Source organism: Lissotriton helveticus, chromosome 9 (genome assembly GCF_964261635.1).
Source record: "Lissotriton helveticus chromosome 9, aLisHel1.1, whole genome shotgun sequence".
Classification (NCBI taxonomy): domain Eukaryota; kingdom Metazoa; phylum Chordata; class Amphibia; order Caudata; family Salamandridae; genus Lissotriton; species Lissotriton helveticus.
Genome location: NC_136070.1, coordinates 801049784 through 801121872, shown reverse-complemented (window position 1 = coordinate 801121872; position 72089 = coordinate 801049784). Strand labels below are relative to the sequence as shown.

Sequence of the window (72089 nt, the reverse complement as noted above, 5' to 3'; positions counted from 1 at the left end):
TGACAAATATATAAGATTTCATATAGTGGCATCCTTCCAATACTTCATTCAGCAACCCAACTCAGTGAGGCCATGGCTATGAGATTAGCCTCTTACCTTCTGGATAAAACATGCCATTACCTCATATAGTAATCACATGCTATGATGTCAAGCCATGCTGAGACATAATTTGCTGATATTATTCAGGCGAAGTCAATCTTTTTTTTTCATGAGTCATAAAAGCAGTTTAACAATAATTCTGTGTACAATGATCGTAAAGAGAATTAGCATACAAAATTACAATAGCAGTGATAAGAAGATTAAAACTAATTATATTCGACATTCACAAAACGTAAAATATAAGTGCAGAAAATCGTAGAAAACATGCGCTTTACCACAACATTTCATATTCCCTGAGGGTTTAAGCCATACATAACAAACGTGTTAGTATTAAGTATATTACATAATTTGCATACAGTGCTATCATTGTGGGTATAAAAGTTCTTAACATTTCCTAACAATGGGGCCCAATTCACAGAACTAATTTAAGACAAAATCCTAAACTTACTACCATTTTGGTATTCACAGAAGGCACTTACTCCTTTATTTTGTTTATCACAGAAGGCACTTAGTCATCGATGAGTAAGTGCCTTCTGTGATAAACAAAATGGTAGTAAGTTTAGGATTTTGTCTTAAGTTAGTTTTGTGAATGAAAAATTGTCTAGCAGTCGCGACAAAGAATTTTCAATTCTATTAAGGACACGGAGGCGAGGATTATGCTTCTCTTATCTTTACTGACAAAACAGCAGCCAATAAACTTTAAACTGGCATGACCCCGGAAGGACAACCCCCTCCATCAGTCTGCACCAATCACTGTCCAGTGCAACACATAACAATCCTTGTAAAACCGGAACCTTCCTCTTTCTTTGCGATGTCCTCCGCAGTCCAACCAAGACCGGAAACCAACGTGGCAACTATCGCATCTTCTTGTCCGAAGGGGAACACTTCTCCTCCTCCGCTGAAACCAACTAAGCCCGCAGAAATCTTTTCTCAGGTCTGCTTGTGCTGATCACCTGCAATGAAAATACATGTCGTAATGGCTATTCCAACAATAAGGAATACAATAAGCCATAAACATCATTCGGGTGGGTAAAATACATCACATCTTCAAATCTCCATACAAAGTACATCCTGTCAACCCGGGTGGGATAATCCTCGCATCCGTGTCCTTAATAGAATTGAAAATTCTTTGTCGTGACTGCTAGACAATTTTTCATTCTATGTCAGTCCACGGAGGCTCCGATTATGCTAGTTTAAAGTTTCTCCACCACCACCGAGGCCACATCCACAATAGGTTTATGATAAAACATTTTAAAAGTAGATTCAGATGACCAATCAGCCGCAGTCATGATGTCTTGAAGCCGAGAACCGGCACCAAAGGATTTTGAGGCCATAGAGCCTCTAACAGAAGGTGCTCCAAATTTGGAGGAATCAATACCCGCCAGACTCAACAACCAGGAAACCCACCTGGCCAGAGTAGCATTGGCGGCTGGGCGGAAAGGTCTCTGTAGGGAAATCAACAATTGACCAAAATCGTTCCTAAACTCTCTAGTACAATCCTCATATACCTTTAAACACTTTACTACACACAATTTACTGTGGTGAGGAAAAGCAGGATAGGAAATACATTTTGAGTGTGTCTTAGTTCGCTTCGAAATTGTAAAGGAAACCCCCGTGGGAGTAAATACTCTACCTGACAAATCCAGTGCTCGAATGTCCGATACTCTTCTGCAGGAAATCAAACATAGCAAAATCGTAAGCTTCGCTGAGAGCTGCTTCCTAGACAAACCCTCATTAGCCGGCCAAGCCGATAAAAAACGCAAGATAACAGAAACGTCCCAAAGTTCAGTATACTTGGGTTGAGGAGGGTTCACCAGCCAGATCCCCCTGACAACCTTACACACCAGTGGATGTTCCCCAACAGGTTTACCATCCACATGCGGATGTCCCTCCGAAATAGCCGATCGGAAAGTATTCACCGATCTGTATGCCAAGCCCGACTGTGCCAAATCTGCCAAGAAATTCACAATCATATAGATATCTGATCCCACTGGATCTCCCTGCCGTTCGTTACACCAACCAACCCAACTTCTCCAAGCTGACTCATACCGCTTGTGGGTGGAAGGTGCCCAAGCCTGTGACAAGAAAAAGAGAGTGTCCTGAGAAACTCCCGGCACTTGCCAGCGTCTCCGGAAAGTCTCCACTCAATGAGAGACAACTGATCCTGAAGGACCAGCGGATGTTGAAGGCCTACTGGGTCCGTAAGAAGGTCTGGAAACGACGAGATTCGCACTGGTGATGCGCATGCAAGACTCATCGCGACCGGAAACCACGCCTGAGTCTTCCAACACGGGGAGATCAAAATCACCTCCGCCTTCTGCCTCCGAATCTGAGCTAGAACCCTCGGGATCATGATGAACGGAGGAAATGCATAAAGAATGCCCGTCGTCCATGATTGAAGAAAGGCGTCCGAGCTGATCGCCAATGGATCCGGATGCCAACTGTAGAATAGGGGCAACTGTCTGTTGAGCCGTGAGGCAAACAGATCTATTGCACACGGACCCCATAAGTGGTCCAAAGCCTTGAAAATCCTGGGATGCAACCTCCAATCGCTGGCATCCCTCAAATATCGAGAGTTCCAATCCGCTGTCACGTTGACAGATCCCGGAATGTACTCTGCCGTCACCGAGATTTGATGGTCCAGGCAATAATGCCAAAAGTCCTTGGCTATCTCCGCCAGGAGACGAGACCTGGTGCCCCCGAGGCGATTTATATACCGTACCGCGGACACATTGTCCATGCATAGGAGAATGCAACAAGAGATCCTTTGAGGGGATAGAGTGCGCACCGCAAAGGAACCCGCCAGGAGTTCCAGGCAATTGATGTGGAGATTCAATTCTTCGCGGGACCAGCGGCCCCCGGTCTCCACAGAGCCGCAACGGGCTCCCCAGCCCCACCGGCTCGCATCCGACTCTATCACCACTTCTGGGGTGACAGCAAAGATGGCTCTGCCGTTCCAGGCCTCCATATGCTCCAACCACCAGTTCATCTCTGTGCGAGCGTCCGTCCACAGGGAAACCTGTTGAGCGTAAGTCACACCCTTGCGTAGATGCAATGCCTTCAATCGTTGCATAGCTCTGCAATGCAAGGGACCCGGAAAGATCGCCTGGATGGACGATGCCAACAGCCCCACCAGACGTGCTAAGGTCCTCAAGGAAATTGTCGGAGAGACAAGCGCTTTCCTCAATTCCTTCTTGATCTCCACCCTCTTCTTGAGCGGTAAGAGCAATTGAGCTTTCACTGAGTCGACCTGGAACCCCAGGAATTCCATAACCTGGGAAGGTGTCAGAATGGACTTCTGCAAATTCAAAAGGAAGCCAAGTCCCTGAAGGAGGTGAATCGTCCATGACAGATGGAGGGAAACAACCTCCGGCGAGCATCCCAAGATCAGGATGTCGTCTAGATAAATGATCAGCCTTACGCCCCTCTCCTTTAAATACTGAACTATTGGTTTCATCAGTTTGGTGAAACACCAGGGAGCGGACGAGAGGCCAAAGGGCATGGCGGCAAACTCGAACCACTTGTTGCGCCACTGAAACTGAAGAAAGCGTCGATGCGGTGGAGAAATGGGCACTGTCAGGTGTGCATCTTTCAAATCCAGACGTACCATCCAATCCTGTTCTAACAGAATGTCGCGCAGTAGGTGTATGCCTTCCATTTTGAAGTGCCGATACACAACCCATGCGTTGAAATCTCTGATATTTAAAACCAGTCGAAAGCCCTGGTCTTTCTTGGGAACCACGAAGACGGTGCTCGCAAAGCCCTGAACGTGTGGCAAAGTCTCCACTACTGCTCCCTTTCTGAGCAAAGCCAGCACCTCTGCGTCTATGAAACTCTGTTCTAGTAGGGAAAAATGCAGTGGCGCGGGCGCTTGACGCTGCGCGGGGGAGGCATAAAACTCTATGTGGTACCCTTGGACGGTTTGTAACACCCAGGGATCGGTTGTTAGCTCCCGCCACTTGTGAACAAACAAGGCCAGTCTGCCTCCCACCATGTGTTCTGTTGCACAAAGAACTCGTACCTGAATAGGAGTTGTCTCCTGAATTATTCTGTTGTCCTCGGTAGTTTCCTTTCTGTCCTCTGCCACGACCTCCTCGATTACGGGAGGGATAGAAGTTGGGGCGCTGGTAACCTCTGCCTCGTTGCTCACCTCCACGTGAGGTCTGATTAAAACCTCGCCGTTGACGTCCGGCCCTGTCAAAAACACCGGTGTGAAGCACCTTTTTTATCGTAGTCTGCGCCTTGTCAAGCGCGGAGAAAGTGGCGACGTACTTGCCCGTTTCCTTAACGAACTTGTCTCCGAAGAGCATGCCGTTACCTAAAGAACCTGGTTCATTGGTGGCCATCTCAGCCAATTGGGAATCAATCCGCATCAGAAAAGAGCGTCTCCGCTCTGTGGACAGGACCACATTCGCATTTCCCAAAAAGCACATGGCGCGCTGGGCCCATTCCATGATATCAGACGTATTTATAGGCACGTCCTGTTCCTTGTCCTTGACCGCGGCCTCCAAAATTTTAGTAAGGGGTCCAGAGACGTCCAACAACTTGTCCTGGCACCCCCGCCATGCTCTATCCAGCCCCTTTTTAGGGTCCTTAGCGAACTTCCTCATGAACGCTGTCATGGTAGGATCAAGGTCTGGAGTGTCCGTCACTTTCCCTGTCACTGAAGGTCTGGGGCATTCCGATCTCAACGTGGCTCGCACCCCACTCTCAAAACCTTGACGCAAGTTATTGGTGACATAATGCGCAACTTCAGCACAGGGCACCCATTCCGTGGATCTAGGGCGAACTATACTATTAGGGTCAAACAGAAGGTTCTTAGGGACCTGACTATCATCTGCCTTGTATGCGGTGTGCTTAGTCTTCCTAGTCTTCTTTTTAGAAGCAATTGAATCCTCCTCCGAGTCCGAAGTACCAGGTGGTGACGAGGAGGAATCCCCCGATGTTTGATAAGCCATAGAGCCATGGTCCCTCATCACTGACTTGGCCATCTGCGCTAACTTGTGGTCCTGGGACTGAGCAGAGGTATCCTTGCGTGAGGATTTAAACTTTCTCTTGCCCGAGGTATGATGGGACTTAGTAAAAGGCTTTAACGCCTTAATCAGGGCTTTACTAACCGAGCTCTGGTCGTGGGTAGCCAGGGCTTCACCTAAGTTCTCCTCCAATTGTTCTTCCTCAGGCTCATACTGCTCATATTCATTAAATTCGACCCACTGGTCGCCCTCCTCGGCGTAAGACGCCATATCCAAGTGAAAGGAGGTGAGGAGGAGATTAACAGGGGGGAGCAACCCAGGGGTGCCTCTACACACACTCTGCAACCCCAGTTGCCAACACACCACAGAGGCAGGTAATTATATATATGGTGGAAGGAGACCCCTAATAGCATACAAGCTCCCCTAGAGCAAAGCTCTTAATCCGGACACGCTCCGGTCAGCGTTCTTATGAGGCCAAGGATTGATGCAGCTTAGAAACGCGCAGGTCCCGAGGAGCCGGTAATGCAAAATCGGAACTCGGCTCCTCGCGCATGCGCGTCGTACTGGGGCACACACTCGACTGCTCTCTGCGCGCGGACAAGCCGCGTCTGCCTCCTCCTGCTCCACCACCCCCTAACGCGCTCACACGCGCATGGCACACTGCAGGACGGCGGACTGGATAACAAAGACCCGACGTCGGATAAATTCGCGCACTAGCGCTATACCAAGTCGCGCATCGCGCAATATTAAACAATACACAAAATCACACACCATAAACCCCCAAACGCCGAAGCAAATAAGGGAAAGGCACTTAACTCGCTGCTGCAGCAGCAAAGAAAGAGGAAGGTTCCGGTTTTACAAGGATTGTTATGCGTTGGATTGGACAGTGATTGGTGCAGACTGATGGAGGGAGTTGTCCTTCCGGGGTCATGCCAGTTTAAAGTTTATTGGCTGCTGTTTTGTCAGTAAAGATAAGAGAAGCATAATCGGAGCCTCCGTGGACTGACATAGAATCAGGCCCAACAAGTACACACTTGATCAGATTTAGAAATGCGATTCAGATGGGGTGTGGCTTGCACGACGATGCGAGATGGCGGATCGTGCTTGAACTCTGGGACACTTGAGGCTGTCAGGACGATTTTTATATCCCCAGAGGCGGCATTTCCTGTCTGAAACCAGCATTTTCGATTTGGGATTATGCCGTGACCAGTTTGACAGGCATTTCACCACTCTTTGCCATTCGGACCTTATACTTTTCGTCTTCGGAGGTGCAGCTCACGGGACTTCACGGGCGTCCGCCATTTTGAGCTTGGTGGCGTCGTTCGCGTTTTCTCCTCAGGACCTGTTTCTATTCACCGGTGATTACGACTGGTGATAATTATCTTTTTCTTCATCTTTGGATACTACTTATCAGTGGCCAGTCCGACTGCACGAGGTGTGTTTCTTCAAGGTTTACGGAGGTTTCTTTGCGATTTCTCGCTACCTCTCCATATGGCTGACAACATGGGTCCTTCTCCCACCACAAAAGATTCTAAGAGTGCTTTGAAGAGGCTTAAGCAAATGTCTCCTACTCCAGAGTCCTCACAGAAAGACTCCACTTCCACCTTGGACACTATCTTATCTCGCTTGAATGCGGTCCATGATATTGCGCAATCTACAAAAACCAATACGGACTTATTACAAGTTGAAGTGGTGGCTATTCGTAATGATTTCAAAGCGTTGTCTCTTCGAGTTACCAATGCTAAGACATGAATTAGTGGTGTGGAGGACACTGCGCAACGACAATCTAAGTCGCTTCATCAAATGGAACGCTCTATGGCGGCATTACGAAGAGATATCACTGCTCAAGAGAATCGGAATCGGAGGAGCAATCTGCGCATTTTCGGTCTGCCTGAGGAAGCAGAGAAGTCAGCATCCTCTATGATAGACTTTTTGTACCAGTGGATCCCATCGACCTTTCAAATTTCCTTTCAGAAGGATTTTGAAATTGAGAGGGCTCACCGTGTGCCGACTTTCCGTCCCAAGTCATCTGCTCAGCCAAGGGCGGTCTTTTTTAAACCGGTGCGTCATCAGCAATCTGAGCAGATTCTGGCTCATATGAGGAAGGTTAAGGCGGTAACCTGGGAAGGTCATCGAATTGCTATCTCACAAGACTTTGCCAGAGACACTGTTATTCGACGGAAAGGATTTCTCAATTTACGCAAACGCCTCCTAGATATGACTATTCCTTTCTCCTTCGTTGGCCCTTCGAAGTTTCGTATTACCTTCAAGGGTCGCTCGAGGATTTTTGAGGAACCTTCTGAGCTCTCCTCCTTTCTGGATAACCAACTTGAATTCCAGATGGATTCCTCTTCTGCTTCTGGCTCTGCTGGCACTTGACTTTAATATGCTTGTTCAATAGAGTACTTCTTATGCTCCTGTCAGGATGTTATCTTCTGTTCCTGTCAGGATGTTCCCTTTCCATTGCTACTCTGATACTTTTACTAATTGTTATTTAATATTTCGACCTCTCAACTTATACTGCTTTGTGACTTTTTATCTTATGTGGTACCTGTGTCTTTTTCTCTTCAGTTGTTCTCTTGTTCTATTGTACCCTCTGCCTATTTCGTAATCCTACTTTCGTCTAGTCTTACTGTTTTTTCATGTTAGTCCTCCTTCCTACGTGTCTATTTTTTCTTACTCCGTTTTTCTTTTTCTTTTTTTATTTGGTTGTACGACGGGCTTCCCTCTTTCTCTTTCTTCATGTTCCTTCTTACTCTATCCTATAGTTATATAAATTGCTTTTATTATATGACTTGTTGTTGATGCTTTTCTATACTGTATAAGCGGTTTGATTGTTCCACAGTTTTACCTTCACAGATTTCATTGCTTTAGATATATTCTTTTTCGATCTCTTGGTTTTATGCATTCATATGTATTGCTGTATGCATTGTTTTATGATTTCATGTGTATTGCTGTACGCACTCATGAATAGGCGATGTATTACTTACATTTCTCTTTTTACCCTCTCCTATCTGCTATCGTACCTCTATAGTTCATACTGTTTGCTTAGTAATATAGTTTTCTCTTAACTAATTACATAGGATTGATTATGTTCTTTCTGCCTTTTGGCTATACACAGTTAATCTGGTTATCTTCACGTATCCATGCTTCTTGTTCCTTTAGTTGCTCTTCATTGCTGAATTTATCTTTTTCACTATCCAGTTCCTATTCCTCGAGATTTTGCTGCATTTTCTTGCTACCCTAGTCCTCTTACCTTGTACTTTTTCTTATTCTTCAGATTTCATTTGCTTGCTCCTACTCTACGTGGGTTCCTATATTTTTTGATCTTTTGTGCCTTTCTGCTTATCTTTATCTCTATTAGGGGATTTTTCTTATCCATTCTCTGTCTCTCCTGGCTGCCCCTCTTGCTTGTCCCTCCATGTCCCCTCGTGTATGACTTTGGCCCTTCAGGGTCCTCCCCCTGCTGCTTTTGCTTTCCTTCTCTTCCTCTCTTTCTTTTCTCTCTCCTTTTTATCGATTCTTTTTTCTCTTCTCTCTTTCTCCTCTTCTCTTTTCTCCTGGATCTTCTGCTGGTGCTACTACCTTATGGTGTCTGTATTGTCTCTGTCTCGCTATAATTTAATTTATGGATTGTCACCTCTTTCATCAATGTCTTCCGGATTTTAGATTTTTGTGGAATTATGCCTGGTTTGAACATTTTGTCCCTTAACGTTAGAGGGTTGAACCATCCGGTAAAACGTGCCAAAATTTTGGATTACTGTAAATCTTTTTCCTCGGACTTGGTGCTACTTCAAGAAACGAAAGGAAGGATTGGGTCCTGGATGTGGTGTGTTCTGATGCTTTGGGCAAGAAAAACGGTATGATTACGTTGATTTCTAAAACTTCTGGTTTATCAGTGATTTCAGCGGAACATGATTCGGAAGGTCGTTGGTTGCTGTCTAGACTATCTAATGGCCAAACTGATCTCTATGTTTTGAATATATATGCTCCAAACAATGATGATTCTTTCTTCTGGCGTGGGATTACCAAGAAACTAGCTGATACTCCACATCAAGGCAATTTAATTGTTGGAGGTGACTTTAATTTGCCACTAGACCCTTTACTAGACAGAAGCTCAGCTTTCTCATTCCGCCCTCCTAGAGCTCACAAACAGTTATTAAATATGTGCTCTGTACATACACTCCAGGATATCTGGCGCCTTCATAATCCTACTGGCAATGATTTTTCTTTCTTCTCCTCTCCCCATTCTAGTTTCTCTCGTATTGATTATCTCTTAGTTCATTCCTCTCTCGTGCCAATCTCGTCTCCTCCACATATTCATCCTATTCTTGTTTCTGACCATGCCGCTGTCTCCATTTCTCTCTTACATCTGACCCCTTCGCAACGACCTCGCTCTTGGAGGATGAATACTGAGATTCTTCATGATGTACCTCAAGTCTCCACTTTACAGGAAGAGATTGCCAATTTCTTCTCTGATAATGAAGGCTCGGTCGGCTCCTCCATTGTGTTGCGGGATGCTTTTAAATGCACACTCCGAGGTCATCTTATCAAATGTATGGCGAAGAGGAATGCGGACATCAAAAAAGAACTGCAGGATTTGGCGGACTCCATTAAACAGAACTAACTTCTTTTTCATAGTTCGAAAGATCCCCAACTTCTGCAAACCATTAAGCATTTAAAATACTCCTATAATTCTATAGTCACCAAGAGAGCTCATATTGGAGTTCAAGCCCAAAATCTAACCGCTTATTGTTGAAAAACCGGGCTGGTAAAATTCTAGCTGCTACATTGAAATACCAGGAATCCAATTTTAAATCTGCTCAAATATCTTCCATCACTGATAAAACCGGTACTCCAAAATTTCAAACGACTGAAATTCTTGAAGTTTTTCGGGAATTTTATGGTATTTTATACACCCCTACTAATCAAGCTTCCTTTGACCAATGTCAGGAATTCTTGCGAACTATTCCTATCCAGTCGGTTACCTCAGCAGATGAAGCTAAATTAGGTTGTCCTATTTCGTTGGAGGAAATATCTTCTGCTATTCTTGCTACACGCTCTGGTAAGGCCCCTGGACCAGACGGTTATCCTATTATGTTTTATAAAACTTTTCTACCCTCTGTGGTCCCTCACCTTAAATCCCTTTTTGATACTTTTATCAATGATGGCTCTGTTTCAGGTTCCGCAGCTGATGCTACAATTGTAGTCATACCTAAAGACGGTAAAGATCACTCGGATCCCAAAAATTATTGCCCCATTTCCCTTCTTAACACGGAAGCTAAGATTTTTGCCAAGATTCTTGCCAAGCGTCTGGAATCCTTTATCCCCAAGCTCGTTCATCCTTCTCAGACAGGCTTTGTTAAATCTAGGTTAGCTAGGGATAACATCCGTACCTTCTGTCATATTTTGGGTGCTGCAAAGCGCTCTACCTTGCCAGCAGTCGCTCTGGCCCTTGATGCCGAGAAGGCTTTTGATAAAGTATCCTGGCCTTTCTTACATGCCGTCCTTCGTGCCCATAATCTTGGTGACTCCTTTATTAATATGGTTATGTCTCTCTACTCCCAACCTCGAGCGAATATTAGAGTTAATGGGACTACCTCTGCTTTTTTTTATCTTCGTCAGGGCAGGAGACAAGGCTGTCCCCTATCCCCACTTTTATTTCTGTTATCCATTGATCCGCTCCTTAGGCTTATTGATCTGCATCCGAATGTCAAAGGTTTTACTTTTGGTTCCTCCTGCATTAAGACAGCTGCATATGCAGGTGATGTCCTCATTTTCTCGGACGACATTGAATTGGCTATTCCCGCTATTACGGACACTATTGATCTCTTTTCTAAAGTATCTGGGTATACCCTTAACAAAGACAAAACAGAATTGTTCCCCTTAAATGCGTATTGTTTCCCAGCTCATATGGGTACAGCTGGCTTTAAATGGCAATCCAAATGCCTTAAATACTTAGGGATCTGGTTTTGTAGTACTCTGCATGACACAGTACTTTATAATGAGGTGCAAACTCTCATTAAAGTCCGTCATCTTTTGGAAACCTGGTCACCTAAACATATCTCTTGGTGGGGGCGCCTGCAAACCTTGAAGATGATGATCACACATATTATAAATGTTGTGTCCTCTATGCTCCCGGTTAAACTCTCTCCTTCCTTTTTTCATGACATGGACTCACTCACTTCTAAGTTCCTATGGAACGACAAAAGATCTAGACTTGCGTATAGGTATTTGCGCAAACCTTATGATGAAGGTGGGTGTAACTTTCCTGATTGGGAGAAATATCAAATTGCTTTTTTAGCCTCGCAAGGGGCTCTCTGGTTCTCTTCTAACCCTGGACATACACCCTCCTGGATGTTGATTGAGCAAAGTCTTTCCTCTCCCTTACCACCTTCGTCCTTTATGACTTCTTCTACTTTATTTATTCCTTTCTCTCGTACTATCATTCTGGACACCATTGCGGCGGTCCATTTCATTGATAAGAAAGTTGCTACTCCCATCCATAAATTGTGGTGGTCTTCTTTATGGCGTAACCCTCGCATCAAAATTCCTATTGATGCCGCTCCAATGACTTATTGGGCTTCTAAGGGGATTACCTTAGTCAAACATCTTTATCATTCTAATAATGATCCTTTGCCCTTTTCGTCTTTGGCCCAACACTTTTCCCTTTCTAATCTGGATTTCTATACTTTCTTAAAAATTAAAGTGGCTATTTCTAAACTACGTTTGATCCCAGACTCTCCTACTATTAATTTACTTCATGTGTGGCTTAAATCTGGCCATGTGGCTTCTAATATCTATACATTTTTATCTTCAACTCCATCCACTTCATACACTGTCATGCAGAAGAAGTGGTCGCGTCACTTTAATCAGGATCTCATTGCTCACATCTCTCCTGACACTTGGCACTTGCTTGGCAAGCTTTCCTTACGTAACAAAATTGCCCCTTCCTTAATCCAATCTAAACTCTTCTCTATCAATCTTCTCCATTGGACTCCAGTCCGCCTGCACGCTCTACACCTGAAGGAGGATAATCTTTGTTGGAGCTGTGGGTTGTCTCCTGGGGATTTTATTCATATGTTTTTTGAATGCTCCCTCTTACAAAATTATTGGGATTTGATACATAAACATCTTATGTTGATTTTTAACACTAAGTTCCAACTCTCCTTTCCCATGATTCTGTTGGGTCCTTTGGCCTCCCGTGACCCGATACATTTAGAGTCTTTAGATTTGAAACTACTAGATCTTCTACTGACTGTAGCGGTTAAAGTGGTTCTTATGGAATGGAAATCCTTCTCCTCTATCTCCTATCACACTTGGTGGGCATGGGTGTCCTTTCTACGGAGCGCGCATTCCTCCGTGGCAGAGGCTCATCTCTCCCCAGCTATTTCTAGTGGGGTTCGGAGAGCCTTGGATACATATATGGAGCTTGCTAAAAACGGATTGGTAGATCAATATCCCTTTGTGGAGTCTGTCTGATGTGTTTTTCTTTCTTCTTATGTAGCACTACAGTGGATCCTTTCTCTCTCTCTTTTCGTTCCTTTCTCCTTCACTACCTTTTTTCCTTTCCTTTTCTCTACTCCTCCTTTCTCTGTCTTCTCTTCCCCTCCTTTCTCTTTCTTCTCTTCCTTTCTCTATCTTTTTCTTTCCTTTCCTTTTCTTTCATTTTTGCATTTTCTATTACAGTGATACTCTGGATGGCTCTTAGTGCCTCTTTGTTTTGTTCTTCCTTCATCTAGATCAATTACAATATTTTTCATTTCTACCATGTTTTTAATGGACTACTTGTCATTTGGTGTGTTGCTTTATTGCATTATCCTTGATTTCCCTTCTTTGTATCATTTGGCATTATACTTATTTCTTCATATGCTTTTTTAATGCCAATAAACCTTTTGAACAAAAAAAAAAAAGAAATGCGATTCAGATAACTGGAGAAGACAATTTTTGTAAAATGTCCAGGCCTTACCTAAAATGTCTAATATTTGCCTTACGCAGCACACGTTTGAAAAAGGAGCATTTAGGGGCTGAATATAGAGGGCAAAGCAGGATAAGTGACAAGTGCTCTGTTTCTCTGTATTACTACAGTGACATAGGCACAAATCATGCAGCCAGACACATTGGGATGGAAAAGCGACAGTGTTGTGGTGGTTCTGTGGTACATAAAATATGGACGCAGTAGTAATACACAAACAACTTCTTTATTCATAACTCAATCACAGAAAACAGGTCCATCTTGTTCCACAGTGCCAACCGCAATAACTTGGAATGTTTACTGTGGAACCAGACTGGGTCAGACCTACAACCACTCTATGTAAGTTATAGAGTTCCAAAAGATACAAACCATAACGAACAGGTTTAATCTGAACAATGTAAAATATGACCCATAAGTAGGGTTTTCGACCCACAATAAATAAGATTCAATATTTCTGGCAGATGATACCTGTACATAATTCATAAGAGTTTGCATGTTTTGTGCTCTCAGCAATTTGTCATTGAAAGGTGAATTGGCAAAAGGTTGTTTTATGATCTCCTTACTGTTAGCACCAAGATTTGGCGGGGTTTAAAAACATTTCCCTTAAGCCTAACTTATAAAAAGTACTTTTTAAATATGCAAGCCAGGGTATCCGAATAGCATTGTTTAAGGAAAAGCAGTGGATGATACATGACCTTGCTAATGCCGCCTCTGGGTTCTGCCAACATTTTATCCACCAACGAAGTGGGGCTTTGCCAATCTGATCCTCAGTGTAGGGTAGTCCCAATTCCTCATGGCCCACCCAATTTGCAGAGTTTTTGGGAATGACTAGCAATCTGTGAGTGAAACCATTTCCCAAACATTGGAGTGCGTCGACTTTGGAACACCCCCAAATTGCTGCACCATACATAGCTGCCGAGATACAGTTTGTTTTGCAAAGGATTATCATCTTGGCTATCGGTTTATGCTTTAGTTTCTGGGCAAAATGAAAGATTGCCCTAATATTCCTGCCAAATTGTGTTTTCACCAAGTGAAGGGATTTCCACTAGAGGGATGAGCTGAAAGTTATCCCTAGATAATGAAAATGTGTTATCTTCGCTGGCGCTATACCCTCCATTATGAAACTCTTTGTTTTGGTGTTAATGGGCCACTCATGGTGCGAGAGATCTGAGCCGAGTTTGCGGCTGGTGATGTGCTGCTTGAGGGGTGAGCGCAGCGCTGGATGCATGGGGTCTCCACTGTCTGCTGTCAAGCACTGCAGGATGGTAGACGGTGAGCGGGGGCACTGCTAATCACCCTGGTGTACCCCCAGATGTTCTGGTATTGACGGTGGGGGCTCCGATGACCTGTCCCCCACCGGCCTTGAACTCTCCGGGTCAGATGCGCGCTTGCTGAACACAAGATGGCAGAGTGCTCCTCGGCACCGCTTGCTGTGTAACGGTGGCTCCGTCTTCCCTCCTCGTTCATGGATTTTGGCCTGAATTCGCCACTGTTCCCAGCGGGGCAGGCAACGTGTGGGACACTCTTCTATTTCGGTCTCTGTTGTCCCTACCTATTCTGAGGCTCGCTCCAGTTCTCGGCTCTCTTTGTTGCACGGGTCATCAGCCTGATGCCCTTGTGGGGCTGTGCCAGTGCACGCAAACAGCAGACATTCTACTGCCCTCCCTTGGTGCTGTGACTGCGTCCCCCCTCCGACCCCACTTAATGGAACTCTGCTCTTATGGTTTTTGGGTCCTGGCCGGGGCGCATCGTGCCACTTTGAGATGGTTTCCATCGATGCCCACGACCCGAGTCCACCATTTTGTGGATTCTTGTCCTTTCCTTTGGTCCATTGGATTCCATCCTGCCGAACTTCAGTCATTTCTTTTTTGCTGGACTGCCTTATCTCTTTCTCCCCCTCAGGTCCCCCTCTCTCCTCTCACCAATCTCAGCCTCCGTCTCATCTCCACCATCTACCGCTTTCTACCCCTTTTGATTTTTTTTATTTCCCCATTAACTCTGTAAATATGTGATATATACTTGTCCAGCCTAATCGCTAGCAAAATGTAATCCTGAGCAAATCTACTATTTCTATATATATGTATATAGAGATAACTCTAACCACTAGTATATGTAGTAGACCCTTGTACTCACTACCATCACTATGTGATTCTGAGAATAACCTTTTGTATCTCTTCCTTGAGTGACTTTACAACTTGTACATTTGCAATTTTCTCTGTTTGTACCTCTTCCTTGTGTGACTTTACAACTTGTACATTTGCAATTTTTTCTGTTTGTATCTTTTATGTAACTCATGTAATCCTAAGTCCTTATGTATCGCAACTGGTTCTTTTGTAAAGCACTCTGACACCTTCGGGTAATGTTCGCGCTATATAAAATCGCATTAAAAAAATCATTAAACTCTCAAAGAGATCCAATAAAACTTGCAGACCATTAGCCACGTGAGCAATCAATACTGCATCATATGTGTAAAGGGGATGGATGTTGACTGGGTTCCTATTTTCGGGAGATCCCTTCCTACCCTAATTAAATGGCTACTTATTCTATTTATATAGAATAGGAACAGGAAAGGGGCTAAGACGCAGCCCGGTCTCACTCCTCTTAATGAGCCTTTTTAAAAAGTGCATTCACCTTGTAGCCCAAAACGACCTGTTACCTTCACATTTTGATGAAATCATCGTATAAAGATTAGGAGATCTGCATCAACATCCAGGTCCTCCCTTATTCTTAAATTTCTTTCAAGCTTTACTAAATCAAATTCACTCGTTAAATCAATAATATCCAAATGCACGGGCATCGCATGTTTACTCACAAGAAGGTGGAGGTTTGGTGCTTGCTCTACGGTTCCTATTCCAGTCCAAAGTCAAATTGGACTTCGGACAAAGTATTGTTTTCTTCTGCCCCTACTTCAAGGCGGGTCAGAAGTACACACCCTAAATTCTTTACAGTTTAATGAATAAGAGAGAATGATCTGTAGCATTCAGGTGAAAGTGTGTCTCCCTTTTTGAAAAGGGGGACTATAATAGCCATCTTCCAGGACTCCGGGGTAGAACGAGTCACAACGCACCGGATAACATCATTCTGTTACCTCTTGTTGTAAACAAATGCAACGATGTGCTATGGTAAACAAAGGCAGTGCTCTAGATTCCATTACATATGGCATGACTTCTACCTTGCACAGTGAGAGGATAGTGTTCTCAATCGTAAAAAAAAAAGATTAAACACTGGTTCTGTAAATAAATGTAACTACATTTTTTAATAAACAAACATGTCTTCTACATATCGCAGCCTCAAAGACCTAACCAACACCACAAAAACGACAGCTTAAAGAAAAGTATGAAAATACAGGTCAAATATCTAACTGGTAGGATAGGTTTGCAGCACTGTCTGTGTACAGCATTTGGGATGTGACAAGCTAAATGTTATTTTGGGCTTTGTCAATTACCTTAAACCAGGAGAGCCATAATGCTATCTGTAAGTCCTCAAAGAAATTATCTCATAAATATTCATGAGGACAAATGCAATCTGGTAATCCTTCAGCTTGACTGCAAGTGCAAAGATGGAGGTCTGCAAAGAGAAGTAGACCTCCACCCTCAGGGCTTTAAGTGGGTTGCAAAAACTGGGTGGGAGGTCTCTCAAAGGGGCGTGGCCAATGTAATTGAGGGCATGGCTTAAAAACACGTAAGCTAAAAATCTTTGCTTAGCATAGTGTGCCGCCTGACTTGTATTTTGCTGCTTCTGTCATTGCATCGAGATATATGATACAACAAGTAACATCATACCTGCTACACGTCAGGACTATTGGCTTTGTCAATGGTTGTTTGTTGCATTAGATAAATAGGCAGCAACTATGGCTTGCAAATAATAACCAAAAAGCTTCCACTTAAAGCCCTGGTGACACAATGACAATGTTGCTGCTCCTGAGTTTAAAAAATGAGAAGGGAAATCTAGTGAGAAAATGACTCTTTAAAGGATTTCCCTTTCCTTACAATGCTCACAGTGCATGACGTCATGCCATAACTTCTCCACTAGTGAGAAGTGAGCAGTGTGAGCAGCATACATCGATGTGCCTGCTGTCACTGCAGTCCAGAAAAAAACGGACCGCCTGTGCCAAGGCGCAAAACAGAGTCCGATAGAGACCCGTTTCGAGGCCCCCATTAAAAAACTGCCGGTGCTCAACACCGGTGAGACCCGGTCCACTTAAAGCCCTGTGCACCCCCACAATCATGATAACAAGGTGCTAAGACTGGAACCCTTATATGGGACAGGAGCAGCAATGTAAAAAACAGCGCACATCATAAAAGGGAATGTGGGGGGAGCATGCAGAAGTCCCTGTCATCCTGTACGACCTCACTGTGAATACATTATTATTTACCATGTGTGAATTGAGGCTACCAACATCATGGTTTTCCAAGCCAACTGTCATTATTGCTCACAATCACGATTTCATGCACACAAGATGCCTCTTCTGAATCTTGCAGTAGTACTGTGCTGACTATGCCACGTACAGCTTACATGAGAAATGTGCTGTCCCAGCTACCTTGTCGATGTTACAGTAAACTTGTGCTGACTCTGCCATAATTTGTGTAGCAATGACTAGGAGCTTTGATGCGTCCTCGCGGACGTAACATAACCTATATTAATTTCCGGCTTCCCACCCGGCACTGGCTTTTCAAACCTGAGCTACGGCCGACATTTTAAGGTAAGCGAGCTGTATGCTCGGTTCCCCTCTACTTCTTTAGACACAGCGCGCAACGCCAGTCTAATCGGTTCATTACCGATTCTTTTTGCTGCACGCTCCCTCGTTTTCAGGTTGAGGGATGACCGCCCCGACCTTTTTTTTAAATCAGGAGCCCCCCCCCCCCCCCCCCAAATTGCATCGCAACAGTTTTTACCACAATTTGTCACCAGTAATGAGGAAACGCCAGCGCCTCTCGCTAGTGCCCTGTTGTTTATAATCACGACGCCCCTCCCTAGATATTTGAATGTCTACCATGTCTACTACTGTTAGTCACCAGTAGTATGTGTGAGAAGGCACACGTATAGCAGGCCACCCTTAGACTTCGTTGCTTAGCTCCTACCGGCACTCCATGACTAGCGAATACGGGGCCCTGGCCAATTCCCACCTGTAGTCACTTTAATAGGTAATAGGCCTTTCACATGATAACTCTGTATCCATGTTAATTTATGAGCCCTCACACGCTAGTGGATTGTTTGGGAACCTCTCTCCCCCCCCCCATGAAAGTGACCCTTGGTTTTCTTTTCTAGGTGATACAGGATTTTTCCCCTAACATCTGCAAGCGGACACTGCTGCAGATTGTTCTACCTTACAACCAAGACTCTGGGGAAACGCTTGAATGTTCCCCACCGGTTGCAAGCTGAGCCAGCTGCAGACCCTTACTAAGTCACCAGAAGTAAGTTAGAACCCTTCATCTCATAGTCACAAGTTTTTCACCTGAAGTCATTCGGGTTAAATCATCCACCAACCCGTGATTTTGTCCTGTTTTCCCTCTCTCCCTACTCCAGGAGCTTACGCTACCCCACTTTCTTCAAAATCACGGCGGATCCCCTCCCCCGTCTTTTTATCAAGTAGGTATTATTGATACCAAACACATTAGTAGCACACACACCGATTTCTGCCAGCCCTTTAACACTGTTTAAATTGCCTGCAGGTGCTCTTCCCAGTCCTGATGAAGACCCCACCGCAAGGACAACAATCTGTCCTGCCCGGAGGGGTTGAAACGTCGACAACACTTGAACACAAACTCATGTGACACTGTATACAATTAATCTCTGGTCCAATTGAGTCATGCGTAACACTGGGAACATTTGATCATTCACAGGCGGAAACGTCTAAACCAAACCATGTTGATGTACATATGTCACTTATACCTTTCCTTGTCCCCTACCCACACGTAAACACTTAATACCCATTCCCTTCCCTCTTCCCTACCACACCAAGAGCCCTGTATGATATTGCACAAGTTACCGCAATGAGTAACTCCATTGCTTCTATCTGTAAATGCTTTGAATACAGTCGTATCAGATACTCTTTGTTGCTATAAAACAACTTAATGTGGATACATGCCACACCAAATTTGTGTTGTGTTCTTGCTACTATTATTTATTTTGCACAAAATTGTTTACTGCCGCAACCACACTGTATTGATACTGTACTTATTGACCCAGGTCAGGTAGTATATACGGGTTACCCCCTTTATATACAATACTCCTGAAGTCGAAGCTGCAATGTGTGCAGTGGAGTTGCCCTGTGCATTCTGCAATCTCCCAGTGCTTTTCAACCACCAGCACAGCTGCAAGCCATTTATGTGCGATCACAAGAAAGAGTGACATGCATCTTTTGTATTTCTTTTTCATGTGATTCTTGTGAGTCTACAGTGTCTGCATTTAGAATTCCAAATTGTTTGAAAAACATTCATGCGAGACAGAGACGGGGAGAGTGCTACAATAGAGTAACCCTGGGCGGTAAAATCCCCTCTGCTTGCGGAATTTGTGGAATTTCGGCAATTCCGTAGATAATGCGGAATTACCGGAAATTCCGTGATCCGCGGCGTAGCGGAATAATTTCCAGGCTCGCGCTATAAAAATACGGTAGCGACTTAACGGGATCCCGGCGTTCACTGACGAGTTTTCCTATCCGTTTGTGTGCGCCACAAGATTTTGGTAGCCGGCCGCGTGATCCAGGGAGAGTGTGCAATCGCGAACACGTCATTGGCCACTCCAAAGGACACCGCAAGAGTGTGCGATCGCAAACACGTCATTCGGACGCACCATCGGACATCTGGTGGAAGTTCGGTGAAGCTTGCGATGCCAAACAAGCAAAATTTACAATCTGGAGAAGAAGAATATCTCGAGCAACCTTCTCTAAAATGATGATTTGGATGAAAAAAACTCCTCAGATTGACATTTGGCTGTACTTTTTTGTGCAAGGAGTACTTTTTTGGGAAAGGAAGGAAGTGCCACAGATTCTCCAACTATCCTGTTCCTGTCCAGCAGGCTCCTCCCAGTACTTTGTCCATCTCCTGTTCATTTTTCATTTGGATTTGGGGCTGGAAAGATCAGTCTTTGTGTCTGCTCTCTGCTGTATCATATATAATTGGATTTAAGGACTTTTGGATTTGAGATTTTACAAGTAAGTTGGTGTTGTTGTTCGTTTGATTGGGTCATTGCAGTTGCTGCAACTACAATTTTGGTACTTTTCATCATCTATACTAATATAATAAAGAGAGTGCCCAAACCTTTGAGGCGGGTAATCTCAGGAACCACAGCACCAATCACAACACCCAATACAGCATTGGAAAGGGCAGTTGCAGCAGAAGGACATAGGCTATGCAGACGCCCACCACATACTTTTAAAAGGTAAAAGAACCGTGCCAGCAAAGTAGTCCCTTGGGGGCGTGTCTGCATTGTGCTGTGGGCGTGTGCTGGGGGCGTGACAAACGCTGGGCGCGTGTGGTACATTCCTCCCTTCATGCCATGTCTCATATCGTGTGTTGTGGGCGTGTGCTGGGGGCGTGGGCGTGTGCGGGGCGCGGGATTATGGAAAAAAAAGCGAGCGTTGTCCCCAATATTTCATTGTTTTTTCTTCCCAGGTTCTGTACATTCCAGCTCAGGGTGTCCACCCTGCTCCCTTTAAATACCCCTGCACCCCATAATCATAACCCACCCTTACTCCTTAAAATACCCCAACACCCTTAAACACTAACCCATCTTAACCCTATAAATATACCCTGTACCCCAAAACCCAAACCTATCCCTAAACCCTAAAAATACCCCTGTACCCCAAAACCCAAACCTAGCCCTGAACCCTAAAAATACCCCTGTACCCCAAAACCCAAACCTACCCCTGAACCCTAAAATACCCCTGTACCCCAAAACCCAAACCTAGCCCTGAACCCTTAAAATACCCCTGTACCCCAAAACCCAAACCTACCCCTGAACCCTAAATATACCCCTGTACCCCAAAACCCAAACCTAGACCTGAACCATAAAAATAACCCTGTACCCCAAAACCCAATCCTACCCCTGAACCCTAAAATACCCCTGTACACCAAAACCCAAACCTAGCCCTGAACCCTAAAAATACCCCTGTACCCCAAAACCCAAACTTAGCCCTGAACCCTTAAAATACCCCTGTACCCCAAAACCCAAACCTACCCATAAAACCGAAAAATATCCCTATACCCCAAAACCAGCCCTGAACCCTACAAATACCCCTGTACCCCAAAACCCATACCTATCCCTAAACCCTAAAACTACCCCTGTACCCCATAACCCAAAACTATATCTGACCCCTTAAAATACCCAAACACCCCAAAACATATACCTCAGTACCCCAAAACATATACCCCTATACCCATACTTACCTTATCCAAACATTTTTAAAAAAAACATGCTTTTACCATTCATGCATTTACAACGAATTTCGTTGTAAATGTATGCGTGGTAAAAGCATATAAAATGTAATGCCATGCGTTATAATGGCATTGCGGAGTCATGGTACTTTCGTAATGAAAGTATGCGGAGTGATGGTATTTGGAAAGAAAGTTGCGGAATAATAGGTGTGTACCCTCCCCCGGTAAGTACATTGGTGGCACGGCGGCCCACATCTCCAGCAACATACTCATATTTTTTCACCACCGATTTGAAAAATGCACAGGTCTCTCTCATTGATGGCCAGCACCGACATACACTTTTAGACACACCTCCCGCCACAAGTTCTAGAATTGCGAACTTTAGAGCTGGGGAGCTCCGTTCGAATCTCGGCATCAGCTCAACATCCTGTGATTCCAGGCAAATCGCTTTGTCTCCCCGTGCCTACCACAAATGAATGTGTTCTTCTGTAATGTAAATTGTGCTCATGCCATGTTGTCGAGTTTGCAATATATTGCAAGGAAAAATAAAGTAGGGAAACTCGAGTTCACACACAACTGAACGCGCACTCTTAAGTGCATCAGCAGTGCACTGTGAATCAGAGCGTTTCACAGGCCTGTCACAGATAAGAAATGCTATCAAAACGAAATCCTACAAAACAATATACTACTGGCCGGTAGCAATTCGTACCCGGACAACGTCGGGACGGGCTGCTAGTTACTTAATAAAATGTAGTGTGGGAAGCCAGTAGGCCCAGAGCTAGTCATGGGTGCATGATGAAACAACTGTTCATTTGGTGTGTGTTGAATTTATTTTAAACATAATTTAGGGCATGGATGGCATTGGATTGAATTCCAAACTGTGTTTTTTTGGGTTATTTCAGTTTTTGGGTGTGTGTTAAATAAATACCTGCTAGAAGAGATGGAGATAGATGCTCCGTTGGTAGGTTTTATGGCCAGCTTACACCAAGATCTGTTCACTAAAGTAAGGGTCACTAGGGAGGGGAGATGCACTGATAGTTTCAGATCAGAGAAGGGGGTACGACAGGGGTGCATCTTGGCCCCCCTTCTCTTTACCATTTATATCAATGGTTTAGGGAAACACCTTGAACTAGGGGCGGCAGATGTTCAGCGTGTAGGAGGAGCCCAGGTACCGGCCCTCTTATACACGGACGACGCGGTACTAATTGCACGTACTGGCAATAGTTTACAAATCCTATTGGACTGTTTTGGTTCATTCATGGAGAGCCTTGACCTGAAAGTAAATGCAACAAAATCGCACACTATGATCATAGGTCGCCAGAGAAGCAAGACCATACGGTTAACTTTCACCTGTGGGGGGGATGTGGTTTCGAGGGTCCCTGTCTTCCCTTACTTGGGGGTCCTTTTTGATGAGAGGGGCTCTTGGGCCCCCCAGATAAAGGCAAAGAGTGTCTCTCTGGCTCGCTCAACAGCTGCTTTGATGGGCTTTTCGAAAAGACTGGGGGCCAAACCAATGGAAGCCCTGGTTAAAGTTTATAATAGCAAGTGTGTTCCCATTGCCACTTATGGATCTGCTCTATGGGGTTACGTCAACCAGGATCGCATTCAGAGAGTCGAAAACCGGCTTATTCGTCAATTTCTATCTGTCCCAAATTCTATTCCCACGTTATCCATCCATGAGGAATTGGGTCTATCATATATTACTGACAGATTGAAGTTGGCACCCCTACTCTTCTGGATTGAAACATGGCTGAACCCTGAGTTGACGCTGAACCATGGCATTCTGCTGGACGTGGTATCAAGGGACCCCGCCTTGAAAATGCCATGGTTGAGATATCTTAAAACCTCATTTGCAGCGCTTGGGAGACCGGAGATCTATTCAGACCCATCAAGCATTAGAAAACAGGACATTGGGTGGATCAAACAACATTTCCTTGAAAGGGTACGATTAGAGAGAGAAGAGAGGGAAGTAATGAAACCGTCAGTAAGAGCTTACCTGATTCTAAGTACTACTCCCTCTCTGGAATCCTATTTAAAAATTGTCACTAATCCCCTTCACAGAGCCTTGCTTATTAAATTTAGGATGAACTTGATCCCCTATACACTTGGTTGTTTTCCTACTTGGGCAAAACCCGAGGACGCTTTACCTTGCAAATGCGAAAAATTTTCTACCCAAGATACGCTTCATTTTATGTTTTTTTGTGGGTTTTATGCCACCACTAGGGAAAAATACCTAATACCTATTCTGAAGGAAGCAGGCTTTCTTCAGGTTAGGCCAGCATTCATTTTTCTTCAAATGTTGGGTAACACGCATATCATCTTTCGCGTGGCATCTTACCTAACGGCTGCATTTAGATTAAGAATGAAACAAGCCCCAGGGAATGTCTTATTTTAAATGTTGGCCTTGAGGGTTTTAAGTAAATTAAATTTTAACATAAAATGACTATGAATTGAATTTTGCATGTAAATTGCAATGTGATTTTTATATTGTGCTGTATATATTGCCTTTTATGATTTTAACAAAAATCGAATAAAGTGTATTTTGACTGACTGACTGAAATACCTTTTTTATGTGTGTGTGGTGTGTTGTGTACCTTCCTTGCACACCTTGTTTAGCTCTGTGGATTTGCATTTTCACATTTTATTACATTAAAGCTGTGTTGTATAGCATGCCTCCTTTGCCTGGCTATTATTGGCCTTTTTCAGTTCATTGTTTTCCAGGTCTCCTGCTTGTTGCTTGTGACTGTTCATGTGGCAGGTGGCCATTTTGTTGTGGTAGTTATATAAGTGTGCTGCTTTTGCCATATAGGCCTGCATGTGTTTCCTTTGTTCATTTTTGGCCTAGACTTCTTGTTGTTGTGGGCCTGGTCATGTGGCTGGCGGCTATTTTGAAGCCAGACAGTGTGCTTTTGCTATAGGCCTGTATTGTCTGTCTTCGCTTTCTCATTGTTGTTGTGGGCCTGACCATGTGGCTGGTGGCCAATTTGAAGCCAAGCAGTGTGCTTTTGCCATTGGCCTGCAAGTTTGTGGCCTAGTCTGCCAACAGGCCTTTCATCTAGTAGGATCAGAGGTAATCATGGGTGCATGAAACAAATGTTTCTGTTTGTTCTATTAAAGTTAAACATCATTTAGGGCATGGATTGCATTGGATTGAATTGCAAAATGTTTTTTTGGGGTATTCTACTTCTTTAGTGTGTGTTAAATAAATGCCTTTGGTGTGTGTGGTGTGTTTGTTGTGTACCTTGCACACCTTGTTTAACCCTGGGGATTTTTGTTTTGCATTTTTTATAGCATTAAAACAGCGTTGCCTCCTTTGCCTGGCTATTATAGGCCTGTTTCAGTTCATTGTTTTCCAGGCCTCCTGCTTGTTGCTTGTGACTGTGAGTGTCCTTGTGGCTGGTGGCCATTTTGTGGTGGTAGTTATAAGTGTGCTCCTTTTGCCATATAGGCCTGCAAGTGTTTCCTTTGTTCCTTTTTGGCCTAGGCTTCTTGTTGTTGTGGGCCTAGCCATGTGGCTGGTCGCCATTTTGAAGCCAGGCAGTGTGCTTTTGCCATAGGCCTGCATGTCTTTCCTATGTTCCGCTTGTCTTACTGCTTCTATCTATCCCCTTTGCCAGCTGCAGCTCCCTGAATGACGTGATGAGCAAATAATTTAATGCCAAACAAGCAGGTTCCACTTCCATTACATTTGTATTTTTGTTTTTGTTCTTTTTTTCCCTATCCTTCCTGAGCGTACCGAGTATACCATGAAAGCCCTTGTTGTCAAAGTGTCACAAATGGCTACACTGTTATGTTTTCTTTATAACTTAAACAGAGTTAATAAAATGTAATAATATATAACATAACAAGTGTGACCACCACACACTAAGTTATATATTATATTTGTAGTTTGTACTAGTAGTAATTACACCAAAACAACAAATGCAACATGTCACTGATGTTCTTCTCTTGGCTCATTTGCTTTTAGGTGCACAGAAAGACACAGGAGGAAGTGTCATCATCACCCGTTGTACTGCCAGACAGACGTCCTGCTGCACACAACGTCATGTGACATATGGCCACAGACATCTCTGCAACTTGTTCAACAGCGTCCTGCTGACATCTGCAGAAGATGGCCCCAAAGAAAGTTACTAGGTCCTTCAGTACCAAGAAATTTGCCAGTAAGAAGAAGAAACAGAAGAAGGAAGTGGCACTTGCCAAGACTGGTGTGCCGCCCTCATTATTTTTTGGGAACAAAAAAGGTATGCCTGCAGCAGCGGTGTCCAGCGGGGACCTAGCTGGGAGCAGCACCTCCGCATCAGCGGGCCCACCCCACCCCACCAACCTAGGCCCAAGCCCATGAGTGTCGCAGAGGTAGCCAGTCTACTAAAGAGCAGTGATATTGAAATGTCAATATCCCATAGCAGTACCCAATCAACGCAGGCGGAAACTCAGCAGATAAGTGGGCAACAACAGCAGCAACCACAGCCCACGATAGTAGTTGTTCCTCCTGAAGTATGGGCAGTTCAGGACACCGAGCTTCCTGCAGACGAAGAGGAGCAAGCCACTCTTTCAGAAGATCCATTGTCTTCCAGATCCCCAGGAAGGAAAAGGAGGGCTAGTCCATCAACTTCTTCTTCAAACCCCACTTCTGATGATCTAGATGCCACTTGGAATCCACCAGCTTAAGCTGAGAGTGATGCACTCCACAAGACAAGGATAGTGAAAAGGAAAGTTCCAGAAAGCCTGAGAGTTATGGAGGTAGATGTAGAAGAGGGGGATGATGATGATGATGAATCTGTCCTCATGAACATCACTCCCGGCCCAAGAGGAGCTGGAGACCAACATTATTACCCTATCCAAAATCACTGCAAGGGATGTAGCACGGATACCACCAAGACAGGTAACCCCACCTCCAGCTTTCATATTTGCATTTGCTAAGGCTCGGCAGGGACCTACAACAAGCTCAATCACCACCTCAGTAGGTAGTGGTACTGTAACTGCACAGAGTCAAATTCCACGCCCACCCTCCAGTTCATCTGGCATTGAAAGTGGCACATCCAGCAGCACTAGAAAGACTTCTTTTCGGTTAGCAGTATGGAGGAGAACATTTCTATATGCTCAATGTGTCGAGACTCTGTTAGGCGGGGTAAGCTTGATACAAACTATGGTACCCGAGGCCAAACAAGACATCTCAAAAAACACCTCATGATACAGTGGGGGGCTTACCAACTTCGCTTACAAAAAAGTAAAACTGCACCCATTGCTGTTGGTGGGGATGAAGAAGTAGAAGAAGATATGATCGCGGTGGAAGGTGAACAAGAGGGAGACTTTTCTAGCCCTGTCCCCAGCAGTGTAGTGGTACCGCTCACATTCTCTCAACATCTCAATGGCACCGGGTTCGTAGTAAGAAGAGTCATACTCAGAGGCAGACTGACACACCAAGGCAACCAAGTACTACAGTGAAAAAAAGTGCTTCGTTGAGCCTAACTGGGTTCAAGAAGACAGCTGCACCACAAAGGGAAATAATCCAGCCTTCCATTGACATCATGCGTAGGTTGGAGGGGCAGTACGAACGCAACCACCCAACGGCACATTTGTACAATGCGAAACTGGCTAAACTGTTAGCGCTGGACCTTCTCCCTTTTACTTTTGTGGAAGGGGTGGGTTTCCTTGAATTTGTGTCAGTCATCTGCCCTAAATGGAAGGTTCCCATCTGGCCCTATTTTACCAGAGTTGCTGTTCCAGCACTACATCCCAATGTACTGGAATTGCTTGGACAAGCTTTACAGCAGAGTGCTGTTCACAATATCCACCAGACAACAGACATGTGGACCAGTTGCCAAGCCACTGATTACTTGTGCATCACTGCACACTGGATCTCTTTAGTGGGGGTTAGAGAAAAGGTATCTGAAACAGGTGCTGTTGACACTGCTGAGATTGTTAATGCTACTCGGAAACATGCAACTGTAGCCATGATCGCCATGGAAAAATCTCATACTGCTGCAAACATTTTGGAAGAGTTTAACAGCAAGGTCTTTGAATGGCTGCGCCCAAGAGGGCTTAACATTGGTTTTGTTGCCACCCACAGATAATGGCAGTAATGTACTAAGGCCATGGAGGATGGTGCCTATTTCAGGGTCCCTTGTTTGGCGCACTGCATTACCATTATTGTTCAAGACTTTCTGAAAAAAGAAGCCATAGTCAACAACTTACTGACCACCTGCCGAAGAATATGCACACATTTCAGCCATTCTTTTAAAGCCCGGAAGCAGCTGAGGATCATTCAACATGAATATAGAATTCCAGTCAAAGCACTCATCCAGGAGGTGGCAACAAGTTGGAACTAAACTTATTACATATTTGACCGTCTGTATGAGCAGAACAGACCAATCAATGATTATGTCATGCAAAGAGGGGATGCTGCTGTGAAAGGCATGACCCTTCAGGTGGACCAATAGTGCCTAGTTAAATGCCTGGCAGAGATGCTTCTTCCTTTCGAGGTCTTCACATGTGACGTCAGAAAGGAGGACTGTACTATGGGCCAAGTCCACTCCCCCGAATCCTGCTCCTCCATCCTCCTCACTAGCTCTAAATCCATTTTCCTCAATCCAGATAATGATTGGATGTAGAATAGAAGAAAAAAGAAAATGTTGCCTTGTTGAGTTCCTCCAAAATAAGTGGAACATGATGACTAATATAGCTATCCTCCTTTCCGAGCTGATAGAGACTGCCCCTTAACTTGAGATGAGAAGGAACAGGTAATGAATGATGGCCTGCATTGGACGTTGACTAAGTGATTTGTGTTGTTGTTTCTTGTGCATGAAGTGAATTCACTGTGTACTATTATTTAATCTACACACTACAAGTAACTCAAGTCAATGTTTACCTTCTTGTTTTTTAATAACAAAATTGTTCTTCTACTGCAGGCCGATCCATTGCATTTTGAATATGGAATGTAGACTCACTCTGTACACTGCACACTGAGTTGGACAACACCATCATGATAACCACAGTGACATAGTATATCTTCGCCATCACTCAGTTAGATCGGAGATGATCGATGGAATAAATCAGGGCGTTTCATGAGTGTCAACAACAACCACACCAGACCTACATGTGTAGTGGTGAAGTCGAGTTGGGTGTAGTGGTATGATTGACAGCAGTGCATTGATTTAGTCACTTAATTTGTAAAATGGTATGTTGTAAGTATGGGCGCAAAATCCGCTCTGCTCGCGAAATTTGCTAATTTTCGACAATTTCGCGATCCGCAAATCTCGCAAAATTGCCCAAAAATTTGTAAATTCGCGAGCGGGCGGATATTTTTTTTTGGCCCACAGGAAGCACAGTTAAGGCAGGTGCTCGAGTTGAAGCTAACTTTGTAAGCATTTTAGAATGGCGCCGGCAAGCTGCCAGCGCGCTTGCTGGTGCCATTCTAAAATGGTTACCAAGTTAGCTTCAACTCGGGCACCTGCCTTAACTCTGTAAGTGCTTCCTGTGGGCCAAAAATTAAACCTCAACAGGAAGCACTTACAGATATAAATAAAGCAGGTGCCCGAGTTGAAGCTCAAATTCAGTAACGTTTTAATCAGCCCAAAACATTAGTGAGCACGGTCGAGGCTGGGGAAGTGTGCTTTAACCCCATATCTGCCATCAAAAAATTATCTGTAATACCCAAGGGATGTCTTTGCATCCCTGAGTTTCTCGAGCGCAATCCCCGTTCTTGTGACCAGGAGGCTGCTTTCTCCTCACCTGCTGCCCTGCTCGCTCTCTGACCCTTTATACACGAGGCATGTTGACACGCATAGAAGCCCCGTACCACACACTAGCTGTATCAAACGTCTTCCCGCCCTTTCCCAACTATGATGGACAGCTCACTCAAGGGACCTCGGCGCCTTTTGGCGCTGTGGCAAAGTTACAGGCACACATGGTCAGTGGAGACAAATCTTTTGGCCCTACGCAGCTGCAGTGTAGGAAAAGCACTATCATTTACCCAACGAGGTAGCACTTACTGGATTAGCCAGTAGAAAGTACTCCAGTTGAGTAGAGGTATTGCACAAAACGGTGGCATCTTCGTGCATAACTATGCAGGGCAGGATTCATTCTGGCACGAGGCTCCTGTTACAAAAATTAAACCTCAACAGGAAGCACTTACAGATATAAATAAAGCAGGTGCCCGAGTTGAAGCTCAAATTCAGTAACGTTTTAATCAGCCCAAAAGCATTAGTGAGCACGTGCAAGGCTGGGTAAGTGTGCTTTAACCACATATCTGCAGTCGAAAATTAGCTGTAATACCCGAGGGAGGGCTTTGCATCCCTGAGTTTCTCGAGCGCAATCCCCGTTCCTGTGACCAGGAGGCTGCTTTCTCCTCACCTGCTGCCCTGCTCGCTCTCTGACCCTTTATACACAAGAGGCATGTTGACACGCATAGAAGCCCCGCACCACACACTAGCGGCATCAAAAGTCTTCCCGCCCTTTCCCAACTATGATGGACAGCTCACTCAAGGGACCTCGGTGCCTTTTATGGCGCGGTGGCAAAGTTACAGGCACACATGGTCAGTGGAGACCAATCTTCTGGCCCTTTACGCAGCTGCAGTGTAGGAAAAGCACTATACATTTACCGAATGAGGTAGCACTTACAGATTAGCCAGTAGAAAGTACTCCAGTTGAGTAGATGGAAATTGCAAAAAAATCCACGATTTCTCGGGAAAATCCGCAAATTCGCAGACTTTTTTGCGAATTCTCACGAATTCGCGGACCGCAGATCCGCAAAATTCGCCCATACTTAGTATGTTGCTGTATATGTGCTTTGTCTGCCTCTGTCAAAAATTGCACACTAAATGGAGGATTGGTCACGGTTTCCGTGGGCCTGCTCTGTCCTGTTGTTGTTGTAGGTTAATGCTGGAAACAGAGTAGACATGATGTAGCGATGTCGCCACTGGAAGTGTTCTTGTTGCATTCCATCGAATATATGCATTTTTTCCGCCTTGATTTTTTAATATCCCTTTTATTTTCCATCTACAATTACTGGCCGGACCTTACTCTGTGATATACTGGGAAAAACAACTCACACTTACCAATCCACATCCGCCAGGCAGGCAGTGGCGTCACCTAAGATTGATGGACGGAGCGTCCATGAAAGGGAGGACCAGGAGGAATGCCGAGATGCAACTCCCCAATTTGACCAGGATAACAACATACAGTAACAGTATAAACATTCATCATCTTTTAAATAATTTGATTCATTTTTTATCTTCAATCATTACAACTGTGTGTTGTTATTATTATGTTTGCTCTCTGCTCATAATTAATCCCTACAGCAATGTTTTTATTTTCTTTGCTATCTTTAAAAGTAAGCCCTGTGCAACAGAACATAAAATGTAAGGCAGGCAAGGCACATTGCATAATATACTGCTGCTGGCCTGTACTGTGTACTTGTCTAGTAGTAGTTAGTAAGTACTACTTATCATTAACCATGAAGTTATCAATATCATCATCATGCATGCATTTCCTTTTTCTCCCTTAACAGATTTATGGATATGGTCGTCTGCCAAGATTGTGTTTTGCTGTTTGTCCATGTGTAGTGTTTTTCTTTGTCAAACCTTTCCCCAAACCCCCTTCCCAACCATTCATCAAACCCTAACCCTCTTTCCCCGGGCTGTGTGATTTATTGAGGTGTGACTAAATTAAATGTACACCAATAATTGATTACATGCTTGCTGGGGCGGATGTGGCAAAAGCAACACTAATTCAACTTCAATGCAGGGTAGGGTTCTTCTTCTGCTTGCCCACCCATGATCAGTATATTTGCAAGGTAATTTTTTTTCTCCAAAATAACCTAACCCATCATCATTAACCCCTTAATTGCTGCCGTCGGCCAACGGTCGTCACGGCCACTACCTCCCCAGTGCTGCGCACGACCGTTGGACGTCCATTCAGCACTAGTTCCAATGGACAGCGCAGCACTGGGGAGGTTTATTTACAAGCTCTAAAGGGGTTAATTGCTGACATCGATTGGATTTGTTGTCATCCTCATAAACAGCACTAATGGTTATGCTTGTGTCGAGTGTAGGGCTAGTAGAGTGACTCGACACAACTACAGTTTGTAACTTGTTGTACTAGGTTATCCCCACCACCATTATGCTTTATTTTATTTTGGCATATTATTGTTTGGCAGTAAGTTCTGCACTGTACTTCGTTCTACTACTCCTCCCACAGTCTCTCTCAGGTGACTGACTGTCTCATTTTCTATTTTTGCAAATGCTACTGCCATTGTCTACTACTACCACCACAACCATGGCATTTTGGGCAACCAAACCATCATCACCATGCAGTCATCGCTGTGCCTAAGTTAAACATCAAGCACAGGTAAGAGAAGTAGTTTGGGGGTAGGCATGATTAATAATGAAAATCTTTTCATTAATTCACACACCCCTTGAGTCCAGTTGCAGAATGCATAGACTAGGAGGAGAGACTGACAGTACTAGTTGGACAAGTCACTCAGTGACGGGTACCGCCTCTATCTGTTCGTGTCTTTCAAAGTTAGCCGATTATTTAAATCAAACACTGGCTGTGGCCCTGCAGCAGCAAGGAAACAGTGTGATGTAAAACAGTAACCCCACCCACATAACATTAACAACATCGTATGTATACTATAAATATATAATTTAATCCCCTAACAAAAACAAACTATGTAAAAAAATCCCACAAAAACACCTGACCCACCCCCCTCTAACCCCAACCAAGGTCCAAAACAAAAAAGTACAACCAATTGAATGTCCATATCCATAATAAACCCCAACACCCAATTCCCACCCACCAAAAGAAGCAATGAAAAAGGGGCAATCAAACAGGGTCTCAGTTCATCGGTGGGCTCGCCTCTCCAGGACAAAAATTTGCTCCTCTAGGTGAGCCACGCAGCGCTTCAATGTGCGAAAATTCCATCCACAGGGGGGGGGGCAGCAGTGCTAGATAATGAAGTGCGGTGGCGGGCGGCTGCCTGACAGTGGCGTCGTAACACTGGAGGGGGCTGGCTGGGGCCCCCGGGATATGGAGGCGGCTGCAGGTGCTGCTGCTTCCTCCTCCGCCAGAACCACCAGCCACCGGTATTCTGTTTGTATGGCCTCCAGCTTCCGGCGCCTGGCCATGGCTGCCAACTCCTTCCTGTCTGGTTTCCCTTTGGAAGGAGTAGCTATAGCAAGAAGACAAAATAAGACTATTGTAACAATATACTCTTAGCAAAACAGTAAGACAACTTAATTCTACACATAGTGGCACTGTAGCACTAGCAAGCACAGTACATAACATTTGTGGTATGTATCTATCCTCCCACTTCCTAAGCCTTTAACATTTGTGGGAGTTTCAGGCATTCAACCACCCATGCATCTGATTCCATTCAGCCACCTATGCATGCATCCCACGTATCCTTCTATGCCAGTCATAAATATTACATCTCGCCCGTCCTTCCTCCTTCCACCCTTCTTTCCCTTTTCATTCAACCCATCCATCAAGGTCATCTGATCTGACTTTTAGTCTTCTCTATAAAACTTTCACAGCTGAGTTGAAGTCAGATAGAAGAGGCCATTGGTTACTCAACACTCCCGCCGCTAATGCTATTGCTAATGCTAAGTCAAGGGTGTCTTCTTCAACCGTTCACAACAACTTCTTACTTAATAAGTCTCAACAGTACAGTGTACAACCTTGCAGAGAGTGTAATGCCAATAGTAAGGAATATAACTTACCACCACCTGCCACTGCTGCAGGCTCACCCCCTGCAGCTCCTCCTGCAACTGCCAAATCTCCTCCTGCTCCCTCAGCGGCCGCTGCCCCAGGCACTGGTGGTCGGTAGTACAACTAGAAAAAACATTACACATTTTTTAGATGCCATGTACACCTCCCCCTATTTATTGTTTTTCACTAGCAAGATTGAAAAAAAGTTAATACATACATATACAACAGACATCACTAGTACAAATCAGGTAGTAGAGTGGACACTAGTAGTGTTATATGGTCCCTAGGGTCATTCTAGTCGTTTCTAAGTAAGCCTGAGCCCTGCAACCATTTTAGCTTTGTGTCTTTTATTTTTGAGCACATTACCTCACAGCTTGTAAGACGCCTTTGAGTCCACATGAACCCATACTACAACTGTCCGAGTGCTGAGTACAAGGTCGAAAAACAAGTGACTTTGTTATGGAGTTCTGGTGTTAGTCCGTATTGCTTAGCCATAAAAGTGCTACACTTTTTGACACGACTGAGAATTCTTGCAATAAACTAACACGCACCATTTTTCTCATAACAGACAGTAGATTCCCTTCTACCAACCAGAGCTTTGCAGAGCTTATGATGTAACCAGTACTAGATTCTTCTAAGGTGAGGGGTCCCCCAGAATTCGCTCAGAGATCTTCATTTATAATCTATAGATATAAAAACGAATGTATGTCTGTCTGTCTGTCTGTTTGTCCTTTATGCATTACTACACCATACATCCGATCGCCATGAAACTTTTGGTAGTTGTTGAGTACACTCCCGTGAAGGTTTCTGGAATAATTTTTTTTTAAATATCCACCCCCCAGGGCCCTCATAATCTTTCGAATACTGATGTACGCACCAGACGGAAAAACAACAAATCGTGTATACACAAGCACTAGAATAAATAAATAGAATTAAAACAGCATTCATCCGATCGTCATGAAACTTTGGGAAGTTGTTGAGTACACTCCCGCGAAGGTTTCTGGCATACACATTTTTTAAATATCGGCCCCCAGGGCCCTCATAATCTTTCGAATACTGATGTACACACAAGACAGAAAAACTAAAAATCGTGTATTCACAAGCAATCGAATAAATAAATAGAATTAAAACACCATTCATCTGATCGCCAGGAAACTTTGGGAAGTTGTTGAGTACACTCCCGCGAAGGTTTCTGGCATAAAAAGTTTTTAAATATCGTCCCCCAAGGGCACTCATAATCTTTCGAATACTGATGTACGCACAAGACGGAAAAACAAAAAATCGTGTATCCACAAGCACTCGAATAAATAAATAGAATTAAAACAGCATTCATCTGATCGCCAGGAAACTTTGGGAAGTTGTTGAGTACACTCCCGCAAAGATTTCTGGCAATTTTTTTTTTTAAATATCGGCCCCCCACGGCCCTCATAATCTCTTGAATACTGATCTACGCACCAGACGGAAAAACAAAAAATAGTGTATCCACAAGCACTCGAATAAATAAATATGATTAAAACCACACTTTGAAATGTTTCCTATATTAAGATGAATACGTTTCAATAAAAATGACACAATGTAAATTGAATGTTATCATAACGAGTTTCCTTGAATTTCCTTTCTTTGGAGATCGCAGCAACGCGTGACGGGTAAGCTAGTTTTATTTAAAATATATTCCTACCAAGGGGAGGGTGGTTCTTCCACCACTGTTCAGTTATCATGATTTCACCTTTTGTCTTCTATGAACTTGTAGTTGTAATAATGTTTATTGTTTTAATCTTATGCATTTTGCTGTTGGTGCTGGTTCATATACTGCATTATAGAACAATGTAGAGAGCTTGTCAGTTGAAAATCAACCTTTTGAACTTACATAGACTCTCTGGTATTTGGTGTGGACTTACACGAGCGAGTGAGTGAGTGAAAGGGTATACATTGCTTCCACGACTGGGAGATCGGGAGTGTTATGTTCTGGGTTGTCTAATCATTGGGTATCTTGGGGGGGTTCAGGGAGCTAATGAGATACTATAGCTAATCGGTCAGGGGATTGTGGTGGGTTCTGACTGAGGTGTGAGGAAGGTCCAACCTCTCATCACCAACGTCCTATTTTTTTGTTCAAAGTTCTGTATGTGCAGAATCCCTACAACAGTAGTAGTGTCATGATTGGGATTACGAGCGTGCCGCTGTCCGCACAATGCGTGGCATTCGGCACTCCCTGAAATAGAACTACACTACCCAGAGGGGCAAGCGGTTACACGACGCATCAACGCCAGCCACGCCCTTCCCGGAAATAAAACAACGCGGCGGCTGCAGTCTGTGCTGATAATTTGTATCGTCTTGGTGAGGAGGTTTATAGTGAACATGAAGTCGGCGCAATCGTGAGTAAGGACATTCTGGGAGGAAGTTTGTTCGGAGTTACCCAGAGGGGTGACATGCCGTGTGTTTTCCTCTCTCTCTCGGGTGCATTGGTTAACTCAAGGAGCCGACATCTGTCTTTTCCCGGTTTACAGAGAAGTGCGGCTGCATTCTCTTGCGGGGGAAAGAACCTGGTATATATCTATACTGTTGTGTGACTCATTCAGGATCAGAGCTAGCGTTCGTGCAGTGCTGGTGGTTTTGGAAACGCGCTCTCCTGAAAGAAACAGTTTGGGCTCAAACTGCAATCTAGGTACATCTGTGACTCAAGAAGGGGTTGCAAAGACTCTGCATTTCATGGGAACATTTAAATCCTCAATGTATGAGATTACAAGAAACAAGGGTGAGGAAACCTATTGTGATTATCTTATCATTTGTCTGTCGACAACGTATTGTTTGTTATCTTTTCTTCAGTGCAGGAGAGAATCTACAGGGGGGTATCTAATCAAAGGGAATTGAGCAACGCAAGCCAGAACACTGAATTAAAGTGGTAGGTAAGGTACTGAACTAATGTGTATGCATGATGTCCTGAAAATAGCTTCACCTTATTCTATTCATTGTTATTTTCCAGTTGGTTGCCGTCTCGGATAGTACCCTTGCCCTTCTCTCCTGTATACATAAAGACCCTCTATTTTACCTTTCAGGTAGGGGTGTAAATCTATAGAGGTCTTTTGGTATAACACTCGTTGTAGATAGGAATCCAGTGGATGATAGACAAGGGGGGGGTGTTATTCTAATACCTTGTCTTTGTCATTTCAGATCTCCCTCCCCGCTGTCCCCTTCCTTTCCCGCGCTCACAGGACCGTTCTGTTAGTCTGTAGTAATCAAGTCAGGCAGCAGGATTGTTGCGTGGGTGTGGGTATAGGTCTTTCAGCACAGCCCCGAGGAGTAGTGAGTTGGAGCCTGACAAGTAGTATGTCCTATCCTCTTAAAAACAGTAAAATCTGGTTGGACATTTTGTTGGTGGGAATTGTCAAAAAGCCTCAAGATTAAGAAGACTAGAAGAGGACAACCCAAAGGAGTGGACTCAGTGGCTAGAGCTATTGGTGAATCTGAGTTTTATTTAAAACCTTTTAAATAAAGAGTGGCCAACTGGGCAAGCCTAGCTACAGAAAGACTAATAGTGTTAGTACAGAGTGTCACAGCAGAGGCAGTTAGAGGCAGGGATGACAAGAATTTAGAAACAGATAGTCTAGGTCAAAGAAGATTTTGTAAAGAATAGAATTAGGAAACCGAAATAATAGTTTGGAAAAAATAAGGCGAAGTAAAAGTTAGGGAATTATAATCATTAATATTAACCACTGGAGGACTTACTGGGGCCAGCAGCAGAGCCCTCGGTAGTGGAGCAGTCCTGGCCCTGGGAGGCATCTTGTTCTTGTACCGCCGGCTCTGACCCCACTTTCATGCTCCTGGGTGCTGATCATGTAAGATTTAATAAAGAAAGATACAAACATTAACGATTGGTGTGAAACAAATGAAACATTTTTAAAAATTCTCAAAAAACATTTTTGGGAACAACAATTGCAATAAAATTGACCTATCTAATCTGAATGACTAGTAGTATTGCGAGATTTACGGACCGTCTAGTTATTATTTATGAACACTAATCCAGTGTTCCATTCTGATTCCAGAATACTAACTAAGCCTAAGTACCACCTGACCTAGCCCACCTATTCCAGACAGGCCAATTGTTCACTAAGTATGCATTTCTGTTTATTTTAGTCCTCAAAAATGCATAGATGGAGGACATATGCATACTTTTTTGCATACACCAATTTGTTCGTTGGTTGCTGCTGATGTTCTGCTAGTGATAAGCCTATTAACACTCACTAAACAAACTACAAAAGGTTCTACTAAGGACTGGGGTAAGCAGCACTCAGCAGCATGTGAAGTGGCAGAGGATGCATCACGTAGACCACTTAAAAATATTACCAACTAATACTAATAATTAACTAAACCTATCAATCCACCATTATCTCTTCTTAGTGGCTGGAGGACAAAGGAAGGACTAGAGTCTCTCTAGCATTACCTAACTTAAGTTCTCTAAAGTAAGCTCTTACATAAACAAGCCAAGCGAAAGCAAAGTTGCAAACAAGTATGATTAGTAGCGCCGAGCACTTGTGTCATAACAATCACAGTAGATTTTTAAGCGTAATTTACCTGCAATGTAAGCAGCAGCCTTCTTGCTGTGCGGAAAAAATATATATTCGCAATATATAACGCATAAAAGAAGAACCCAAATTAGTGATATTAAATAACTACTCACCAAACCCCGGGAGCTTCACTCCTAGTAGGTCCAGCAGGTCCTGCTCCCGGTCCAGGATATTGGACCACTGGTGCGTCAGATGGTCATTGGTGCGCTGGACACCAGAGCAGCAAAACACTGCCCAGCGCACCTTTTCCCACCGCTGCCGATGCCCCTGGAGTGCGCACCCGGACCCAGGCCTGCAGCCTGCTGCCAGGGTTAAGGGGAGGTTGGCGCTGGACAAAAAAACAAGTGTGGCCACCTCCGCCTCACTAAATAAGGCCCGTGGCTTCACCCAATGTGGGCCCCGCCTTCTGCAGGGAAGGCAGTCGTGGCTGCAGCTGCGAGCAGCCTTGCCCTTTCCCCTGCCCTTGGCCATGGTTCTGGAAATCGACAGGGTGGGGGGTAGAAAAGAAAAGGGAGGAATTCGAAAAGAAAGTAAGAGAAATTTAAAAAAAAAGTTATAGAAAAAAAGTAAAAAAGTACTAGAAAAAGTCAGTAGAAAAAAAGTCAAAATATAGAATCAGGAAAATAGAGAGTTAGATAATAAATAAAAAAAGAATAGAGGGAGGATAGAAAAGCAGGCCCAGAACCATAGCAATAGAGTGAAAAACAAGATGGCCGCACCCATTGCGACCAAATGGGCAAGTTTGCGTGATATTTCCCCCCCGAGCACGCAAAAAGCATCGCAAGCACGTAATACGCATTACAGAACAGGAAATACTCATCGCGGAGGGGCAGGAGCACTCAGTACGTGTCCCGGAACAGGAAATAATCATCGCTGGCGGGACAAGTGAAAAACAAGATTGTCACGCCCATTAGCGACCGCATGGGCAAGTTAGCTATATATTTCCCTGCGAGCACGCAAAAACACATTGCAAACAGGCGGACAAGCAATTCCACGTGTTGGCGGAATTTCCGCGTACTCGCGGAGGTTTCTTACAGTTTCGTGGAATTTTGCATAGCAGGACTACGCAAATTCCACCCACCCCTACATTAGAGACAATAGAAAGTTAAAGAGTCATAGGGAAAGCAAAACAAGATGGGAACATTTTAGAAGAAAGAAAAAAGGGTAATGTTGGGAGTGGGGGGTCCTAAAGTAAGAAACATGTTCTAAAAGACAGAACAAAAATGCTCTGAAGTAGCCCCTGCAAGTAGTAAAATCATTAAACTATACTCATTTACACAGCGCCACTCGCCTATGTGGCTTTACTAATTACATGCATTGAGTATCTAGGTCAGAAGCCTTCCAAGGAAATCTTGCTCCACGGTATCAATTTGTCCATCACTAAATGAGAATGCCATAAGCATAGTTTCCCATCCTGCACTGGTCTAGATTCATTCTGATAAAGATTATTTGCTGTCCTATTGTGCTAAGCGCCCAGGAGTGCTCCTGAGCGACATCAGCAACGTTGCCACATAATCTACTATCATACCTGTGATAATCTTTTCTAACCTCTCTGTGCGCCATGCACTTTAATGTAAAACAAGTGTTTTCTGGTTGACTATTCACTTTGTTTAAAGCATTTTAACAGGTTTTAAAAGTGAGTCCTACCCATTCACATTTTGGGTTTTGGTGGTGGGCTGCAAAATGGCAATTTGATATTGCATGGTACAACCTACCAGAGGTGGGAAGCCTTAAAAAAAATTCTCAACTGAAAGTTTGTCTGGCTCACTGGATATAATGCTGCAATCTCTTCTTTTGCTAATGTATTTAACCAGTTGGGACATTAAGGTTGCTTAAGTAACTCAGACCACTAAGGAATCTTCCCAAACATTTCTGGCAACTTTTCAAATATCCATTATCTGAAAACACTCTATGTAAGTATTTATTTCCAACTGATTAAATGGGGATCTCTTACCAGCTCTTGATCTATCTCCACTGACAACAAAGCAAAGGAAATCTTCAAAATCGTTGATTCCTTCCTTCGCCCTGTTGTCACTTTAAGGGCTTACACCCTTACAGCAGAGTTGTGTGATGCACTTGACACCTTCTTCTATGTAAAAATCAAAACAGTTTCCAAACTAGTGCTCCAACATTCCAATCACAGAGCCCGGTGCGTAGGGTACCGGCATCTCTTCTTACATATGCTTCCTAAGACGCATTCACTCCCATCTCTCCCCCTAAGTCTCTTGCTGCTTTAAAGAGCTTAAAATCTGCCTCCCCCTTAGACCCCTGCCCAATCACAGTGTTAAAGATGGTGGCACTTTCTATCAACACCACTGTGAACCACATTTGTAACACCTCGCTGGCAACAGGGATGGTTCCATTAGCCTGGAAAAAGGCCAAAGTGCTACCGCTGCTAAAAAAAACCTGCAGGGGGCCCCAAGTAAGTAGTAAACTATAGGTCCATCTCCCTTCTCCCCGCTCTTTCCAAGATCCTAGAGAAGGAAGTTAATCACTAACTCTCCAGTTACCTAAAAGGACAACGGAATACTCCACCCCACTCCATCCGGGTTCCGGCCCCGTTTTAGTGTGGAGACTGCTCTTCTCGAAGTGGTGGAGCATGTTTGGAGCACTCTAGACACTGAAGGTAAAGCCATATTCATACTGCTGGACCTCACTTTGGCGTTTGACACCATGTCCCACCTTAAGCTGCCTGAGTGCCTTTACAAGATAGGAATCAGACATGCAGCCTTACATTGGCTATCATCATTTCATGGACAGACGGACTATGAAAGTCTGGCTGCCGCCTCACACCGCACAAGCCAGACCCGTGACTGTGGGCGTTCCGCAGGGCTCAGCTCTCAGTCCCATTCTGTTCAATGTATATCTGACGTGGAGTCCCTTGGCGCAAAAGTCATCTCTTATGCAGATGACACGCAGCTTTTGTTTGCTTGCAAAAAGGGCAAGGACTTAGATGGGAAGCTGATCTTGAGTTGTCTCACCAAGGTTTTTCTCAGGCTCGATTTGCACCATCTGAGCTGCAACCCAGACAAAACAGAGATCATGACCTTTGGAGATGTCCCCCACAATTTCATGAAGACCTGCTGTCCGAGCAACTTGCCATTCTCTGGTTCCCCACAAAACTGTGTAAATAATTTGGGGATCAAAATAGACAGCTCCTTTTCCTTCCAACTGCAAATTCAAGCCCTAGTTGGGTCCTGCTTCAGCACGATTCACATGGTGAAAACATTTCTACCTCTTTTATCTGAGTCTGCTGGTAGCAAGGTAGTGCAGGCCCTGATTACGTCAAGACTTGACTATGGGAATGCTCTGCACCTCGGTCTCCCAGACTATATCCTTAAGAGACTCCTGCCTAGGTCCCACATGATCCCTTTCCTGAGGGCCCTTCATTGGCTCCCGGTAAAAAAGAGGATGACCTTTAAAACCATGGTCCTTATGCACGGGCGCATCCTATCTCAGCCAGAGGATCAGTGCATACATCCCTGGATGCACCCTTCGCTCTTCCTCGGTGGACCTGGCAAGGGTGTCCGGCATTAGTCGCCTCAGAGGTGGGAGATCTTTTTCCTATCTGGGGCACCTCTTCTGGAATAGACTCCCGTTAGACCTTCGGCTTGTCAATAGCTCGTTTTTTTTCAAGAGGAAATTAAAATCTTGCCTCTTTAACAGATAATTCTGCTGCCCGCTTGATCCCCCACTGTTTAGTGCCTTTCAAACTCTGCTGAGTAGCTGTGCGCTTTACAAAACAGTATATCATAACAGAACATAAAACTCTGAAAAGACTGGGCTAGGAAAAAACCTAGACCGTATTAAAATCATGGTAACTGCTTGGGCAGCAAAGGTAAATGTTTCAGACAACAGTTTTCCCAAAAAGTCAGCGCTTAAAAGTGCTATATTTCACAATCCTTACTCAAAGAAGACCTGGAGTAATGAAAACTCTAAAAAAATATAACGTCACAGAGATTCTGACTATCTTCTCATATAAAGTCACATTGGGACAGCTCCTACCTTCTGCTATTGAAACGCAATTAGGCTGCATAATTCTAAGATTGTTTTCTAATGTATGTGCACATTAAAGCTTAGAACTTTAAATGTTAATATGAGCTCTGTAGCTGGCGACAGCTCATTTGAATAGTATGCCTTTTTCATTTCCTCTTCTGTTTGTGTGCCGTCACCTCCAATAAAAGAAGTAGATTGCTTTCAGTGGCACAAATGGTAAATGTGTGGCCTTCAATATATACACCCATGTATTGCAATCTCTGTGTTATTAAAACAGAATTACAGCTGTCAGTCTCGTTCTAGTGATAATATGTGAAACAAAAGCAAAAGGATTAAGTTATTTTCACAAAGACATTTGAACGAATGAGGTGAGTGAAATGTGTTTTCCATGATATTTTACCAATCATGGCCTCATTATTAGGTACCTTTTAATTCCAAAGGAGTCACTACCAGGAGTCTCCAGCCCCATTAAAATTATGTGGGTCACAGAAACAGCGGACCCGTTTATTTTCACCCAAGTGAAGTTCGGTGGTAAATGAGGAACTACTGAGAAAAATGAACCAGAAATTATGGATTATGTAGGGTTGTATATGTATTGAGCTTGCGCCATGCACAAGTTTGTGGTATGGAGTGCACATTCATACACAAGTTCATTGTCTATGTTCAAAGGGGATTCCTGGCTCAGCATAGAGATCAGAAAACGGAGAGAGGTTGTGGTATCGGTGTTTTTGAATTATGCGACGGTATGTGGCCCCAATCTAGGGTTAGAAAGGAAAGTGGCTTTACTGTCATACTACCTAGGAGCAGAGGAGGAAGAGGGGTTGGAGCACCTCCCAGATCTAGGTGCGCAGGCAGCGAGAGGTTTGAATGAGTTCGAAATTAGCCTAAAGAAACTAGATTTACACTTCCTTCCTAAGACAAGCACCATAATGGAAAGGTACCATTTCGGAAAGAGAGTACAGAAGGAAGGGGAATCAGTAGAAGATTTTGTGTCGGATCTACGTAGACTGGCTGCAACATGCAAGTTTGGGGGCGCATGCGAGGAGAGAATCAGGGACCAGTTTGTGCTAGCGTGTAGGACAGAACGCGTACGTGAGGAGTTGTGGTTGAAAGATGACCCGCCACTGAGGGAAGTCCCAATAGTTGCAAAACAGGTGGAACACATGTTGCAGTGCGTTAGCGAAATCAAACAGGACAGTGGTGGGAAGGGAAGCGAAGACAAAGTCAAAGTAAGCGAAGTTGTGACTGAATGCGAAGGTGTGTCAGAGGTCAAGGGTCAGAAGATAGTACGTAAAGAGCAGAAAGAGAGCATAACAGGATGGTCGTTCAAGGGTACCTGCTATAGATGCGGAAAGCAAGGGCACATGGCTAATGACAAGGAGTGCCCTGCACTCAAATTCACGTGCAACAAGTGTGGCAGGAAAGGCCATTTCAGGCAGTACTGCAGGAGTTGTCAGGGGTTCAGCAAGCAGAGTCAGGACAGGACAAACACAGTGTGTGACGAAATAGTCTTGCAAGTAGGGGAAGATCAGATCAGCAATCCCAAAGACACCATAAAGGTTAAAGGCACTGAAGTAGAAGCATTGTTTGATTCGTGTTCCAGAATAACGATCATTAACACCAAGGAATTTTCACGGGTGTCCAAGGGGAGGATTAGATTGAATAGGATGGGTGTAAGGCCTGGGGGCTATGGAGGTCGTCCCATTTCCATGAAGGGTTATTTCTGGGACACAGTAGAGTACAAGAATAGAGCAACAGTGTCAAAAATCTATGTGTCTACGGTTGGTGACAACATCCTGGGCTGGCAGGCCCAAAAAGAGTTAGGGGTCTATCTAAATCCTAACAAAAACCCTCAAATTCTAATACAAGAAGTGCAAGAAATGTGGGAAGACATTGTGACAGAGTTCAAGGAGGTATTTAGAGAAGAACTTGGATGTTTGAAGAATTACTGCCACAAGATCAAACTTGAAGAAAACGTGATACCAGTCGTAGCCAAAATAAGGAAATTACCCATTGCAATCCAGGAAGCGGTGAAGATTGAACTTGAGAAACTGTGCAAAGCAGGAGTCATTGAACCTGTGGAGGCCACAGAATGGTTGGCGCCGATTGTAGCAGCTCAGAAAAAGGATGGGTCAGTTTGTTTGTGCATTGACCTTAGGTCTTTGAACATAGAGGTTGTGGTTGACAGATTCCCACTGCCCAACATCACTCAAATGATGAGCATGTTAGAAGTCACAAAAGTGTTTTCAACACTTGATCTCACCTCAGCCTATTTCCAGATCAAGCTACACGAGGAGTTGCAGGAACTTACGGCGTTTGTGACGCCCATGGGTGCATTCAAATTTAAGAGGATGCCCTTCGGGTTAGTATCGGCTGCAGCTGTGTTCCAGAGACTCATGGGCAACATTTTGAGAGAGATCCCTGGTGTCCTGTGCTACCAGGATGATGTGCTGGTATTTGCTAAAGACAACGAGGAACACAACAAGAGGTTGAGACAAGTGCTAGCCAGGTTTAGGTCACAAGGACTTACAGTGAGAAGAGAAAAGTGCAAGTTTGGCTGCAAGGAACTGGATTTCTTGGGACACAAGGTGACAGCAGGGGTAATCCGTCCAAAAGCAGAACTTCAAAACACTATTACGAACTTGATGCCTCCGAAGAGTAAAGACGAAATCAAGTCCTTCATGGGAATGCTGGAATTTTACAGCAAATATGTACAGAACTTTGCTGGAAGGACGTTTGCTATACGCCAGTTGCTAAAAAAGGATGTGAAGAGAGCACTCGCAGAAGCTCCCAGCCTCAAGTCCTTCATACCCAATCGGGTGACAGTAGTCACTACCGATGCTAGTGCTAAAGGGCTCGGAGCGGTCCTCACTCAAGTAGGAGCACGCGGGGAGGAAACGATAGCTTTCGCATCGAGATCACTGCAGAAGTAAGAGAGCAACTACTCCGTGATCGAAAAAGAGGCCTTGGCGGTATACTGGGCCATGAGCAAATTCAGGGACTTCCTCAGGGGAACAAGGTTCATTCTTCGGATGGACCACAAGCCATTGGTAGAGGTGTTCAGCAAGAAGGGTCTTGATGCAATCTCTAGCAGAATCAGGCGTTGGGTTGTAGGTCTCCAAGAGTACACGTTCTGTGTTGAATATGTCCCTGGAACACGGAATTTGGCTGCAGACTGCCTGTCACGATTAGTGGCGGAAAAAGATGGAGACGAGGAAGAAGGAAAAGACGATGAAGAGAAGGAAGACTACCAAAAAGAAAATGTATGTGCGATAACCCAAAGAGCAATAGGTGAAGAACCATGGAAAGAAGCACTTAGGACAGACGAGATCATTTCTAAAGTGTGCGAGAGAATACAAAGTAAGTGGAGACATGAAGACAAACAAGGCGAAGCTCTACGGCCGTTCTGGATGGTCAAGGATGAACTGTCAGTGGTTGACGATTGCCTGTTCAGAGGGACGAGGTTGGTCCCACCTACAGCGGTGAGAGAAGATCTTATAGACATAGCTCATGACGGTCACTTGGGCATCACCAAGACCAAACAAAGGATAAGGGAAGACTACTGGTGGCCACGCATGGACCATGCCATTGAAAGGAAAGTAAGAGACTGTATCCCGTGCAGTGTTAGCGACAACGTTTTGAGACAACAAACGCCGCCCATGGTGTGTAGGCCACCCCCGTCAGGGCCGTTGGAGGAGGTGGCACTAGACATCGTAGGCCCACTGACGGGAGAGGTGCGCACACCCTACATTCTAGTGCTCATGGATCTATACTCAAGATGGCCGGAGGTGAAGATAGTAAGTGAAACCACTACGAAGACTGTCATTGAGTTCCTTCAAGAATTGTTCATCAGAGAGGGGCTACCTAGCAGTCTACTCACAGACAATGGGGTGCAACTGTGCTCGAAGGAAATGAAAGACTTCCTTGAGGAGCGGGAGATCATACACAAACGATGTGCACTGTACCACCCTGAGATACCACAGGTCGAGCGGTTCAACAAGACTCTCAAAGAGAGCATACAGTTGGCGAAGACCAGCGGCCTGAACTGAAAGGAAGAAGTGTGAAAACGTCTAGAAGCCTACAGATTTACGCCGCACCAGACGACGGGCGTCACCCCGTTTGAATTGCTCAGAGCAAGAATACCTAACACTAAACTATCACCAGGCTGGATGGGGTGGCACAAGGGCTGGTCAGACCACTCCAAAGAATCGAGGGGGCTAGTGAGACAAAGCAAAGCCATGGCAGAGAGGAAAGAAAGGTTTGATAGACTACACTCCACACAAGAGGCTGGGTTCAAAGTAGGAGATGACATTAAAATCAGAACACCTACTGGCAGGGCGAGTTGGTCGGAATACAGCAGGCCCACAAAGATTGTAAAATTGTTTAGGAATGCTGTAAAAACCCAGGAGGGGAAAATCTGGAACCTGGGAAGAGTTGTGAGGTATCGCCCTCCTAAGCAGGATACCAGTGTGGAGGGAGGGAGTGAAAACAAACCATTGGTGGGCGAGGAACCCCCTCCCAGGGAACATGGGACGGTCTCACACCCGGTTAGAAGAACAAGCCGGAGAGTAATCAGACCGCCCAGACATTTGGAGCAATACATGATGATGTAACCTTTTTCTCGTATACCATGTTTTTCTGATGTTTCATTTCGTAGGGAAGGGGGATGTGTGGTATCTCCCATTCACCGTGCTCCCCCCTTTTCCCAGCGCCGCACGTAGTGGAACGTCTCGTGGTGACATCACTTGGAATGTCACCACGACCAAGATTCCAAGGCGAGCGCCGCTGTGTGTGTTCAGGCTGTCACCCGTTTGGGATCCGGGGCTGTGGCTGAGGTCGTTGTGTCCTTTTATCTTTACGGACCTAATAAAGACTGTTGTTCTCCCCTTCCCTCTGGTATTCATCATTTGGAGTAATTTCTACACAGGTCTACTGGATTTTCTCTCTAGACACTTATGAAAAAGGCTTAAACAGCGAAATGCCCTGGGACCAGGTGATTAGGTACAACTCATAATGATATTCCCACTTTTCCAGCTGCCATTACTGTTATGGGTAGACCACTGCCACGGGTATCTTTTCTTCAACCCTCCCATATGTTTGCATATGCTCAAGCTCATTCCAATTGTTTGTTTATCCGATGACACCGGGCCTGCCCTCCTTTTTATCCCCTTTCCAAGATGCCCGACCCAATTTTCCAGGTAATCTAACAGCCCTTTCCTATGTCTGTCACTCTTTACAAACCTGATTCCCAGGTGACTGGCACATACGGGATTTCTCTGTTTTATTTAAATTCGGCACTCCAGCACACCTGTGCACTGTTTGGCTCGCTGGTGAGACCTTCGTTCTGGGAGCAACGACTCTGCATATGTGGGATTTCTACCACATTGTCGGCTGCTGTAGCACCCTTGAACTTTTTGTCCAGCTTACCCTTCCCAGTAACATGGAGCTTGCTGCAGGAAGCTCTGTGGCTGCATCGAACACGACTGAGATTACATTGAAACACTGTCCCCACCCGGGGTCGTCATATAAACAATTGGAACTCTCTTTGTCCAGCTAAAAGAACTTCATTCTATGAAGAGCACGACTGATAGACAGATAAGCACCTGCCAGACAACATGCACCGCAGGGACTTAGATTTGATCCATGCTAGCTTTTAATATATGCGTTTTTCTTCATCCTTCTTTAGAGTTTTTTAATCGAATAGGCACACTCCGGGCTGAGCACATTCTGCCCACCAGCTTCGCAGGTAAGTAGATATCCAGGTAGCATGTGCACTTCCTTTTTAGGAGTCCTGTAGTGAGAAAACCTAGCATCCACATTGATCTTACAGATCATATATCTGTTCCTTCAAAATATTACCGGAGATAGATGGCCACGCTATTCCCTGCCCATCTCCATTCTGAAAAACATGAACAAGGTAACTCATGTTATGACCCCAACCACCATGGGAGCTCTAAGGCAGCTAATTATAGTGTTTTTCAGCTGCCTTAGTATATTATGTTTACTCAGCAGCGGCTCCTATCTTGTGCACGTCTCTTTTTTTGCTTTTCCTTCACCTCTAACATTGCTTTTCCTTCACCTCTAACATTTGAAATGTGTTCACCACTGTTCTTTGCTCGGTTCTTCTCCCTCCTCTTGGTGAGGATGCTTATGATCCTTGAGGTCACCCCGTGTGTTATCCTTAATTCTTGTAAACAGGCGGCGTGGCTAGCAGCCTGAGGAAATGGCTGCTGCCTAGAGAGGCTCTGGCTCGATGAAACACCCAACATCCCAACAGATCGGACAAATAATCCGCTGGCGCACTTGCCTGCAAAGTAGTGGGCAGAGCATCCGAAGTAGCTGGGCATCGGATGCAGCTGCTGTGGACCCCGGAAACTGGATTCCGGCGAGCCTGCGTCAAAATGAAGAGACGCGACCTACGACCCAATAAGCAGTCGGGCCTAGAGTAAGACCGCAGCCGAAGAGAGTGGGGGCAGTGAATCTTGTACCCGAGGGCAAGTCCAAATGTGACCAGAAGCGGAGGCCCGCCAGTGAAGGCAGGAGGCAGCATTGATCCAGGCATACCAGCGGGGCTCCATGGCACTGCTATCCTGATCTGCCGAGGTCTCGACCACGACTGCTGCTGTGCAGATTGAGAGTAGTGAGACCTGGGCAGGAAGACGAACCTGGAGGCGGCCTGATGCAGTGGCGTACTAATGACAATAAAGGTCAATGACAACCCGGCATATCAGCGGGGCATCGCAACGCAATTCTCAGGATTTGCCAGCCACGGAGCGGCCCGGAGCGGCATACCGAAGTTGCCCGTGAGGCGAACTGCGCTGTCACGACCAGGCTCCAGCTATATGGAAAGCTCTGGCCTCCAAATAGGTTAGGAGGGACGGTAGCTGCAATACCTGAGGCACAATTACTACCCAGCATGCGCAGGCCCCCACGAAGTGTCATATGAAGCAGTGACCCCTGAGACACGGAGGTGCCAAAGAAGAAGAGACACAAGACACAGGCATATTGAATACGACCAACTGCAGACAAGAGAGGCAGAACTGCCAGAGAACCCCTGGCACCAGAGACATTGGGAACACAGTCCACTGAGTGGGGGCTCCCCTTTCCCTCACCGGAGAGCAGTGAAGAGACCCTGTTGGCTAGTAGGTCTTAGACTGGGAGTAAAGGTGCACCAACATGACAGGTTAAGGCACGACTGTAGTGCATGGATCTGCTGTGGTGGCCCATACCTAACTTGGGACTTCAGCTTGTAAACAGAGGATCACATGCAGCAGTCGAAACGACTGCGATGGACAAAAACGAGTGTTAGACTAATATGCACAGTTACTCACCTTGTTATGAGAGGTAACAACCAAGGCGCTTAAACCAAAAACCTATTTTTGTGTCGATGAAATGAAAATATAAGGAGAAGTAATGTAAGTAGGTCTAAATTCGATTTTTATTGCTGACCATATTAACAGAATCAATCACAAAAGGTACATAATTCAGATCATAAAATTAAAAACAAGATATTTTTCATTGAATTAATAAATAATAAGTCCACAAGGAACAATCAATACATAATAAAAATATAATCACAATTTAAAAAGTGGCATAAAATATTAATTCTCCACGCGCGTTTCGGCGACCAGCGCCTTCTTCTGGAGCAGCCACGTGTATCCTAAACATAAGGAAAAAAGAAAAGAAAAACAAAACTAAACAAAAATATAACATATTTTAAATCCACAGATATATCCATATAAAATCTCATAAAAAATTAGACACATTAATACATTCGACCTACCACATCATAACAACTTCTACTTTCTAAACAGATTTACATTTCTAAACTGTGCCCTAGGTTAGGGCTTTCATTTCTTTGTGCATTTCAAGTGGACAAGGACTCAGCTACAGGGTAAGAGGAAGGAGGAGAAACAGGGAAGGGTAAAGTATTACCAGCGTGATAGCCCAATTTTTCTCTATATAATAAAGGATGGATATGATATAAAATTGGGTTGGAACAAAGAGCCATGGTGTTGGACTTGGCCTTTTCCCCCCAAAATTTTTCGCTTTTGACCCCCTAACTTGAATGTCTCCCCCATGGGATTAAACCTGTATAGGCCATGAGTGGTGTGAGACACCTTGTGAAAATGTAATTACCTGACATAATGTGAGCACTTGTAAAATCCCCCATTTTAAAACTGCACCCCCATTTTGGAAATGTACCTGACTGAAATGTATTGTTTTTAAAATGGATGCCATGGCCATGGGTTTTGCCACTGGACTGACATAGGTCAGCAGTCTAGATAATATTACCCAGCTACCCCTAGTTTTGGAGGGAAAGCCTGGCACCCAGGGTGCTCACCCCCTCCCCTAGAACCAGTTTAGGCTAGATGTGCCAACATTCTAGAAGGTCCTGGCACTGCCTGGGAGGAGGGTATAAATAGGGAGAAGTGTCACCAGAGAGTCAGTCAGCGCTGGGACAAGGAAGGGAGGGGGACCTGCTGTGAGGTGCTACCGCCACATGGACCTGTGAGCTGGGCCCTGCACCCCTATAAACCCCCCCGCTGCTGTCCCCATGGGCCCCTGAAAAGGGAGGACTCTTCATAGGTCCCTGACGCTGTGGGACCTTGGACTACGCCAGCGCTGAGGGAAAAAGGTACCCAGAAGAGGAGGAATGCTGTGGGCTTGAACCCCCCAGGAGGTGAGGAGTGTGCCCCTGGGGCTGGCTGTGGAACTGTTCGCCCCCCCTCCGTGAGGAGCCTACTTAGAAGCCCTGGGTTGCCTACCTAAGCGCTGTAAACTCCAAGACTGTTGCTGCCCTGACCTGAACTGTCCTGCCTGGAAAGCGCTATAATTTGGAAGCGCTAGAGAAGGACTGTGAGGAGCTGCGTGTCCCTAGAAGCCCTGAACTGCCTCTATTCTGTTGGGCAGAGGGAGGAGCAGTGCGCTGTGAATAGCGCCGTTTTCGCTGTTTTCTGAGGAGACTGGCAGCCTGTGAATAGCGCTGTTGTGGAGGCGCGCTTTGGGCCGATTTAAATAATTAATTAAAAAGGGAGCCTACCCCTTGTCGCAGCCGGAGATCACCGTCGCAGCCCGGGTGCTGAGGAGACTGTGAGGAGCCTACCCTCGCGTCATCGCGCTGTCGCTAAGTAAATAATTAATAAAAAGGGAGCCTACCCCTTGTGCCACCGGAATCACCGCCGCAACCCGGCGTCGTGAGGAGACCATCCCCCGCTGGGCAGCGCATCGTTGCAGCGACCCCCGGTGCAGGAGGGGGCCGCCGAGGTGGAAAGAGGGCCGCGCTAGGCCCTGAGGCCGCTGTGTCCTGCATCACGTGACGGGGGCGTCCGGCCGCGTCATTGGCCCGCCCCCGCCAACGCCGCGCAGGGATTGGCTGCCGGCCGACAACCAGAGAAGAGGAGCCGTTTTTTAAGCCCCGGGTCCCTGTGAGGAAGGAGGGGACCCGGGTGAAACCTGTGACTGGTGCGGGGCCCCCGTGGTCAGGAGGGAGCCCCGATTGGGAGCGACCGGAGCGGGAGGCCACCCCGCCGGTCTGTGCCCCGGAGTGAGGGGCCGGTGAGCTAGGCGGGGCCGGGGCACACTGTCGGTGCCAGCCCCGCCTCCCCAGAGGAAGCGACTCGCCGGCGTTGCGGGGCTCCCGGGAGATCGAAGGAGCCCCGTGTGAGGTGGGAGGAAAGCCGGGCGGCTTCCCCCACGTGTGCCAGGACACCGCGTGTGTCCCTTGAGGCCTCCCCGAGGCCGAGTTGAAACTCCAGGCCCCCGTGAGCAAGAGGGGCCCAGGTGACTCCGCCTGGAAAGGAGTGCCTCGTGTGCTGCTGCAGGAGTACAGAGGGGTGAGCCTCGAGGCACGTGGTCGGTGCTTGGCCCCCTCCACGGCAAGGAGAGTGAGCCCTGCAAGGGAAGAGGACAATCCAAGGAGCCCGGTGAGTGGGGCCTCAGCTGCGTGGTGGTTGGGGGGCTGGAGCCGGGGCACAGGGTCGGTGCCCGCCCCAATGACTGCACTAACTTTCTAGGTGCCCCGTCTGGCAGTGGGCACCTGCAACGTTGGGCCCCAGCGCAACGAGGGACCCCAGCAGACTGTGCCGGTTGTAGAGGGCCCTATATCTAGCCCATAGGGTCACCCAAGGAACTATGGGGGCCTATAGGGCGACTGTTAACTTTTGTGCCTAGGGGACTAGTCAGGTGTGTCCTGCCCCATGATACCTGTGTAGGCCTGATATTCCCCCTGCATGGGCACGCCCGAGGTTCTTAGGCCTGGCCTGATGAAAAGGTTTACGGTTGAGAAAATGTTCTACATCTGATGAAATGCTTTACATTGACCAAAATGTTATTTCCTCATGTAATTCCCTGCTTATTCCTGTTGAAGGAAGTGTTTTACCCTGTCATATGTAGTTCTATTCCGGCCTGGTATTTTCAGGTTACCTGGTCAGGAGCGATGCATTTTTACGCCTAGTGTTCCTTGTAGGCGGATTATCCTACTAAGGAGTGTGCCGAATGTTAAATGCATTTAGGCTCTTGTGATAAACCCACAAGGATGCCCCTAGTCACCTCCCCTGTTAAGGAGCAAGCCTTGCTGATTTGTTACAGGTGCTCCTGGCTATTATGTGCTATGATGCCCTGATGTTTCCTTTTACAGAGGTCGTGGTGGAGTGATAATGCAGGTTATGTGTATTCATACTGCTGGTATTTTGCATTACAGGGGTGGGGATTGGCGTTATAATGCATGAGGTGTATTTATGCATAATGTTGTATCTTACCTTTTCAGCCTACCCCCGAGGATGAAAGCCTGAGTTGGCCCCGCCAGATTGGCCCCAGGTCTAATGTTAATTTAACCAACCATTCTTATTTCAGCATGGACTATGGACTCATCCCTTTTGTCCCATGTAAATAATTCCCCATGATGTACTTGGCTCTGGCGCCAGTTGGCGCCTTGTTGTGACTACCACTATTCTATTTCTTTTTACCTTGCAGGTTGGAGATAACACTAAACTTATTCTTTTCCAACCAAAGGTGGTGTCGTGACTCTTTTGTGGTGTGATTGGTGTGTCGTCTGTGGGTACTGCGTGAATGCTTCACATGTCCTCCAAGTTGGCCTGCCCGCTTGATGCCATGCTACCCCCTTTGAGACTTGGGCAACCCCCATTGCCAACATTTGGTGGCAGAGCGGTGGGATAGGACTTGTGTTTGCGCAGTACCACAGCGGCCACGGGTTACACTGCAAATAGAGTTTTGTAGGTAATCCGAGCCTTGTTGTGGGGATTATTGTTGCTTCCTCCTGAAAGTGTTTGACAATTGTGTCCCCTTGTTCCACTGGGAGGGTGTGTCCCGGGTGTATCTCGCCACGATGGGGTTGATTTACCAGGAAGTGGAACTGATGGAGTACACCGAACAGGAGGTGATAGACTTCCTCCTGGAGAGAGGGATACCCCCAGTAGGGAACATTAGGAGGAATTTGTTTCTCTATGAGGCCCTCAAGAGGGGAGAGGCCTTAGAGGTTAATGGGGACTTGTCTGACTACCCCCCCGAAGTGTTGAAGGGTCAGTGGGTTAGAGACCAGAGAGAGGGCTCCCCATCCAGAACCCTGGGAGGTAGTTGCTCCGATGAGGAGGAGGAAGAGTCTAGCAGGGCAGAGACGCCAGTAGCTGTGGAGGACACCGAAGATAGGGAGTCTCGCACTGGGTCCAGTCCCGGGGGCACTGCCCCATCCCTTTCCCTGTCCCCAGAAGAGTGGGTAGATAGGAGGGAGGAAAGGGAGTATCAGCTGTCGCTGGCAAAGCTCAGGCATGCCGAGGGCTTAGCGCAGCTGAGGGTAGAAGAGCAGCGACTAGAGACTGAAAAAGTCCTAGCGCAGGAGAGGATGGCGGAGGCGGAGAGGGCCTTCGCCAGAGAGAGATCAGCTCAGGTGGGTAGGTTGTCCCCTGAGAGTGGTTTTAGGAGTCTGGATTCACCGAAGAGGGTGGGATCCAGTGGTGGCAGCGAGTGTAGAGCCAGTGCAAGGAGTCCCACTCCCGAGACCCAAGAGACTGTGCCTGATTCCCCGGAAGAGGAGGACGGGTTAGTGTTTAAGGGCAGGGGAAAGCTGTTCCATCAGACCTGGGGAGAGTTCGAGGAGGAGTGTTGGACTGTACTGGAGGATTGGGTGGTGAGGAGAGCAGTGGAGGATTGGGAAGGGCTGTGCCATGCCGTTATCCGGGAGCACATGCTGAGGAGTTGTTTCCCAAGACTGCGTCACCATCTGTTGCAGTGCGGGTTCTCAGACCCCAGGGAACTTGCACGGGAGGCAGACCTCTGGGTAAGTGCCAGAGCGTCTGGGAAGACATTGGGGAGTGATCCAGAAAGGAGAGGTGCAGGGATCTTCCGACCCAGCGTGGCGGGAGAGGTGAGAAGCCCAGCTAGGTCCCAGGATAGTGGGCGGGTTGTAGGGCCTCACATCCCATCTAAAGGAGGGAGTGAGACGGGGAGGTGTCCCGAGATGCCCCAACTGCAGTCACAGGGACTGGAGAGTTCTTTTAGGGAACCCCAGGTTGGGAGTCTAGGCTGTCCCGGTGTGCCTTCTCGTGGAAAGGATCCCCTCATGTCAGGAGGACCCGGAGCATCATTAATTGGAGCTTCAGTGGTTCGGGGGTTTGACCAGTCACAGGGTTTAGATCCTGGACTGGGGTTCCAGGTTAAGGGGTTGCCTGACCTGGAGGGTGGGGTACCTGTAATTCAGGTCCCTACCAATTTGACTCCTAGGGGTACTACTCCCAGTGGGAGGGTGCGGAACTCTGGGAGGGGGTGCAGAGGGAGGAAGGTCTCTTCTCTGTCACCAGCTCAGCCACAGGGCGCAGATCCTGGGTTGGGTGGCCAGGGACAGGGTTTGCCTGCTCTGGTGGGAGGGACCTCTGTAACCAGAGTCCCCCCGGAAGTGACTCCCAGGGGTACTACTCCAGTTAGGAGGGTGCGGGACTCTGGGAGGGGGTGCAGGGAGAGGGAGGACTCGCCCCTGTCACCGGTTCAGCCTGTGGGTTTCGGCTCCAGGTTGGGGAGAGAGTTGTGTGAGGGTGTCCCCCAGCGTAGGAGATGGAGGAACCCTAGGAGGAGAAGTAGGGGGAGGAGAGCCTCGCCCCTAAGGGCTGGTCAGTCTGAGGGTGTAGACCCCAGATGGGTGGACCAGTGGCAGTCTGGAGAGAAGAGAGTGGTCCAAGGGAATTACAAGCCTGAGGCTAGAGCCTCCCACTCTAGGAAGGAGAGACATCCCACTAGGGAACACCAGTGGGGTGGTGATGTTGGTGAAAGGAGGGATGCGAAAAAGAACCATTGGGTTACAGAGTGGAGGAGAGACTGCAGGTGCTCCTGTAGTTGCAGGCCTGCGTCCACCTTTTTCCGCCCCAAGCAGGGAAGCCCATCAAGGCATTGATATGTCTACCCTGGCTTTTGGCTGGGGGGGAGTCGTGTTGGACTTGGCCTTTTCCCCCCAAAATTTTTCGCTTTTGACCCCCTAACTTGAATGTCTCCCCCATGGGATTAAACCTGTATAGGCCATGAGTGGTGTGAGACACCTTGTGAAAATGTAATTACCTGACATAATGTGAGCACTTGTAAAATCCCCCATTTTAAAACTGCACCCCCATTTTGGAAATGTACCTGACTGAAATGTATTGTTTTTAAAATGGATGCCATGGCCATGGGTTTTGCCACTGGACTGACATAGGTCAGCAGTCTAGATAATATTACCCAGCTACCCCTAGTTTTGGAGGGAAAGCCTGGCACCCAGGGTGCTCACCCCCTCCCCTAGAACCAGTTTAGGCTAGATGTGCCAACATTCTAGAAGGTCCTGGCACTGCCTGGGAGGAGGGTATAAATAGGGAGAAGTGTCACCAGAGAGTCAGTCAGCGCTGGGACAAGGAAGGGAGGGGGACCTGCTGTGAGGTGCTACCGCCACATGGACCTGTGAGCTGGGCCCTGCACCCCTATAAACCCCCCCGCTGCTGTCCCCATGGGCCCCTGAAAAGGGAGGACTCTTCATAGGTCCCTGACGCTGTGGGACCTTGGACTACGCCAGCGCTGAGGGAAAAAGGTACCCAGAAGAGGAGGAATGCTGTGGGCTTGAACCCCCCAGGAGGTGAGGAGTGTGCCCCTGGGGCTGGCTGTGGAACTGTTCGCCCCCCCTCCGTGAGGAGCCTACTTAGAAGCCCTGGGTTGCCTACCTAAGCGCTGTAAACTCCAAGACTGTTGCTGCCCTGACCTGAACTGTCCTGCCTGGAAAGCGCTATAATTTGGAAGCGCTAGAGAAGGACTGTGAGGAGCTGCGTGTCCCTAGAAGCCCTGAACTGCCTCTATTCTGTTGGGCAGAGGGAGGAGCAGTGCGCTGTGAATAGCGCCGTTTTCGCTGTTTTCTGAGGAGACTGGCAGCCTGTGAATAGCGCTGTTGTGGAGGCGCGCTTTGGGCCGATTTAAATAATTAATTAAAAAGGGAGCCTACCCCTTGTCGCAGCCGGAGATCACCGTCGCAGCCCGGGTGCTGAGGAGACTGTGAGGAGCCTACCCTCGCGTCATCGCGCTGTCGCTAAGTAAATAATTAATAAAAAGGGAGCCTACCCCTTGTGCCACCGGAATCACCGCCGCAACCCGGCGTCGTGAGGAGACCATCCCCCGCTGGGCAGCGCATCGTTGCAGCGACCCCCGGTGTCAGGAGGGGGCCGCCGAGGTGGAAAGAGGGCCGCGCTAGGCCCTGAGGCCGCTGTGTCCTGCATCACGTGACGGGGGCGTCCGGCCGCGTCATTGGCCCGCCCCCGCCAACGCCGCGCAGGGATTGGCTGCCGGCCGACAACCAGAGAAGAGGAGCCGTTTTTTAAGCCCCGGTCCCTGTGAGGAAGGAGGGGACCCGGGTGAAACCTGTGACTGGTGCGGGGCCCCCGTGGTCAGGAGGGAGCCCCGATTGGGAGCGACCGGAGCGGGAGGCCACCCCGCCGGTCTGTGCCCCGGAGTGAGGGGCCGGTGAGCTAGGCGGGGCCGGGGCACACTGTCGGTGCCAGCCCCGCCTCCCCAGAGGAAGCGACTCGCCGGCGTTGCGGGGCTCCCGGGAGATCGAAGGAGCCCCGTGTGAGGTGGGAGGAAAGCCGGGCGGCTTCCCCCACGTGTGCCAGGACACCGCGTGTGTCCCTTGAGGCCTCCCCGAGGCCGAGTTGAAACTCCGGGCCCCCGTGAGCAAGAGGGGCCCAGGTGACTCCGCCTGGAAAGGAGTGCCTCGTGTGCTGCTGCAGGAGTACAGAGGGGTGAGCCTCGAGGCACGTGGTCGGTGCTTGGCCCCCTCCACGGCAAGGAGAGTGAGCCCTGCAAGGGAAGAGGACAATCCAAGGAGCCCGGTGAGTGGGGCCTCAGCTGCGTGGTGGTTGGGGGGCTGGAGCCGGGGCACAGGGTCGGTGCCCGCCCCAATGACTGCACTAACTTTCTAGGTGCCCCGTCTGGCAGTGGGCACCTGCAACGTTGGGCCCCAGCGCAACGAGGGACCCCAGCAGACTGTGCCGGTTGTAGAGGGCCCTATATCTAGCCCATAGGGTCACCCAAGGAACTATGGGGGCCTATAGGGCGACTGTTAACTTTTGTGCCTAGGGGACTAGTCAGGTGTGTCCTGCCCCATGATACCTGTGTAGGCCTGATATTCCCCCTGCATGGGCACGCCCGAGGTTCTTAGGCCTGGCCTGATGAAAAGGTTTACGGTTGAGAAAATGTTCTACATCTGATGAAATGCTTTACATTGACCAAAATGTTATTTCCTCATGTAATTCCCTGCTTATTCCTGTTGAAGGAAGTGTTTTACCCTGTCATATGTAGTTCTATTCCGGCCTGGTATTTTCAGGTTACCTGGTCAGGAGCGATGCATTTTTACGCCTAGTGTTCCTTGTAGGCGGATTATCCTACTAAGGAGTGTGCCGAATGTTAAATGCATTTAGGCTCTTGTGATAAACCCACAAGGATGCCCCTAGTCACCTCCCCTGTTAAGGAGCAAGCCTTGCTGATTTGTTACAGGTGCTCCTGGCTATTATGTGCTATGATGCCCTGATGTTTCCTTTTACAGAGGTCGTGGTGGAGTGATAATGCAGGTTATGTGTATTCATACTGCTGGTATTTTGCATTACAGGGGTGGGGATTGGCGTTATAATGCATGAGGTGTATTTATGCATAATGTTGTATCTTACCTTTTCAGCCTACCCCCGAGGATGAAAGCCTGAGTTGGCCCCGCCAGATTGGCCCCAGGTCTAATGTTAATTTAACCAACCATTCTTATTTCAGCATGGACTATGGACTCATCCCTTTTGTCCCATGTAAATAATTCCCCATGATGTACTTGGCTCTGGCGCCAGTTGGCGCCTTGTTGTGACTACCACTATTCTATTTCTTTTTACCTTGCAGGTTGGAGATAACACTAAACTTATTCTTTTCCAACCAAAGGTGGTGTCGTGACTCTTTTGTGGTGTGATTGGTGTGTCGTCTGTGGGTACTGCGTGAATGCTTCACATGTCCTCCAAGTTGGCCTGCCCGCTTGATGCCATGCTACCCCCTTTGAGACTTGGGCAACCCCCATTTCCAACACATGGTATTACTTAATTTAGTTCATATTGGATCCAAAAGGTCGAAAAGATGTCAGGATTTACCTTAAAAGATCAGCAAAAGGGTAACACTTAGAATTTTTTTATCTTATCGATGGCTATTTAAATCTACATTGTTTTCAAATGCCATACTTACACACTCTGACAAGGCACCTTGTAGTGGAATAATTACTAGTGGAAGAGTGATGAAAAGGAGAACAGGATAAAAAGCTGAAACAAAGTGCCACAATTTGATTATTATAGACCAAGTGTTGCGTGTTAAAGATCTTAATGATGGTGAAGTTAGCAATCATTTTTATTTACCTAATATTGCAGATAAACCGTAAATCAAACTAATCCAGGGTCACGGCCGTAGTGCTTTTAATTCTATATAAAAAGATGTTATAATTAGGGTACCTGTTCTTTCCTATATTATAATACTGAACGCTTCAGAAAAGTGAAAGAGATACCTTTTCAAAGAACATACAGCACGTTTCCTGTGTAATGGTTTGAAAATCGATAAAAAAAATTCATATGCAGGATATGTTTTGATGCAGAACAGCTCTATAAATAAAAACGATACAATATCTGATTAGCTAGGTTGTCCTTCAATTAGATAGATTTGTAACTTATAATCCAAAATAAGTAACCGAACTGGTACCTGGTTTGTACAGATCACCCTCGTGCCTTCTGTTACTAGCGCTGATCTATGTACACTTCAAAACTAATCGGTGTCTTAAAGACAAGATACGCAGTATAAGTATACGTATTCGAATATGGTCAAATGCAGAGGATAACTCACTGGTTTGAAAGAAACCACAATAAAGGTAAATACCTGATACAATCTGTTATCATTAGGCACTCGCTCCCCAGACCGTTTATTTAATCATGTTTAGAGACCTACAGACAATAAATGGAAACATGATGGTCATAGACATGTACCCTTCTATTATAGAGTTAATATATCTTTCGAAATGCTACAAGGGCATAAAGCATACCTCGTGAGCTTTAAATAATTCACGAATAGCAAAAACATCGGAAGCCTTCTTGATGCGAAGATCTTCCTGATCTTGTCACATTACTGCAACAAAAAGTAAATGGGTAATCAGTCATTATTTTAAAAACGACTCTACAGTCACAGACTACAAATTGACTGAAAGAGTCGAAGTGCAGCGTCAGTACTTACCAGGATAGATTTTGTTATAAATCTGGCAAAACTGGGAGCGAGGCACGGGAATCTGTGGCTTCTGTATACGTTTGCACCGATTGGCGTTTTTCGCTCGTTAACCGGAACTCTGTGATCCGAGTAATGCTGAATGATTTCAGCTGAGTAAGTAGTTAAGTTCAAATGTCAGTTATACAAAAGGTGAGAGCGCTGAAGGACTACGCTTCTGAAAAGGTGGGGCCCTCGGCCCCCCCGCACGCATGGCGGCGCGGCGACCGTCGCCCCCCCTTTCCCCTTTGTTGTCATTCGGCGGTGGGGGCGTGCCCTGGGGGCGCGGCCCACCGCCGATTGGCCGGCGGCCTTCCTGACCCGGATCCAAGGTAGTGGGTCCGGGTCAGGGGGGGCGGGCGATAGGAGGGGCCGCCCGGCCCCTCGGGAATAAGAGGTGGGGAGCGCCCAGGAGACCCCCTTGTCCCTGGACGCTCCCTCGCTGAACGTTGTGCCCCGCGCTCGGGGCTTCTTAGTTTTGGTGATCTTTTTTCCTTTTTTGTTTCAGGTGCGCTGTGACGGGAAGGAGCGGATCGGGAGATCACCAGGACGCGAGGCGGAAAACAGAGGCGGCGGTAGCGGAGGCGACGGCGTGCTGCTTCGTAATTTTCTAGAATCAAGCTCCAGCCGCGCCGCGTGAGCATCGGCCTAGCCGCGTGGGACCAGCCGGCGAGGAGAGCAGCGTGTGAGGGACGCGAGTCAGAAAGGAGGGGCGGCGGTAGCCAGACCGTTTACGTGAGGACTCCCAGGCAGGGGATTAATTTGAAAGCGGAGCGCTCGGTGCCCGCATAAGGTATTGTGGCACAGGGAACGGGGACAGGCAGCGGGCCGGCTGCAAGACGCCGGAGGAGTTCTCCGTAGCGCGAAAAGAGCGCGAAAACGTGTTTGGAAAGAAGGGTTGGAATTAACATAGGCGCGGGACAACAAAACACTGTGTTTATCCCCCGCAATCGATTACAGACGGTGTATACACGTGTGGGGGAAGCCCAGCGAGAGCGGCCAGTTATTTTACTCGCATAAGGCCACAGGGCACGTTAACTGTGAAGGGAAGTATCCACAGTATAGTAATAAGACAGGGGTTATTGCTTACGTCATTTTGTACTGTTTGTGATGCCAACGCTTTAAGGCACTGAGGGGCACCGGTGATTATTATTGGGAATTGTGATAATGGCAGTGTTTATTTGTAATTCATTGTGCTGGATGTAAAGTGTGCAATTTTCTGGAAAAGAGGGGACACTTCTGGAATGTTTTTCACTAATGTATTGTTTTAATTATTAAATGATTATCTGTGCATGTCCTTACACAAAGTGAATTAAGGTTTATAGATCTGGGAATACAGCTTGATTTGTATGATTGACACTGTTTTTTAATTGCAAGCCTCCACTGTTGTTGAAAAACAAGGGGTCTGTTTGCCTACAATCAGCCCACCTAAGGGCATCCAGCACGCAAAGTGGTGGGGATCTGAGCCGCAGTCGGTTTTCTCAAAGACGTTTTCCTGCTTTATTACATGGTATTAATACCTGTTTTCAATTCCAGGCAACCTTAACTACATTATTGGCACGTTTCACTCGCAGACAGGGCGCACGACGTGTTGAGGGCTGTGACCACGGATCATCACCGCCGGCGAGTGCACGGGACCGGTCGGTAAGAGGGGTACGGGGGGCTAGCATTCATAGCTCCAGGTGGCCGCCGGGTGGGTCTACATTAGGTTTACTCACCCCCTTACATAAGCGGACAAGCCGCTAGTGTTGCGGTCGCCTGTTGCATGGTGCTGAAAGCCCCCTGGTGACCCTCCACCAAAAAGGTACACATAGTTGACCGGTTGTGATATTAAGAGAGTAGGCTGCGGTTGTTTGGGGCGGTATCATGCCAGGTCCGCGGGGTGGAAAAAGGGGGTCCAACATGGAGGCTATGATGCGGGCCATGATGCGGGAGATGAGTGAAATTAAGCAACAGCTGGGGAAAGTTAATGAGCTGGAAGCACGGTTGAATGAGAGGGATGGTGATGCCCCGGGCCCATCCGGTAGGCCGACCCGCAAGAGGGTGCCACCAGTGCCAAGGGGGGATTTTGTCACCCCACCCGGGAAATCTAGGTCCAAGAGACCCAGGGACGCTGCCCCCATCCCGGGGCCAGTAGAACCGGTACCTGCCGCGCCGCCGGCGGACGTCCCACCCCCGCATATACCTATGCCTACACCCCTTGCCCCCGTGGTGCCGGTGCCGACAGGTCAACCAGTTGACGTTGGGCCTGCTACCATACCGGTGCCCACAACCCCGGGCACAGGCGTGCCACACCCGGCACCCTCCCTGCCAGCTGCGCCAGTACCACCGGGCATAACCCCAGTGGTACCTGTTGTCCTGGGGGGTAATGTAGAGTCAATGCCCCCTGAATTGTTATCCCAGATAACGGCCTTGATGCCATGGCTCCAAAAAGGGGGAGCTTTCCCGAATTCTGCAGACCATGCAGCAGAGGCGGCGAAGTTTGTGGAAAAAATCAGATCGGCAGCGGTCGCCGACAGTGTTGCCTTGCCAATATCTTCTCCCCTTGCAGGTCCAAGTGTTCCCCAGCTGGACGGAGTTAAAGGGCAGCCGCCCCCGGTGCCCGCACTTGGTAAGGAAGTGGCATTGCCGCTCTTGGGGGACGGTGTTCTACCTTCTAGGAGCGAGAATTTGGCTCAGCATGTGTCATTAGCTGTGAAAGAGATGATTTGGGCGGATAAATACGTGTACATTTATTCGTTGTTGTTAGATAATAGGGAAATGGAGCAGGCAAAAGCACTAAAAGAGTGGATGCTTCCAAGCGAATGGAGGGCGCAGTGTACTAGATTTAGGGTTGAGGAAACTCTCAACAACTGGATGAAAGCATGGGCTGTATTCACTGCAATTAAAGCTGAGCGTCCTCCAGATTTACAGGCAGCATTGGCATGCTACTCGAGCAGGATTGTGGGGTGGAGTGAACAGTATTCTGGGGAGGCATGGAAGGGGTATGATGTCAATTTCAGGAAGGCATTGGAATTCAATAGATCATTGCCATGGGACACGGTAGATTCCATGGCTTGGCACAAACAGTTCTCTGATACTGCACCTCCCCCTCAGTTTGGTGCGGTCAAGGTGTTCACTAGACCGCAACAGCCCTTTCGGCCCCCCCAAACGAGTGAGGTACCTGGGAAGTTTAGGGCAAGTGGGCCAGAGAAAAAAGGGGTGTGCTGGGATTTTAATAGGCGCACCTGCACAAGGGCCGCGTGTAAGTTTAGACATGCATGTTCCTCCTGTGGGCACCCCTCTCATCCAGAAACTGCCTGTAGGTCCAAGCAGGGAAACACAGGTCAGAGGGGTAGGGGAAAGCCACTATAAGATAGACAGGTTATGCCCCCCCACTCCAGTGGATATGGTGGCAATGATTCCATGGTTGAACAGATACCCGGACCACACATCGGCCACCCTACTCCAGGAAGGTTTTTCTAAAGGCTTTAGGATCCCGGCCGCGGGATACGCAGGTAGCGCGCACTGTAGAAACCAATTGTCAGTCAAGCACAATCCGGCGGTGGTGGCCGCCAAAATTGACAAGGAGCTATCGTTAGGCAGGATAGCTGGCCCTTTTTCTGAAGTGCCAGTACCCAATTTTGTGTGTTCCCCACTAGGAGTTGTCCCCAAAAAAGAGAAAGGGCAATTCAGATTGATCCATAACCTGTCAGCACCTAGGGGGACGTCACTGAATGATGCCATTGACGAGGGTATCTGTAGTGTTAAATACGCCTCTTTTGATCAGGCTGTTACCTTATTACAGGCCACGGGACCCGGGGCACTGATGGCGAAATCAGACATAGAATCAGCCTTTCGCCTCCTCCCAGTCCACCCAGCGGATCAGCATCTTTTAGGTTTCACTTTTGGGGATATGTTCTACATGGACAAATGCATGCCTATGGGTTGTTCTATATCTTGCGCTTACTTTGAGATGTTTAGCTCATTTCTTGAATGGGCCATGAGACAAGTGACGGGCCATCAGCGGGTCATGCATTATTTAGATGATTTCCTCTTCCTGGGTACAGCGGGATCTCAGGAGTGTGCACTGGCATTGCAGGAATTTTGCGTGCTCATGCGGGCTTTTGGAGTCCCTCTTGCGCCCGGGAAGACTGTTGGCCCGACCACCTGCTTAGAATTCCTTGGCATTGAGATTGACTCAATGGAGGGATGTTTTAGATTACCTAGGGACAAGGTGGACAAATTCAAGACAGCGCTACAGTTATGCCTCCGGAAGGAGAAGGTCACTTTGCAGCAATTACAGGAGGTGGTAGGGCAATTGAACTTTGCACTGAGGATCATCCCCATGGCTCGCCCATTCTCTCGCTCTATTGCGCAGGCAATGAAGGGGCTGAGGGAGAAGCACCACCGCACTCGACTGTCGGTTGAAATTTGCCAGGATATGCTTATATGGATGGCATTCCTGGAGGATTTTAACGGCAGGGTAGTCTGGCCCGGCCCGCTGACAACATCAGCAGAGTTGGGCCTGTGGACGGATGCTGCCGGGAGTGTGGGCTTCGGCGCCATTCTAGGAAACAGATGGGTCGCTCAACAGTGGCCGGGAGTATGGGGGACATGGGGCCTGACCAGCAACATTGGATTCCTGGAACTCTTCCCAATATGGGTGGCACTGATGGTCTGGCCCGAACACCTATGTAATCAATCAGTGGTGTTTTGGTCAGACAACATGACGGTGGTGGAATGTATCAACCAGCAGGGGGCACGGTGTCCTTTCATACTTCGTCTGATCAAAGAAATTGTGTTGCAGTGCCTTAAATTGAATGTCAACTTTAAGGCCAAGCATGTCCCAGGTGTTCTGAACAATGCAGCTGACTCCCTCTCTCGCTTCAAAATGCAGGTTTTCAGGGAGCATCTTCCTACAGCAGACCCCTCGCCAGCGCACTTCCCAGCAGTACTTTGGCAGATTGGTGCCCCAGATTACAGGACCTCGTGGTCGCTAGCCTAGCCCCCAGGACCAAGACGGCTTACGAAGGGGCGTTTTTGTCTTATCGTTCTTTTTTGGGACAACAATGGGAAGTACTTTGGGCACAGGAGGATGGCTTTGCAGCCTATTTAGAATGGATGCATAAGGAAGGACGCTCGGTGGCAGCGGCAAACAGACATAGGGCAGCGGTGTCATTCTTCGCTCAGGCTAGGGGCTTCCGGGATCCCACTAATACCTTTATGATACGTAAGGCTTTGAGGGGATGGCGCCGTATACAGGGCCATCATAAGGATAAGAGAAAGCCCATAGGATTAGCCCGGCTGACAGCTCTACTGGCCACGCTGGACACTGTTTGTAGCTCGGAGAGGGAGGTGTTTCTTTTTAGTGCAGCATTCTCTTTGGCATTCTATGGGGCGCTGAGAATTAGCGAACTTGTGGCAGGCTCTAAGTCAGACCTACTGGGCGGCTTGCAAAGGGCTAGTGTGACGATAAGGGAGGACACCATGTGGGTAACTATTCCAAAGTCAAAGACCGACCAGGAGTCTAGGGGCCACACCATAGTTCTCCAACGGGCCCCCGCCAACCCTTGCTGCCCAGTGAGGCACGTGGAATTATTGCACGGACTGCTGGAGGGCTCAGCGGGCAGGGCATTGCTCTGTCACGCCGATGGGAGCCCCCTGACCAGATATCAATTCAGGAAGGTATTAGAGATGGGGGTTAGGAAAGCAGGTCTTGACCCTAAAGAGTTTGGCTCTCATTCCTTTAGGATTGGGGCAGCAACTGAGGCGGTGGCGGGGGGCCTCCCAGTGGAGAGAGTGAAGACAATTGGGAGATGGTCCTCAGAATGCTACAAACGTTATGTACGGATTGACATGCTATGATTACATGTCGCTCACGCTTGGTTTGTTTCCGCTCTCTTACAGTTTCTCAGACCTGTTACGCAGGGGAGGAATTTGTCGTCGGGCACCGGCAACATACATCAGCACGGAGCGGCACCCAGGAAACGATGAAGACCAGTGTTTGGATTGTGGGTCACTCATATGTAAATCGAGCAGAATGTGTCTTTATGTCAGGTGACAGGAGGAAAAGGGCGGCACAACTAGGGTTGGACATCACGTTCTTTGGCAGAGGGGGTTTGTGTCTGCACGAGTTTAGGGGATTCTTCCAGGGGCTTTTAGCACGCCGGCAATCTCCACCGTCAGTGGTGATACTTCACCTTGGGGAGAATGATTTGGCAACACTGGGTAGGCGCATTCTGATTGAGGAGATTATTTCAACGGCGGGTTGGATGGCTAGGACCTGCCCCGGTTGCACACTAGTATGGTCACAACTCATACCTCGACTACAGTGGCGGGGGGGACATTCGGTTAGGGCGTTGAATCACTCGGTAAAGAGGATCAACACACGGTTGGATAGGTTGTTTCGAGCCCCCTTGTTACAATCAATACCTCATGGGTGCATCTGGGGCGACAAGTATTACTTGAAGGACGGAGTTCATTTAACAGAGGAGGGTAATGTCCTATGGTCTGACAATATCTGGGCCTGGCTAGAGGGTTTTGAAAGTAGGAGGGTGTCCTTAGGTAGGGGCTAGAGGGGGGAGGCCAGATCGTCGGTTAACAATGCTGGCCTGTGGCGGTAAGGTCATTATCGGTGAGCACATATTTGAGGTCTGAGGGGGCGGGCATCATCCTATGGAGGTTCCCGCCCAGGGGGAGGGGCCTGCGGGCCACTCCCAGAACTCCAGGGGCAAGGTAATAGGCAAAGGAGCGCGGGTAGGAGTAGTTCACGCTTTCCTTAGGCTGGTAGCCACCCCGCGCGCGTGGACTCATGACGCCACCGGCGCAGAGTAAGGGCCCTCCTTTAGTGGGTAAATGGAGTTTAGGGCATAGACCGGGCAATTCCCGGGGTAACACTGCGCATGCGCACATCTATGGGGGAGGCGCAGCTTGTAGGACCTGACACCGGTAGTGACCCTGCCATATGGCCAGAAATGTACAAAAATCAAGATTAGGATGTTTAGTCTAAGTTAGGAAACAACATGTATTAGAGTTTTGTTAAGGTCAGGCTCTCAAACTTGTTGATAAGAATTGTGTAACTAAATGTCTTGCTGATTTTTGTATTCATTGTTGATTATGCAATTAAAACCTTTTTTAATTTCATACTTTAATAAATACGGCCGGGCGACTAGCGCCCGCCTTCCAAAAAGTAAAGACGTCTCGTGTCCACGTTCCTGGGTGTTGGGTGCCGGATTGGGGGGGAGGCGGCAGCTAGTCGCTGACCATGTGAAAAGGGGGGGCCCTCGGCCCCCCCGCACGCATGGCGGCGCGGCGACCGTCGCCCCCCCTTTCCCCTTTGTTGTCATTCGGCGGTGGGGGCGTGCCCTGGGGGCGCGGCTCACCGCCGATTGGCCGGCGGCCTTCCTGACCCGGATCCAAGGTAGTGGGTCCGGGTCAGGGGGGGCGGGCGATAGGAGGGGCCACCCGGCCCCTCGGGAATAAGAGGTGGGGAGCGCCCAGGAGACCCCCTTGTCCCTGGATGCTCCCTCGCTGAACGTTGTGCCCCGCGCTCGGGGCTTCTTAGTTTTCCCACCCACCATCCCTTGGAACAAAAGTCTTGTAGCAGTTTTTATGTCTGGTTGAATGGTAAGTTTTGAAGGTACGGTCAACAGGTCTCACAGGGTAGTAGAGATGGATCTGTTGGTTTATTTTGTGATGCTTTTGTTTAGGAATTTTTTCCCCTCTTTAGCAAAACATGTGTGAAGTGAATTGTATTTGATGCCATGTGTCTTTAGGCCTTTTTTTTTTTTTTTTTCCCTTTGTAGCTATACGTTGATACTGTTATTTATTAGCCAGTGTAGCTGTCCTTTAGAATTTTTTCCCATAGGTCGTCATATTTATTAGGTATGGGGCATGCGGTAAGGTCATTATCGGTGAGCACATATTTGAGGTCTGAGGGGGCGGGCATCATCCTATGGAGGTTCCCGCCCAGGGGGAGGGGCCTGCGGGCCACTCCCAGAACTCCAGGGGCAAGGTAATAGGCAAAGGAGCGCGGGTAGGAGTAGTTCACGCTTTCCTTAGGCTGGTAGCCACCCCGCGCGCGTGGACTCATGACGCCACCGGCGCAGAGTAAGGGCCCTCCTTTAGTGGGTAAATGGAGTTTAGGGCGTAGACCGGGCAATTCCCGGGGTAACACTGCGCATGCGCACATCTATGGGGGAGGCGCAGCTTGTAGGACCTGACACCGGTAGTGACCCTGCCATATGGCCAGAAATGTACAAAAATCAAGATTAGGATGTTTAGTCTAAGTTAGGAAACAACATGTATTAGAGTTTTGTTAAGGTCAGGCTCTCAAACTTGTTGATAAGAATTGTGTAACTAAATGTCTTGCTGATTTTTGTATTCATTGTTGATTATGCAATTAAAACCTTTTTTAATTTCATACTTTAATAAATACGGCCGGGCGACTAGCGCCCGCCTTCCAAAAAGTAAAGACGTCTCGTGTCCACGTTCCTGGGTGTTGGGTGCCGGATTGGGGGGGAGGCGGCAGCTAGTCGCTGACCATGTAGGTGATGTATCAAAATAAATAAAGGACTGAAGTCATTCTTCCAGCGCTATGGTATGTTACTGAATCCATGACATGAACAATCGAAGGCGAGAACAGACTTCACTGTCAGCTATTAGAACAAGATAGAAAACAAAACGTAATCATTCCTAATTTGAAATAAAATACAATTCGACCAAGACAACGAACACACAATAGGGTCATTACCATAACTAATAAACTGAAAGGCCAAGGATACATGTATTTACTAGGCAAAAAACGTTATGTATAACGCTAAATGTGATACGAAGCTAAATAAAATCTAGTAGCTTAGCGTTCGATTGCGAGAGTTTTAAAATAAGACTGGAGCTAACAGCTCAATGCAAAGCATTTTTCAGGAAGTGGTTATTAATGTCTGTTTCAACAGAGATTGGTTAATATTAGGCCTTGGGAGAGTAATTATATATTCACAGTTGGACTCAATATCTCGTGTGGCTGACATCATGCTAACATATGGCGTTTTCCCACGGAATTTCGCTATTCAGGCCGCGCCGGAAAGTATCGAAAACAAAAATCCAATAAACTTCCCTTTTCTATCTTATTGCTGCTCCGCCTTTAGAATCTGGCTTTTGAATTTTCTCCAATATACGCCATTTTATATCTTCCGGACCATGGTTCAGTTCAGTAAAATGTTTCACCATGGGGGCAATCATTTTCTTCGTTCTGATAGCAGAACGGTGTTCAGTCAAGCGGGTTTGGACCATTCTGGAGGTTTCCCCTATGTAAACTAGTTGACAGGGGCACTGTACAAAATAGATAACATTAGTGGATTTACAGTTCCACATTTCCTGCGCCTTGGTAGTGTGCCCATTAAAGCTGAATTCTTCACCTGCAATAATACCTTTACACGATATGCAAGTGGAACAAGGAACTGTTCCTCTAATAGGGTTATTGGTCGAAATAGATTTTTGTACTAACTTCTGCCGGTCAGTATGATTAGCAAACCGGGAATGTACAATAAAGTCTTTAATATTTTTATTTCGTCTGTGGGCAAATAGTGGCTTGTCCAATTTTGTTTGTACTGTGCAATTACTATTGAGTATGTGCCAATTAGAACTGATGATTTGTTTCACTTTGGCATTGACCGTGGAGTGCTTAGTAATGCAAACCACCTGTTTATTCTCATTGGGGGGCTTTACTCTCAAAAGGCAGTCTCGGTCGTAGTATCTAGCCCTTTTGTATGAGTGTCTCACCAGCCGGTGTAGGTAACCTCTCTCAATAAATTTAGATCTCATGATCAGGGCCTGCTTGTCAAAGTCAGCAAGGTCGGTGCAGTTACGTCTAACTCGCAAGAACTGTGTGAAAGGAATGCTGTCTTTTTGTGTTCTAGGATGAAAACTCCTATAATGTAGGAGTGTATTTCTCGCCGTGGGTTTCACATGCAAATCAACTTTTAATTTACCCTGATCTGTCATGATCACAATGTCTAAAAATTCAACCTTTTCCGCACTTACATGGGTGGTGAACCGCAGATTGGGGTCTGCCTCGTTGATCCAAGCCGTAAATTCTGTTAAGGTATCTCTCCCATCGGTCCAGACAAAGAATATATCATCGATATATCTGGACCAATGGGAGATGAACTCAAAAAAAAGGAGCAATTTCATTTTGTATATAATTCCTTTCGAAGGACGCCATATAAATATTCGCGACCGACGGGGCCACGGATGCCCCCATACTTACTCCCTTAGTTTGGCGGTAAATATGGGAACCAAATCCAAAGATGTTTTCGGTAAGTACAATTTTCAAGCATGCAAGTAAAAAGGAGGAGGCACATTGAATGCCATATTCTTCATTAAACCATGCCGTGGTTTCCATGGCTCCTGCAATTGGTATGTTACTATACAGGGATTCCACATCCATCGTAACAAGCAGATCATGTGTTGAATTAAAAGTCAAACTTTCTATTTTAGAAATCATGTGCCCTGTGTCTCGGACATATGACTCAATCTTGGAAATATGAGGACGAAGATAATTGTCCACATATTTAGACAGGGGTTCTGTCACCGTACCTATAGTAGAAACTATAGGACGGTAAGGGGGGTTGTTCTGGTTCTTGTGTATTTTGGGTAATCCATTTACACAGGCTAATTTGCCTTGGTTGAAATTCAAAAAATCATATTCCTTATTCGATATCTCCCCATTTTCTAGGGCTTGATTCGTCAAATTCCGTATTTCTTTGGAAATATTCAAGGTGGAATATGATTTCACTGGACTAGAAAAAATAGGATCTTGTAGCATTTCCAGCATATTAGTTTCATATTGTGCAGAGTCAATAATGACAATTCCGCCTCCTTTATCACATCCTTTTATTATTAAATTATTATTTGAGGAAAGGGAGTGGATGGCCTGATATTCATCTTTCCTTAAATTATATAGGGGTTTTGGTATATAACGTAAGGTTTGATCTAGTTTCTTTAGAACAACTAATTCAAAAGTAGCCACTTCCGGACCAAGCTGTTCAAGGGAAGGGCTAAAGGTAGATGGAAGACTGAGACGTCTCATGCTATCATTAACATTTTCAAGTGAGGGACAAGAGGCAAAATATTTTTTCAAACGGATCTTTCGAAAGAAGGAGATTATGTCTCGATAGAGCTCAAATAGGTTGACTGAAGAATGAGGAACATATGAAAACCCTTTAGAAAGCAACCTAATACTGGAGTCATCTAATTCTGTTGCTGTTAAGTTAAATATAGGAATTACATTCCCTGTTTCCAATATTGCCTGTTCCTTGTTTCGCGGACAAACTGAGGTTCCTCCTGCTGGTGGTGATGCTGGGGCTGGTAATTCCCTCTGGTTTGTCCTTGGAAACGAACCCTCGGGCGTCCTCGACCCATCCCGCGGTTCCCTAAAAAAGGTTGCCGTTGGTTACGTCTACCTTGGTTTGAATTGTAGATGGCATCTGGTTCATAATATGCCTCATTATTATCATTGTCAGAGTCTGTGGTTTCAGAGAAGGTTTTTACTCTCTGTTGATGACCTCTATTTTCCTCCAGGTAGTGATTGTGTTGGTAGAAATCAACTTTCAAATATACTCACCTTGTACTTTCTGCACTACAGGTCTGCAGTGAACACTAACGATGAGTTGCCAACACACTACATAGTAGGTAATGGGGATGTACAGAGGGGATCACTGGACTACTCTCTTCCCCAACACATGTACAAGGGTGTGGTAAATAAGCACTCTGTGCAGTTGGGATGGCTGGTAGTTCTTAGTCCGTCATGCAGGGAGGCAGGGAGGGGGGTGGGAAGAGGGGTAAAGCTATACCTCTGATATCTTTATTATTTTGCATGTTTGAAACAAGTTCACAATGCATATTCAATGCTTCCACACAATGCTTCTGACACAATATCCTGCCTGCTTTCCTTCAACCATCCCAATATATGGCACAAGAGGTAACATCAATCAATACAGAAACCACAACGCCACTGACTCACACTACTGATGGCCTACCTCTCACCATTCTCATGTGGAATGTCAACGGCCTCTGCGAAAAAATACAGAGAGGACTGGTCCTGCAGTATCTTAAATGTTGGGCACCAGTGGTGGCCCTAATACAAGATTCGCACTTAGTGGGTTCAGCATGTAAACCAATGGAAAGGTGGGGTTACTGGATTGTGGCACATTCCGAATTCACTTCAGGTTCACGAAGGAGGATATCCTTGTTCGAAAACAATTTCCGATCATTATCAGCAGGTCATGGACAGACGACCAGGGATGGTTTGCAGCTATTTCCTGTCAATGGGATGGACGTGCATAAAATATAATCTCATCCCGCCGGCACTGCACTCAGTGGCGCTTCCAGCCCTCAGCACCTTCTTACTCGCACTTCCACAGGGGGAACTTCTAATAGGGGGTGAATTTAACACCATGTTGGATGACACTCTTGACTGCAAGCCACCTAGGCCCCAACACGATACACACTCCCGGTTTGCGGAGTTCCTAGACGCACTTGGCCTCATAGATGTTTGGCATACACGATTTCCACACGAACCGCAATACACCTTTTATTCCGGAACTCATAATTACCTCTTCAGAATAGAACACAT

At 46.7% G+C, this 72089-nt stretch overlaps 1 long non-coding RNA gene across 1 annotated transcript; it reads right to left on the bottom strand.

Annotated features, from left to right (window-relative positions):
• Positions 1-49118: 49118 nt before the first annotated feature.
• On the bottom strand, positions 49119-58829 carry LOC144782982 (uncharacterized). The gene is made up of 4 exons (XR_013601345.1): positions 58734-58829; positions 58588-58650; positions 58421-58494; positions 49119-49349 (listed from the first exon to the last, which is right to left on the bottom strand). It is a non-coding gene; the product is annotated as an uncharacterized LOC144782982 (long non-coding RNA).
• Between the last annotated feature and the right edge of the window lie 13260 nt (positions 58830-72089).